The following is a 55,709-nucleotide window of genomic DNA, read 5'->3' on the forward strand; positions in this document are numbered from 1 at the left end:
TTTTTGGAATGGTCCTGATGCCCCGATACCCTTTTTTTCACACCGAGTAATACGAGTATTTTAATTTGTGTACTCGCCGATACAGAGTACCAATACGATTCTTCTACCACAAAAATAACTAGGCTAAAAATGCAATGAAAAATGCAATGAATTGAAAGACAGGTTTTATTTTCAACAGATAAATTCAATAAAAATAAATAAAAAGAGAAGAATAACTATTTTAAACAAAAAATAATCTTTCTGTGTAAATAAAAAGTCTCCACACTGGCACTGTCACATTTAAGAAAATATCAAACATATCAATGAAACATTATATCGCATTATAACGTCTTCTCGAGTGCGTGGAGAAGACGATGAAATCCTTCGTCTTCTCCAGCTGACAGTGGCTGGTCATCCAGCGCTGTATCACGGGTTAGAGCCTCTGTTATTTTAATGGCCCGTGGGTCGTCTCTTGCCATTGTCTGTCGCTTTTACAGAACCTGAGCTAATGTTGACTGTTGTGGTCTTGCAGTAGCATTAGCAAACTCTGTATACTCAGCTTTATGATGCATCTTGAGATGTTTTATCAAGTTGCTGGTATTAAACCCTTATTCTGAAATATGTCCACACTGCTGACATCCCGCTTGCATTAATTGTCGCTATCTTGCCTGAAACGGCGCTGCCAGTCTCACTCATGGGTATCATCTTCAGTCCAGTCAAGCTATGATGTCACCATGGCCGTGTGCTCCGGTGCTCCTGCCGCGGTTTCCTCCTCTGGGGGGTGGAGCAGCCGTCCCCGGCCATCCAGCTCCACCCGTGTAGCGGCCGGCCGCCTCCCGCCGAGCTCTGCTGACCGTCTGACCCGTGGGTCGGCTCAGCCTCAGGTCTGGACCTACCGGACATCCCGCTGCTGCTCACGGAGGTCTGGGATGGAGGCTGGGACCTGGTGGATGGGGAAGAGGTGGAGGGACAGTGATGTGGGCTGAGGAGATCTCAACGTTGACATACATGAGACTAAAGCAGAGTGAGTCTAGTCCTCCACCCTACGAACATGGAACGACCAGCTGAAGAAGAGCCTAGTCTGGGCTTCACATTTGTCTGTATCTTCCTGGCAGGCGCGTAGCCAGTACTGGCCCTCCCAGCCAACTAACATCAAAATACATGTTTCACATAAACCTGTTGTAAAAAATGATATGATAAAAGGTATAAATATAAACGTGATTTGTTATTGACTTGTGTTCAGCCTTTATTTTTTTTCTTCTGATTAAAACGGAGCCTCGGGACATGATTGATTGCTCTGGTTCCGACAGATTGAGCTGCCTTTATCCAGGAAGCTAGCCGGCGTTGCGGCTGACTTTATCGCCACAACAATGGCTAAACAGAGTTCATTGATTAGTTATTTAAAAAAAAAAGAAAATTTGAAGAAGACACGCTACTGCCAGTGCCCGGTCAACCTGCAGTGATGTAAGCTATGTCATGCAGTATTTTAGCACCTCTGCTGTTTGGGTTTATGTTTAGTTGCCACTTTGTACAGTTAAATTGTTAATTATTGTGTTGCGCGCTGCAGAGCTAATGCACTGCCAGTTCAGCAAATAGGCTACAATAGTGGAAAATAGGCTACTGGCCTATATAGACAGGTTTTCATGCTCTGTTGGTTGAGCATGTTGTGTTTAACTGTCATAATGCATTTGTAATGCAGATTACAAAGTAAAATTGACACGGCCTTTAATCTGACTGTTTGTCATGTTTTCTGCTTAAAAGTTTTTATAAGTCTGCTTTTTCTGGGACAGTATGGCCCACACGTTTTTGTCCTGGCTCACCCAAAAAAATATTTCTGTCTACGCCACTGCTTCCTGGTGTTGAAGACTGGGTGCAAATACCTGATCTGTGCTGAGTGAATACTGGTCAACCTCTGTGTGTGTGTGTGTACGCCACGGGACTCACACCTGAGGAAGCACAAGGTACCGACCAATCAGAGCCGAGGACACCACCCTCATCATGGCTTCCTGTTTACTCACCGACAGGAACATCACTCTGACGTACATAAACCTCCACAAATATAGCTGAATTAAAAACAAAACGGTTTTTATAGGTTTGGCTTCTGCAACGGATCTAACAGTGATTTGTAACCTGTGTCTTTGTGGAGGTTGATGTTGCTGCTGTTGGACGGTATCAACCATGAGCAGGAGATCAAAAGAAATGAAATATATCAAACGTATTCAGACTAAATGTAGCACTAAATGACTAAATGTAAGCTCGCTAAAACGATTACGTTGACAGTTTAAGTCCAAATTCTTGCAAATTTACATTTTAATTGGATTTTAATTTGGATTCGCAACTTTGCTAGAAGAAAACCCCAAAAGCCCAGTGTCTTTGTAAACTTATAAAGTTTCAGGTTTTTGCAAGTTTATACATTTCTTTGCAAATTTGTCAAAAATTGTGTTGTTTACTTGTAAATGAATAATCTCATAAATTCAGACTTTGCAATGTTTTAAAGCAGCACAATGTAACTTTTACACCTTAATATAATATTTCCAGAGTCATTGTGATGGTACATCAACTTACAACAGGTTTAATGAACCTCTGTCATGGTCTGAGGGGTCTGTATCTCCTTCACTGGCACTATGTAACTTGGAGGTGCATGGTAGGAACCCTGCCACACTACTGGTAAAGCACTACCGCTTTTGTCCAAAGGAGCCGCCAAACTCAACAAAAGCTGAAAGTTACATTGTGCTGCTTTAAGTTCATAATCATTCTTTTAAAGCTTTCTCACAATGTTTCTGTGTTTTATCTAAAGATTTGAGGGTATGCAGCGTAAGAAACAGTTTGTTGTCTGTCCACACACATTTGCAGGTTTAATAAAATAAAACTGTTTCATACAGTCCCAATCTTCCAAATATTTTCTTGTAAATTGCAAAATTTATCTTGAAAATGTTTTCATATCCTGATTTCATATTTTTCCTTGCAAATTACAGGTTTATCAATGTTTATATTTCTGTGCTTCTGATTTTATAAAATCACAAATTCTGTAATTTTTTAAATTACAAGTATGAGAGTATGAGAGAAAGTATGAGAGTTTGTACAATCAAGAATAATGTTTTGTTTTTTTTTCCAAATGGGTTTCCTGGAGTTTTTTCCTTCTCGCCACACAATTTTTTCCCCACAAATTTTTCCCTCTGATATTGCTGTAAAGATAGCCTTAGCTAAACTTATGCTGGCTATCTAGGTTTATTGAGGTTTGTTTGCTTGTTTTATTTAGGATCCCCATTAGCAACAGCATTAGCTATTCTTCCTGGGGTCCGACATGCACACAACACACAAATTAACACTTAATACATAACAGACATACATTATACATGACAAACAAAACAATAGACAACCCCCTAGTCACAAACAACACAGAGGAGAACAAAATCACCATCAATCTCAGACATAAATACATAGAAATTAAATCAAATAAAACACCTTCATAAACAATACCTGCCTGAAATAACCTTATCTTAGAATTCTTTGACCACTTTTCACCTTTATTGTGATAGAGTTTCCACTACCTGTAATTCTATTCAAACTTCATATTCCTTTCCAAATGTCAAATCATAATTCATAAAATTTTAAAAGATATTGTTTCAACTGAATCTTAAACCAATCTTTGCTACCTACAAGAAAATATGAACTGGTATAGAGTTCCAGCCAACCATGGCTCTGTAAAATAAAGTTCTCTGTATAAAGGTAGCTTTACTTAACCTGAAGTTTAGATTCACAAATCTCGCCTATTTTTGTCCTCACTTGTAACAGATTAATCCATCTGCACAGATCCATCACACTTTTAGTACCGTACATAGTAAAAATAGCTCCTTAAAAGGAGCTGTATGTAAGAGCAATAATAAAACGAATCATAAAATGACCCCGATATGTCAACAGACATTTAAAAATCATGTTCATTTCAAATACTTATGTCACTGACAACAGCACTCAAGCCAGGATATTCCAGTTTAAAAAGAGGAGTTGCAGCCCTCAACTGATGTTTATGTTGTCATTTTTTGTTTTGGCCTGAAGCTCCACCCTCCACCTATCTCCCAATCACCAAGTCAGTATTGTTTCTGAAGCTCCACCCTCCACCTATCTCCCAATCACCAAGTCAGTATTGTTTCTGAAGCTCCACCCTCCACCTATATCCCAATCACCAAGTCAGTATTGTTTCTGAAGCTCCACCCTCCACCTATCTCCCAATCACCAAGTCAGTATTGTTTCTGAAGCTCCACCCTCCACCTATATCCCAATCACCAAGTCAGTATTGTTTCTGAAGCTCCACCCTCCACCTATCTCCCAATCACCAAGTCAGTATTGTTTCTGAAGCTCCACCCTCCACCTATCTCCCAATCACCAAGTCAGTATTGTTTCTGAAGCTCCACCCTCCACCTATCTCCCAATCACCAAGTCAGTATTGTTTCGGCATCCGGGTTGCCAGCTCGGCTCTAATTATCGCAGCCATGGCAGCCTACGTTCCTGCTGCATTCTGCAGCCTACCTGGCAACCTCTGGTCGGGGGGAGGAGGGGGAGGGTACACGCCGCTCAACAATATTTTGAAAGAGACTGCAGTACCAGTTTTGGACATTTCTTACAGACGGCTCCTTTAAGAGGACAGAGCCCCCAAAGCAACCCTGATATTCAGGTTTGCACAAAAGGATAAGTGCCTTGTGTCCAAAGTCTTTACTCAAACTTTAAATGTAACAATATTGGTGTTAAACAATTTTGTGAAAATCTCACCTGGGATGCATCTGTTCATCAGTTCGGAGGTGTTGCTGGCCATGTGGCGGCGGCACAGGCTCGATCTGGCAACTAGAACCTGATGGCTACCAAAAGAACCGCAGCGGGAAGGATGGCAGTGATCAAATAAAGAAAAGATGGATGGAAATGGAAAAAGAGCAAGGAGATGGAGGTACCAGCCAAAGAAGAGCGAGGTACAACAAAACAAAACAGAAAAGAAAATTACGCAACGAAAACACAGTGAACAGAAAAAGGCATACATGGTGGACAAATAAAATCAATGTAAAGCATAAAAATGAATATAAGGATGTAATCTGAACTTTCCACAGCAAAAACCTTAAAATGCTTTCCAATTACCCTCCAATTTTAATTCTGATGCTGGATAAAATGTAAATTAAAAAAAATTATTTGAATAATTTTAAATCTCATAAAAACACATTTTATTCAAAATAGAATATTAAAATGTTTGGAATATAAGATGATTTACTCATTCATGATACATTTTAGCTCATGTTTTATCTTGATGATTAATTTCTTGATTTATTCTCATTTGATGACATTATATACTATAGATGAGATGTTTTCAAAACTATACTGAGAAAACTTATTCTGAAGGTATTTCACATTTGCTACTATGTGGACTTCTGTCCGTCCTGGATATAAAAGGATTATCTTAGAGAGGCAGTTTCTCAGCCATAAAGACGCTCATAGTTTTTTAAATATGTAAATATGTTCATTTCAACGCAGAGGTCAATGAAGATTGGAGATTAAAAGACATTTAAGTCTTCACAACTTTATTCTGAGGAAGATTATTCTGAAATTGTTTCACAATTTGTGAATGCAGTTTTTGACAGATACATGGACATCAAAACTGATATTTTGGTGTTATCCTCTAGAGCAGGGTCTTCAACCTTTTTTAGCCCAGGGATGAGAGAACAACAGAGCCTTTTTTTATGTGTCAAGTTTTAAGCCTGGCTTATAATAACTTTTGAATGTGTTTTATTCTGCTTATATCACCTTATTGACCAATTCCTGACTGGATTATTAGCCTACACGTGTTTACGGTTGATGAAACTTTGGCCTCGTCAGACGTGGAAGGAGTAACGTTAGGCCGAGCTGTAACGTTACAATCTCCAGCTTTAGGCTTCGTTATTGTCGCAAATGTATAAATAAGGTCTAACTAGCATTAAATATGAAATAGCCAAGTCAATTTGGCAACAAATTTTCTTTTCTTAAACAGCTAGCTAGCTCGTTTTTCCGCTCTAAAGTTGACATTAGTCACATGACTCACGACATGGGAATAATTTATGTAGAGTTGTAGACTAAGTAGTTATTGTCAAAAGTAGATTATTATCACCTGTTAATGGAGTTTTCTCAATCATATATATATATATATATATATATATATTTTTTTTTTTTTTTTTTTTTTTTAACTCTCACAAATTATTTTGGTTAAAATTGCCTTTATTTTTTTTTTAAGTTGGAGGACCCCCTGCAGTACCTCCGCGGACCCCCTAGGGGTTGCGGACCCCCGGTTGAAGACCCCTGATCTAGAGGTGATCCGAAGAAGTCCCACTGGCAAAAAGAGCATAGCCCTGCGGGGCTATGCCCTTTTTTCACTTTTAACAAATTATTTTCTCAGTGCAATTATGAAAATAAGTGTGTATTTATGAGATTTGTCCTGTTGGAAACACTCTTGTAAATCCACCTTGTTGCAACCAGTTCATGTAGGTGAAATTGGAATGTAAAAAAACCCAGAGCACAGGTTAAGTTTTCTGTCAGATACTTTAATGGGTCATATAAAAGGCAACCAGAAACGACAGGTATCACGTTTCACTGCTCTGGGTGACAAGAAGAAAAAAAGGCTGAATAAGCCTCGTTATTTCAAAGTCACCTATGAAGCTACAACACTGCAGCCGCTCCTTTAAAAGGGAGGGGCCACGGCGTGAGGGTTGTCCTTTAAAAAGGGAGGGGCCACAGAGTCAGGGCAGTCATTGAAAATCCAGATGGGATCTATTCAGGGAACTGTGGGTGTTTTAAAATTAAGTTATATTATTACAACACAAAAAACATCAATGGAGTGGAGGGGTGAACAAAAAAATGATGTTGAAAGAAAATGAAAAAACAAACTTTTAGTGTTGAGAATACTTGGAAAGCAGTGTTCATAAATAAGCTGGACAGAATAATTTCTTCATGTACGCACAATATGTACAGTTTGCAGAAACTAGTTGCATGAGCTGCGTTTTTGAGAGAGCAAAAAGGAAAATAAAATCATGGTGAAGAGGCAGGAATGTCTACAAAAAGATTGGCATTTAAAAAAAAAAGAATTCCCCAAAATAGAAAATTGAACTAAAAAATTTAAAAATTTAAATCTGTCTCAAAAGACTCAAATGCTGACTTTACAGTAGAAACTAGAAAACTAAAATAAAAGACCTCAAAAAGTCTGAAAGTTGTAAGAAAAAGAAAAAGAAAAAGAAAATTTGAGATTAAATTTAGGGATTTAATGAAAAAGTAAAGTAAGACTTTAAAAACACGTGATTTTTTACTTGGAAACTCACAATGTAGCGAGAAAAAAAAACAGACAAATAATGAATGTCAACTTTAAAAAGTTAGTTATTTTTGCAAAGATATTATTTTTGCAAAGTTATTATTATTTGCAAAGGAATTTTCAGAATGTCTTCATTTCAATTAACTGATTAAAATCTGACTTTAGAAAGTTGCAAAGTTTCAACTTTATAATTCAGAATAAAAATATTTATGAGAAAAAGTTTGGAAATTATTAACATTAAAATATCTGCAACCAAAATCCCAGAAATGGACTTGAAAAAGAAATGTCAAGTAACTATATTCTGACATAAACTCATAAACAGACAAACCTGAGTGAGAAAAACAAAGAATATCTGACATTATAAACTTGTGTACGTGGAATCTCAGCTCATGAAATCAATTCTGAAAATTAAAGTATACTAAGTTTGAAATTTGTAAGAAAAAGTAAATTAATCTTTTTCAGATTGATAATTATGATTGAATGCTCCAGACCACGTCTGCTCTCAAGGAGCTACTTATGTTTTTGTTCCAGAGAATGTCTTTGCAGAGGAGACCTCTTACCTGCTGCGCTTTGCCCTGCATCGGTCGACGGCCGGCGACTGGGGGCTCTGGTCCCACTTCCCCCCAGGGGAAGATGACGGGGCGACTCGAGGGCGTGTTCTGCAGGGGGACGACCCCACACTGAGGGACTGGGAGCACTGGGAGGATGCCCACCGCTGGGGAGAGTGTGGTGGAGCAAACGGCCAAGGAGGGGTCCTCTGCTCCCGATGCACCGCTGGACAGAAAAACATCAGACACTTCTTAGTTCCACACACATGAGAGCTTGCTATCGGGAAAACTGAAGCAAAAACAATTAAATCAAGACAGAGACAGCTTTATCACTACACGAAGGATACATTTATGTAAAGTAGCAGGAGGAAGTATGTGAACCCTTGAATTAAACAGGTTTTCTGGATTCATTTTAAATGAATCCCGTCGTTACGGAACGACGGGAGCGATGCGTGAAACCACGCCCAGCAGAATCTGAACGGCTCGTAGAAGCCACATCACACTGGATGGCTCATCCGGGCGGCTGTACAGACACTGCGGAATTTGGTTGCTTTTCTCCTTCTCTGAGTTGGCAGGCTGAGGGGAGATCCCTTTATATATGTTAAAGAAAGAAAAAACGTGTTTTTCATAATAGGTCCCCTTTAAGAGAGACAAATGGATCGCTGCAAATTCACAGAAACAACTGGATTCCAGGCACCGAAACATGGATTTGCGGTTCCCATTTTGTATCAGGTAATGTTGGATTTTTGGGTAGCTAACGTTAAACAGTCAAATCATAAAGTTCGGTGTCCTCATCACTTTAATTTCACCAACAAATCTTGCCTTGAAGTAGGACCAAGCGTCAAGACTTTTGTATGCCTTCAAGCTTTGCTTCGTGTATTTCCCCGCTGTAGAAATTAAGCACATATAAATATCAGGAAACTCGATTCGTGGTCAAATATTACTGTCCATGGACCACTGGTTCTTGGGGTAACTGTACGGGTCACTGTCAAGTCCAACTGCCTTTAATTTAAGCCGATAATCAGCTGTTATCCCGTCTTTTCCACTAGTTGTAGCTGTTTTTGCCACTCAGTGCGAGTAAGGGGGTCTGGTCCAGTGGGGAAGTGACATCAATGCATACCTTCTATTGAGTCAATTGTTGAATTAAACACAAGAAAACAATAAAGAAGACATCTCAAACTACCAAAAATGACTCATGTTGTCAATTTTACAGCAGTCAGATTAAAGAAAGTTCACTTGTTGGCTCTTTTCAGCCCCCTGATGGACATGATGCTTAACACGCGTACAAATACAAGTGACGTAACACAATAGGTGGGGTAGTGACGGAAACAACGTTTGGAATGGCCAGATGTAAAAACATACAAAAAAAATGTAATATCATAAACTTAAATGGTCTTATCAGGGGGCCCCAAACACAATTTTGCACAGGGCCCCAAAAAAGCTGGCAACAGCCCTGATTAAAGGATTTAGTTACAAACAAATGTAGTTGTGTCTGATTCAATTAAAATTGTCAATGTAATGTCAAATATCCGACACATTAACATGATGCGTGTTATCATGTTAAAGTGACAAACAGACAAATTATTGCTAAACACAACATCAATGTCAAATACCTGTTTAATGTCAACAGAAAGTGAAACAGCAGTTTACCTTCTCTCTCCATTAAAGAGTAAGGCTTGATCTCCCCGTCTGGTTTTTTTGGGGGAGCCTTTCGCAACTGGGCCACTGCAGGAAAGAAAAACCCAGTCAGATCAGGACCATGAACGCCTCACAACACAACAGGTACGAACCCTGGGTCCGACTGGTTTCAACTGGTGGAACCGGGTCAACACAGAGTGCGATGAAAGCCATTTACAGGACCCCCTAGGTCAAAGACTATAATATTTTTGTCATTTTACTTTTAAAACTGAATATAACTCTCAAATCCAAAACAGTTACCGGGCTAAAATGTAAAAATAAAAACTAAATGCAGAGATTTAAAAAATCTTCCAAATGCTTAGTTTTTTTTCCCACAACAGAAGACAGAAAGCATATCAAACATTGAAAGTGAGATTGTTAACCATTTCAGGACAAATATTAGCTCCTCCTGAAGGTGATGGCAGCAGTGGGTCTCTAAAAGGTTGGGAGGTAGACGACAAAAGGCTGGAGAAGGGGCGCTAAAAATAAACACCTGTATGAACTTCTACAACTAATTCTGCTAACACATCACTAAGATGATTCACATTTAGGCTTCTTTTATTAAGTTTAGCCTTGTCCCTTGGAATACAGGGACTTCTCCAGATTTTGATTTAATGATTATGAGATATTCAGACTCTTTTTAGATCCAATTATGTCTGTAAAAGAACTAAATTGTATTTAAAAATTGTATTTTATTTTACAGATGAATATAAATCATAAACCCAAGGAAATGTTTTCATCTGTGTCAAAAATCTAGCTGACTGATATATGGAGGAAACAGAGTTATTCTTTGCAGGTGTGACATCATCCTCCCACAATGATGACGTCACACCAGCAGTTTTCCACTGGTTCTTAAAGGGACAGACACCGAGAATCAGGAACAAGCAGGTGTTTTGGACAAACTTAATCTCTTAGTAGTGGACAGACTGCAGTTCTTCGTCAGTGGGGTGGGGGTGGGGGTAACGTACAGTTATGTTCAAGTCAGGAGTCCCTCTTTCAATCCCATGGGGTTTTTTTTGTGTAAAACCATAAAATAGGAAATGTGTTTGTACTGGTTCTGTGTTTGTACTGGTTCTGATTTTGAACAACACAACATAGAACTTTGTTAAACATATCATCATTAAGACAATATTCTGATCTCACGCTTTATCTGTATAAATATACAGCGTATAAAAAGAACTGGACAAATGTCCTGTGAGGTCACCCGCAGGTTTACTGAGGCTACAAACCGCAGCTACAAGCCGGGGGGGACCATTTGGACCAGAAACATTTTTCTGCAAGTACATTTGATGAAATTGGAGATTACAAAAAAGCAACAGATGGGCCGGCAAGTCGGTTCAGGTCTTGTGGGTGCATTACACCAATGTAGAGGTCTGGTGGGGGGGTTCTTTTAATCCCCCCGCTACCACTGTGGTGTACGGAAGAGTATTAGGGCCAGGCAGGAGAAAATAAAAATAATATTTTAGAGGAGGAAGATTTTTTTTTCATTATGCACTTCGAGAAAAAAGTCAAAATGTCGAGAAAAAAGTCGAAATGTCGAGATTAATGTTGAAGTACAATTTCAAGAAAAAAGTGGAAATGTTGAGAAAAAGTGTCAAAATTTCGACATTTCAACTTTATTCACAAAATTGTATTTCAACATTAATCTCGACATTTCGACTTTTTTCACGATCTGCACAATAAAAAAAAAATCTTCCCCTCTCAAATATTTTTTCTCCTGCATCGCCCTAATACTCTTCTGTATGTAAGTCAAAAAAAGAAACAAAAACACAAGTAGCATCTCATGTAGCCTGTCTAGTCATGTACAATGACTTGGAAAATTTGTGTTGCATTGTTTTCTTTAGCATCTGTTTTTGTTTTATTAATCTTTTTTATTCTTACATATTTATATTTTACTTACCTTACTTTTATTTTCTTCACACTTTATCTATACAAGGACCAGCACGTCCGATGAAGCTCCTGTAATTCCGTTGTGCCTACCGCTAGTGTGTACGATGGCAATAAACAATCTTGAAACTTGTTTATTTGTTTCTTATTCTCTTTCTTCTTTTTGTCTCCTTCTATGCTGTTGGCTGCTTGTGAATGGCACACCGCCACCTGGTGGTCGGCTGTGTAATTGGTTCAGTGAAAGGTTCTTGTACGGCGCTACATCGTCATGGAGACACGCCGGATGAGGGGGCCCGATGAGACGGTCGGCCCCGTTAGAGGATCCGGTCTGATGGAAACATACTTTTACCAGCGTGGCTGAGCTACGCTAACCTTTAAGGATAAGTAATTTTACTGAATGTACTACGTACTTCTCATGTCCTTATAGAAACAACATTTAAACTGAGTGCTGCAAGATATGCTGGCAGGCAGGTTTTGAGCAAAACATTTGCTGGGGGGGGGGTCATGCTCTGGGTCTCTGAAGTATAAATATACAGTAATCCCTGTTTTTTCGCTGGGGTTACGTTCCAAAAAGAACCCGTGATAAGTGAAATCCACGAAGTAGCTTTTTTTTAAATTTCTTTTTACAATTATTATACAAGGCTTCAAATTGCGGAGATCAGCCCCGCCCCACCGCGACCCGAGTAATTGGATTTGAACGGCAGAAAATGACAAATTATTATGAAAAAAAATACAATAAGTACAGCAGGACAAATTGTGACTGGTGCGTATTTCACTGCTCTTTTGATGCCGCTGCATCCTGACTTAAATCCGCTCTGTAGCGCCTTTTTCTTCTAAAGCCCGCAGTGCAGGTGTATTTTTTTGAGAGAAGAACATAGTTATGGATCATTGTTGTCACTCTTTTTTCTTCTGGGCAAAAAGATTCTTATAAACCGACATGCCCCCATTGGTTATATTTGAGAACTGTAATGACCGATTCATCAAAGGGTCCCGTTCTTGAGCTGCTGCTGAAGCTCATTGGCCGTTCTCAGCATTGTTGCTAAGCGACCAACGTTATTGACACAGGAAGTGAAGAAGCGCTGAGACTGTTTAGCCAATCAGAATGTAGAACACGATGCACAATGCAAATCCGTAGCAGCGAGACGTGAAAGGTGAACCGCGTTATAGCGAGGGATTACTGTATAAATAAGATTGAAGTGAATTGAATCATGAGGCGCTTTTCAGATTTGGGTGGAGCGGTGGTCGGGGGAAGGCTAATCAATCCTAAAGGGTGTGTGCCAGCCCGAAGGGTTAGCAGCAAACTCCCAGGTAACTCTCCCAAGACATCAGATGCATTCGATTATGTTATTACACAGAAATACACAGAATTAAGGAGGGAGCACTGACCATGAACATGACCGACATAAGAAATGCTGCGTGAGATATAATCAGGCTAGACAAGCAGAGGGACACAAAGAGGGGAGGACTGAGACAGTTTAAGTAGTCACTAAAGGAGAAATTAAGCAGGAGCAGACATAAAACATGAAGGTCACAGGAGATGTTGGGGGAAAGAGGTGAGAAAAGAAAAGCAAGAAAAGTCCTTACAAAAATCCGTACATCCTCTGGTCCGTCAGAGGAGAGCAGGGGGAGCCTGAGAGAGTTTGATGAAACAAAATATCTCTGAACTGGAATAGAAAACAACCGTTCTCTACTGATGAAGGGGGGGGGGGGTCCTCATCAGCAGAGGGTCCTACATCATTTCTAATGGGGGGGGGGGGTCATTTATGTTCTGGTTAAAACATTTATGGAGTCACAGTTTCCAATTTACATGTATTAAATTAATAACTTCATAAAAACGTTTTTATCCCACTTTGCAAGTCTGTAATAACTGAAAACTTATTTTTTTATGCAAATTTAGGTCAGTTTTTGGGGAGTTTACTTTTAAATGTCCAAGTTTAAAAAGCAATTTTTTCTAATTTCTTTTCAAAATAATCTAATTTAAAGATGATTGAGATTCATACTTTTTAATGTGTTCAATTTTTCAAATATAAAATTCCTGAATTCTCTGGGTTTTTTTTGCAACTGTGAAAATGTATAAAGCCAATTTATCCATTTTATTTTTTTAAATTTACAATTTTATGTCACAATATTAATTATTATTTGTTTATTTTTGGGTATTTGTTAAGGTATTAATGTAATGTCAATGTTTTTTCCCTGCATTTGAGTTCATAGAATCTGAACTGTTTTTACTTTCTTCTCTCTTGTTTTTCTCTTTTATTCCTCTTGAAATGGTCATATCTCTATATAGCCTGAAGTTTATTTTTGTCTCCACATGCTGAGAAACTAAAAGGTTCCTTTTAAAGTGCAAAACAAACTGAAGTCTGAAAAGTGTTGTCTTTCCAAACACAGACGAGCTGATCCAGAAGATTGGTAAACCAGACAGCAGGAGACGAGTCCCGACAGGTGGCGGCACGCCCAACACGCCCGCCGGGCCGCACCTTCAGCATCACATCAAAACAAGATGGACGGACGGTGGAGAACGTACCTGCTCTGTTGAGGAAGAAGCCCTCAAACACCACAAAGTTGTTGACCTACAGAGGAGGAGAAGAAAAAGCGGGAACCCGATTAAAACCCAGTTAGAAACAGCTGTTGACCAGGTCATGAGAGTGGCGCCACCTGGTGGATACATAACTTCAAACTTCATTTATTTATATAGTGCTTTTCATGCATATATAAAAATGCAACACAATATGCTTTACAGCAAACGTTAAACAAACATAAAACTTATTAAAACATAAAACACTGGAGCTAAAAGCTAAAAGAAAGCAGGATAAGATAGGCTATGAAGTTAAAATACACACTAAAAGAGTTTAAAAGTATAACATAAAATCCTAAAAGTAGGTCTAGAAAACAAGACATTAAAAACTGAGAGAATAAAACAATATAATGTATAAAATAGACCATGAATAATGACTAAAATGTTTAAATATAACATTGAGATAAAACAATGAGATAATAAAACAGGATAAACTAAACTAAAAATTAATATAAAACAGAGTAGTAAGATCAAGTAAAAATAAGGGTGAGCATAAAAAATTATAAAGAGTTAAATGAGTCAGTTAAAAGCCTGATTAAAGAGATGGGTCTTGAGCCTCTTTTTAAAACCATCAACATGCTCTGCAGCCCTGAGGTTCTCCGGGAGGCTGGTCCACAATCAGGGGCCATAATAACTAATGACGGACTCCACTTGTCTGAGCACCCCAAAGAGAACCAGAGGAACGAGTCGGCTGAGTTCAGCTCTGTACCTGCCAGGAACACACGCCTGCTTCAGATATCTCTGCCTTTCTAGATTACACGATACAGGAGACATGCAGGTGCTTGTTCTGCCAGAAAATGAAGGACTGAAATGACAAACCTCCTCCGTCACATCACCACTGACACCTGAGCTGGGAAGGAAATGCACCGTCTTCACTACACTGTTTCCTTTTTTAAACGGCAACTACAAGTCGTGAAAGGTTGGTTATGCAACACGGCAGAAATATGACCAAGTCTTCCACTTTTCCAGCTTGTATATGTTTGGATTCATGAAGTGAAGAGCTAAACCTGCACCACTGAGGGTTTTCAGTCCATAAAACTGATTTTATTTGATGTGTGTCACTAAATGTATCAATTCTATTCAAACAGAGCAGTTTTGACGTTGACTGAATCTGTGTTGTCTTCAGTATGTTCTGGCGCCTCCAAGTGGAGCGGTTGCTGAACTGTGGGTGTTTGTACAAGGACGTATCTCAGGAAGGATGATGGCTCTGGATGATGGACACCTCTATGGAACTGATGGGTGGTTCACAGATCCACATCAGCTCAAGTCGTATCCAATCACAATGAAGGGAAAACTGCATGTATGTATGTATTTCAAGGTGATGAGCTCTGCAAGATTGTGGAAAACTAAATAAATTAACTTTTTTTTGTTTTTTGACATACTGTATGTCAATGCTTTAATTATATTTGTGCAAATCATTTGATCTTTAATTATACAAATACATATCTCCTCCTCACACACTAAAAGCTGAACAGATGGATTTGTTTTTACATAAATCCTTTTTATATGATTTTTACAATTTGAATAGAACATAACTATTTTAATTTTTTTTTTTAAGCAGGCACTTTTTAGTTTGATTGGAGCTGATAAAATATTCGTTTTTTCATCATTGCATCCAAGATTTCTTTTTTATTCTACTATACACTGAAGTTTATATAAATATGATATTCGATACAAAAATAGGAACAGTCATGCAGAAGCCATTACTGCTTATCAATTTATTGCTTATCAGTTTATAGCTTATAGCAGTTTCATAAATTTGTATCTGAAAACTTCAATGACACAGGTTTGATTAAATGTACCTAAACGGTCTATTTAGAAAGTTTATCTAAACATTACTGTGTCTGTTACACAACAGGAAAACTATGGCCAAATGTTCCAAAATGGATTTCAAGGGTGTTCAGGTTTTTTATTACATGAACAGATACGAACACTAAAATATGGAGATATTTTGATCATATTTCTGTTTGGTTTCATTTTCATTAACTCTGGTCTGGTGATTAATATTCTTTATCTTACATTTCTGCTGGATTTCACGTATGCTACCTTTGTCGGGTTTCCAAATTTGAAAAAATTCTCCTTGTTGTCACTGAGATACACTCATTTTAAATCAGCAAGTTATTTTTGAGCAAGAAGCTGACCTGGTTATGAAGTTCTGCTTCCAAACAACCGTTTGATGAATATGATCAAACAGAGGCCTCAAAAAGAACAAAAATAGAAGAAAGGAAACAAGTGTTGGGTTTAAATATAAAGACAGGAAGTGGATCCTGGTACCTGAGGAACATTCTCCATCAGGCAGTAATGCTTGGCCAAGAATGACAGGAATTTGGGCGAAGGTCTGTCATACGCCATCGCCACCGGCTCCACGTTCTTGTGCTGCAGAGACAAAAGATGAGGAAAAGTGGGACGTTGCAATTACAAAAGGTCCAGTCAGACGGGGTTATGACCCTTTGGAAACACTGCTGTCGTCATTAAATGCCACAAATCAAAAAAGGTTAGGACAATAAGGACCAGATTTTTTTCAATTTTTTTTCTACTGCAAGACGATTTCTGTGGCCACGTCTTTAGACGAGTTTCCTTCATCAAACTGGTCCTGCTCACATTAATGTCTCATTTGAGTGCAAATCCAAAACTGAGGCTTTAATGTGATAAGAGAACTCATGGCAAACTGAATAACCTGAGCCCATTTCTTCTAAAACAGAAATATAACACAACAACTGATAATAAATCAGAGTGTCATCTGCATAAAACTGACACTGGATTTAATTCATATAAAATGATGCTGAATGTAGAATTAAAGAATCAGAGGTCCTCATACAGAGGTCCTTGTGGTACTCTTCTAGTCCATCCTAGATGCCTCAAAATCCAGAGATTCAGCCCCTGAAAAGTTTACCGTATTTTCAGCAATACAAGGCACTTAAAATCCTTAATTTTTATCAGAAATTGGTTGGATACGGGTTGCAACGTAGGACAACTTTAGAAAACTAATTAAGTAGCGCTGGCAAGCAACCATCGTCCAACATCTAGTCCATGTTACCTTACTATAAGAGGTGAAGCCAACGCTAGGTTTACTAAACCCAATTTTGAAATCTACATCATCCAATTTATAATCCAACCTCACACTAACTTCAGGTGTCTGCTATCGCTGGTAACGATGAACCAATCACAGAGCAGGACGTAGTACAACGCTTACCTCCTCCACTATTTATTTGTGGATTTCTGGAAGATGAATGATTTAAAGTGTGTGTATTTTTCTGTATTTGTTACAACTAAACAATATTTCAAGTTATTGTGAATGAGTTCAACTCACCAGACTGTTTTGTTTCGCTTTATATATGTTTTATCATGCGCCTTATAACCCGGGGCGCCTTATGTATGAAAATAGACCCGTTTCGTGATATAGCACCTTATAATGCGGTGCCCATAATGGTCCGCAAAATACGGTAAACTAAGTCTGAGAAGATGGTTTGGTGCACTTAAGATGGTTTGGAATATCACTTAACAGTTTAATGAACATGGAGAAATGTCAGCGTGTAAAGGACAAGTGAGCAAATCTAACAAAAGTTATTCTTATGTTAACTTTGTTCAGAGGCAACGTCTCTGGACTCTGGACCGATTATGATCGAATGCATCAGTATTCAAAATCACTTGTGGGAGTGCACATGTGCAGCATTTATGTTGACAGAAACTAGTTCTATGAAGGAACCTCTGTATGTCAGGAGAAAAAGATGACTTATAAAATAAAAAAATAAAAAAATCTAAGTGATGTAAGTGCATCCCCTGTGGTCAGATGTATTGGTATTTTTTTTATTTTATTTTTTTAAATGCTCACTATATTATCTTGACCAATGGCAACATTACAATGAAGGTTTGGTTTACCAACTTTGGATTTTTAAAATATATGTTTATTAACAAAATACATAAATGAATATATGATGAAAATAAATAAATAAATAATTATTTTTTTTTAAACACAAAATGTCTAACTTTCCAAAATCTATAAAATTGCAAATTTTGAAAAAAACAAAAAGAAAAACAGAAAAATAGAAATTCTTACTTCAAGACTCCCAAATAAATATATATATTTTTTAAATGATATAAAATACTTTATAAGAACACCTTGTCAGAGAACATTCCCCCCCTGTAAAACAATATCAAACGTCTTCACCTTCAACATGAAATCGAAGAGCTCCAGTCCATAGCCATGTCGCTGCAGATTTTCTGAGATGTAGAAATCCAAAATACAGAGTGGCTCCGCCTCCACATGAACGCCGTGTCTATCCTGGAGGGAAAAAGTGCAAACAAAAACCGTCAGTAAAACAGGCAGAGCTGAAACCTTAGTAAGTAACAAATTCAGGAAAAAAGGGTCTTACCAGCAGAAATAACTTCTTGCAGCCAACCTTAAGGAAGCCTACGATGATGCCACGCCCCCTGCAGGAAGGAGATGAATAATGTTCGTTTGATGCAGGACTATAACCCAGTTACCCGTTACAGATGTTGGGTATGTTATTGGGATTAGAAGGAACCGTAATAGCCTGGTTTAAGTTGGATATTTGTCTAGTTGATTCTGGTTCACTTATGTGAAAGATGAGTTTTCCTCATCCACCAGAACTGGTCTGGTGTTCCACAGGGTTCTAGACTTGGATTGTTCTTTTTCTTTTAATAAATACTTCCATGAGGTACTTTTATTAGGCAGCATTTACACTCCAATTGTACCTTCACATGAAGCCAGACCATTCAACTACCTGGACTACAAAAATGTTTTTAAGACATAAAAACGTTTCTTGCTACTAAACTTATATCAGACTGAGATTGTTGTGTTTGGACCTAAGCACTTTAGAAATAAACTGTCTAGTCTGCAGACAGCTTATTTCTGAAGATGTAGTCTTTACTCTGAATGGACATCCTGCAAATTAGTGAGTTTACAAAGTCAGAATGAGATTTTTTATTTTTTATTTCTGAGGTTTATAAAGTCAGACATCTGTGCATTTTCCTGAATTTTTTAGATTTAGAAAGTCACATTTACCAAGTTGTTTTTTTTGTCCTCATAAATTTGTCACAAAGTCTTGATTCTTTTCATGCGAAGTTTTCACTTATAAATCCTTAACTCTTTCATGGAATTTTACCCTCCTCCCTACCTTTTTTTCTTAAACAGCACCAATACTCCTGAGTCAGCTAGTCTAAGCAATATTTGTATTAGCCAGCTAGATTTATTTTTCTGTCTAATTCTGATTCTGAACTTCAGAATCACATATCTCAACCGTTTCCTTATTAAAGCGTAACTGATGGTTCATCATAAAGGGTTTGAACTGCCCATCACTCTGGAGTTTACAGAACAGGCGCCCCCACAAAGCTAGAAATGGTCCTAATCCACTTAACAAACAGGTTTCTAGAGTTGCTTTCTTCCACCTTCCAAACACACAAATTGATGCAGAATAGTCTGTGCACTCATTGCTTTGAGATTGAACTGGATGCCTCCCATGATGCACAGGGTTCTTTTGAAAATGGGGGAAGTTAATCTGACCAGCCATCTCAATTCTTTTCCATTTGATACAAAGAATTAGGTTCATCTGGGTTTAAGTTTTAATTCCAGGAGGCGATACCAACGGATCCGAAAGAAATTGCCCGAGGATGGTAGTGGATAGACGTACAACCGATCAGAGAAAGGAAGCATGTGACGTAGACGGAGGTACAACCCAACTAGTATAAACTAATAAACTAAACACATCCAAAATGCCTGCAGTGGAGTGGGAACACTGGTGAACGACTATTGTTGGTTATTCAGTAAAACCTTGTTAATCCAAAGTGTTATTAGCAAGTATGTAGCCATCTCTGTCTTTTTAAATCATGGCTCTTGCATGAGTCATCACATTCTGACCAGTGGAAACGGCTGTAAATGGACGGGGCATTAGACGTTTCACTAGATTGGTATGGCTGGTCAGGCTAAAGTCTGAAGCAATGGTGAACTTTCAGCGCTCTTTTCTTTGTGTGTGTGTGATTTTTTTTGTTTTGGTTTTTTGCAGAACCTTAAATCAGGCTTAAGCCATCGTGCGTGTGATGACACGATGTGAAGCGTACCTGCAGCCCTCTGCATCCTTCAGCAGGTAGAGCTGATGTCTCTGAGTCTGCAGCTTGGAGGCGCTTGTGATTGGAGCTGAGAGCTGCTGAGCCTGGAAATGATGAAACAAGCATGCTGAGCAAAACTCATGATACTACCACCACAGGTTGACAAAGCAGTGAACTTCCTCTTCTCAGAGAACATTAATGCACAATCAGAGAGCATCGTTATCTTTAACATGTGTAGAAAATGTCTGTTAGCTGCTGTGCAGACTCACCTTTGCTGAGGCTCTCCCGAGTTCATCGATAACTGATGCAATGTGGTGCTGAAGATCCGGTCTGCAGATCAAACACAGACAGGCAGGATTTAAGGGGCATTTTACCTCTTCCTCCCAATATAAACGCCCAGCTACCCTCAGCAAAAGGTATGTTTGCTGTCGAGGTTTATTTAGCTAGCTCAACTTCACGTGAAGTTTAGATTCACAAATCAAGCAATTGGTTACCCACTGAAACTACACAGTGACTGCATTTACATGCAGTCAATAACCCTTTTAAAACCGGAATATTAGCAATAACCTGGTTTTGCACGGCCATGTAAACACCAATAACCCCTTTGAATAACCGGAATTTTCTCATATTCCGGTTTTTAAAAACCCAAATATGACCCCTGGGTTACTCCTTTTCTAACCCAAATATTTGGTCATGTATACGCCTAACGGGATAGCCCCATCAAAAGGAACAAGAATTTGTTTTCTGCGCATGTTCTTTTCGCAAGGAATCTTGGAGTGCAGGAAGTTCTTATAAACAAAGCAAAACGCAAGACCAGGAGGAGACTAATCACTTCATAAATGTGATGAAAGATATGAACATTTTGGCAATTGTAGACGGTAGAAAGTACCAGGATAGCGAGATTTACGAAAAGGTGAGCAAAAAGTTGCGCGAAGCAGGATGTGTACGACCGCCAGACCAGATCAAGCACTGCTGGAAGACGCTGAAAAAGGCGACTTCTACTGCACTATTCATTATCCGCCGTGCTGCTGTTATTGTTGTTGTTTTGGATTTGGATACAGGAAGAAGAAGCGGAAATTACGGGAATTGCGTCATGACGTTCTCCGTGCGTCGCTGGTTTGATCCAGATATCCCAAATTATTAATTACCATGTATACAGGGATAACCCTGTTTGCTCACGCATGGAAACGGATTATTCCCAACGTTTCAGTAACCGGAATATTAGCAATAACCCGAATTTTGACTGCATGTAAATGTAGTCATTGTCTCCTATTAGTGAGTGGCCACCACAACTTCAACATTAATCTTGACATTTTGACATTTTTCTCAAAATTGTACTTCAACATTAAAGGGGACCTATTATGAAAAACACGTTTTCTCTTGCTTTGACATATATAAAGTGGTCTCCCCTCAGCCTGCCAACTCAGAGAAGGAGGAAAGCAACCAAATTCTGCAGTGTCTGTACAGCCGCCCGGAGGATCCTTCCAGTGTGATGTGGCTTCTACGAGCCGTTCAGATTCTGCTCCCGTCTTTACGTAAAGACGGGAGTGATTTACATAGGTTGGCCTCCTTTGGCCTCCTACAACTAACTCCGCCGGCCGGAGCTTCCGCCATTCCGCCAGGCAGCCAATCAGCACAGTGCCTCATTATCATAGACTACATTTACATGCAGTCAAAATTCGGGTTATTGCTAATATTCCGGTTACTGAAACATTCGGAATATTCCGTTTACATGGTAATTAATCATTTGGGATATCTTGATCAAACCAGTGACGCGCGGAGAACATCATGACGCAATTCCTGTCATTTCCGCTTCTTCTTCCTGTATCCAAATTCAAAACAAATACTGCTTCGCGCAACTTTTCGCTCACTTTCTTGTAAATCTCGCTATCCGGTACTTTCTACCGTCTACAAATGCCAAAATGTTCATATCCTTCATTACATTTATAAAATGATTAGTCTCCTCCTCACTCCTAAAGTTTAGCGTGGTCTTGCGTTTCACCGTGTTTATAAGAACTTCCTGGACTCAAAAGACCAAGATTCCTTGCGAACAGAGCACGCGCAGAAAACAAATTCATGTTCCGTTTGATCGGGATATTCCGTTTGGCGTTTACATGACCGAATATTCGGGTTTTAAAAGGAGTAACCCAGGGGTAATATTCTGGTTTTTAAAAACCGGAATATGAGCAAATTCTGGTTATTCAAAGGGGTTATTGGTGTTTACATGGCCGTGCAAATTCGGGTTATTGCTAATATTCGGGTTTTAAAAGAGTTATTGAGTGCATGTAAACGCAGTCATTGCTGCCCGCCCACTCAGAATCCCGCATAGAGAATGAGGTTAGAGAATGGGAAAATAAAGACATGGCTCAGAGGCTGAATTTCTAATTTATTTAGCAAAAACAATCAAAAGCTTGTTTTTAAGACATTCAAGGACTGCGTTTACATGCAGTCAATAACCCTTTTAAAACCCGAATATTAGCAATAACCTGGTTTTGCACGGCCATGTAAACACCAATAACCCCTTTGAATAACCGGAATTTGCTCATATTCTGGTTTTTAAAAACCCGAATATGACCCCTGGGTTACTCCTTTTAAAACCCGAGTATTCGGTCATGTAAACGCCAAACGGGATATCCCCATCAAACGGAACAGGAATTTGTTTTCTGCGCATGCTCTGTTCACAAGGAATCTTGGTCTTTTGAGTCCAGGACGTACTTCTAAACACGGCGAAACGCAAGACCACGCCACACTTTTGGAGTGAGGAGGAGACTAATCACTTCATAAATGTAATGAAGGATATGAACATTTTGGCATTTGTAGACGGTAGAAAGTACCGGGATAGCCAGATTTACAAGAAGGTGAGCGACAAGTTGCGCGAAGCAGCATTTGTTTTGAATTTGGATACAGGAAGAGGAAGCGGAAATGACGCTAATTGCCTCATCACGTTCTCCGCGCGTCGCTGGTTTGATCGGGATATCCCAAATGATTAATTACCATGTATACAGGGATAACCCTGTTTGCTCACGCATGTAAACGGAATATTCCCAATGTTTCAGTAACCGGAATATTAGCAATAACCCGAATTTTGACTGCATGTAAACGTAGTCAAGGCCTGTTTAAAATAGGGATTAGATGCCGTAATAGGTCCCCTTTAATCTTGACATTTCCACTTTTTTCTCAACATTTCGACTTTTTTCTTGAAATTGTACTTTAAAATTAATCTCGACATTTCGACTTTTTTCTCGAAGTGCACAATGAAAAAAAGTATTCCTCCCCTAAAATATTATTTGTATTTAAATGGGTGCACCTGGGCAGAAGCTGCCCCGGCCCCCCGGCCCCCCGGGAGCCGGCCCTGCCCCTCACCTCCCTGCGGTCCTCCGGCCTCCGACCAGGTCCTGGTCCAGCACGGAGATCCTCTCGGAGAACAGCTGGTTCATGTCACACGGAGACTCCATGTTCTACGGTCGGTGCCGGTACCGGGGGCCGAGCTCGGGCCCGTGTTGGCCGGGGACTGGGCGGACAGGCGTGGTCTCCCGGGTAGCGGAGCCGCTCAGCATCACCGCGGGGTCGGGACTGGGCTGTTCCAGCTGTTCCAGCTGCAGACCTGCTCCTGCTCACTCCGCTACTCCATTGTGTCGCGCAGCGAGGCGGGGGTCCGCTTCATCTGCACACGGGGGCACGCCGGCGGAGATACACGCCCTTTCGTGTCCCGACTCCGCCCGGAGCGGGCGGAGTCGGGACACGAAAGGGCGTGTATCTGCGGAGTTATTTTACCTCCAATTTCTTCTGATTTCAGCTTCGTTTTTAAATGTAATCTCTTTTTTGTAAACTCACATGTCGACATATAAAATGTATATAAATACTACAAGCAAAAATTGAATTAAAACTTTAAATTTGCATTCCCAATAGGCTATAAAGTTGTTTTTTTGTGATCATTTTTTTATTAAGGCAAGGCAAGGCAAGTTTATTTATATAGCACAATTCAACACAAGGTAATTCAAAGTGCTTTACATCAACCTTAAAAGCGGCAAGACATAATTAGACAGTAAATAACAAATACAATGAAATAAAATTATGAGAAAAGAAGGTAAAATAATAAAAAGCACAAGTTGCTGAAAACTAAGGGCAGTAGAGTACAGCAGGTACATCTCATTCGCAGTTTTCAGAAAGTATTTAATTTAAGAGTACGCTTAAATACCAAATAAATTGATAAGAAAAGAGGTAAAATACTAAAAAGCACAAGTTCTTAAAAAGCAAGGGCAGTAGAATACAGCAGGTAAGTATTTAATTTAAGAGTACGCTTCAGTGAACAGTAATGTTTTTAACCCTGATTTAAAGGAGCTGACAGTTGGAGCAGACCTCAGGTCTACAGTAAGTTTGTTCCACCGGTGAGGAGCAGAATAACTGAACGCTGCCTCACCTTGCTTGGTTCTGGTTCTTGGGAACCACAACAAACCAGATCCAGGTGACCTCAGGGGTCTGGGAGCTTCATTAATTATTTGGTCTATTAAGAATCTCATGGTAACAAGATGATGTGAGTGTGCATGGTTGTTAGTCTGTATATGTGGTCCTGCGATAGACCAGTGACCTGTCCAGCTTGTACCTGCCTCTCGCCTGTAATGAGCTGGGATAGGCTCCAGCAGACCCCCGTAACCCTGCACAGGATAAAGCGGGTATACTGTAGATAATGGATGGATGGATACCACACAGAAGTTAGGATGGTTTTTTTTATTGTTTTGTTTTTTTTATTGAACACAATTCATAAACAAGAACACACATTTATACAAACTGCTTGTGAAGGAAATACAATACAATATAAGAAAATAGAACATATTTTGGGAGGTATCATGAACAAGAGACATATAGAGACACACACACACAAACAATAAGGTAAACATAAGTAAAATTAATAACAAAAAAACTGTAAGGCATTTTAAGGTAAATAGCATCGACATTTCAGAAAGAAATTAAAATAAAAGATACTTTGATATCTCAGCTAACAGCCTTTTTACTGAGTTATTTGACTTAATGCTTTTTATAGAGACAAAAAAACGTTTGAAACCATTTAAAAAAAATGGAACAAGGGCTTAATTTTTCTTCATGATATTTAGCCAGTAAAAGAATGACATTAACCAAGAGAGACACTGATTTGTCAATTACGTAAAAAATAATATTAGCGATTTCTAATTTTGGAATGTCGTTCATTTTTAAAGATTTCTTATTTCTAATTTGACGTCAACAAGTTTGTGAGTCAGGACACAATAGAAACATATGATCAAGTGATTCTTCACATTCATTACAAAAAGCACAGGGGTCAACTTCAAATTTTTAAGAAGTGAGGATGTTGGCGTTTGTTCCCGCCGGATTACCAGGGCAGTAAAACAAGCGGACTCGGACTTGCGTCACGATGACGGAGCCGGAAGACCGTACATTCTTGTTAAAGCGGCCGAAACGATGTCAGAGTTAGACACAATTACCTCTTATTATAAATATTATAATTTTTTTTATATAATTAAAAAGGAAGTGTGGAATGCTGTTTTGGTTGTGAGTGCAGGGAGGAAGCAGGAGACTGGGCATGGGACTGGGGTCTGAATGGACCCGGGGAGCCCGGCTCGTGGGCGGAGCTACCAGGGGTCCACAGTTCATGGCGTGTTCGTGGAACCTCGAAATTTCTAACTCCCCGGACTGAACAGGACCCGTGTCTCCGTGGTTTGATTTGACTTGATGATTTTATTTCCAACATGCATGATCAAAAAGCGTACAAAAAAGTGAAAAAACAGAATACAAAAAAAAATAAATAAATAAATATATATATATATATATATATATATATATATATGTGTGTACAGCACTTCATATAATATATATATATGTACAGCACTTCATATAATAATAGTTCACAATACAATAGTTATGTTATGTTATTTAAAAGTACGGCGAGAAAGAACTTGAGTTTAAATTTGTCTTTTCATCTGACCAAACTTGAAATTAGTGAGATTTGTTTCCCCTCAAGACGCAACAATAATCGTCATTTATGTGCATTGTTTCAGAAGGATGTTGTATCAATTCCATATGTGGTTTCTTATTGGAATAACTTTGTTAACAATCTTGACTGGAAAAAGATTTGGACGTTACCTGCAAAATACTTAATCACTAATAAAATGAAAGAAGTATCTTTTAAAATAATTCACAGAGTCTACCCATGTAAAGTTTTTTTCAACGCTTCAAAAAAGACATAGACAGTGTCTGTTGTTTTTGTGAAGGATCCCCTGAAGATGGTTTTTATTTATTTTGGAGTTGCTCTTCCACTACCAAATTATGGGACTATATCTGTACTTTGATTTGTGTTTGTGTTTAACCACATTTCTCCCTTTGCTTTGAACATGTATTGTTTGGCTTCATTGACTATCCATCTGTTAAAAAAAACAATTTTATATAATTAATCTTATACTATTGGCAACATGGTTTATTCACAAATCCCGTTATATTAATCAAAAGCCTCTTTTTTGTATTTTTGAAAATGAGGTCAAACAATATATTAGAACCATTAGTCTCTCCACCAATGCAAAGGCCACCAAAGGGCACACAAACTTAAGGCCTTGGACCAAGGCCTTAAGTTTGTGTGCCCTTTTCAATGTATTTCTGTATTTCATTGTGTCCTGATTTTCCGCTACTGAGTGTGTGTCTCCCCCTGTCGGTTGGATTGTGCTGTGCATTTTGTCTTTCAATAAAAAAAATAAAATTAAAAAAAATATGAATCTTACATACATTCTTACATATAATAAGACGAGTTTCAATATCTGTTCAATACAGTGATATAATACTCTCTCTCTCTCTCTCTCTCTCTCTCTCTCTGTGAGCATGTCGGAGTGAGCGGGCGGGGCTGAGCGTTTGAGTGAGTGTGACTGTTGGCAGCTGTGCCAGGGACAGTTGTTTTCTATCTTTTTGCTATCTTTTCTATCTCTTTATTTGTATCTTTTTTCATTTCTTTATAGTGTTAAGCTTTGGTTCTTTTTGGGTTAGCAATACTGGCGTGGAGTTTGTTGTTTGTCTTTTTGTCTTGCTTTACCTGGATGTCTGCTTCCCGGGCGTGGTCGCAGCCGCTCAGGTATGGAGAGTTTTGAAAAACTCACGCGGCGTCATGCTGTTAAAATAGCATCGAATGCCAGTGTAGAGGTTTGCAGTTTGGCAGCAGGAGAAGTTGTAGGGCATGGCAATATTTTGTCAGCGGCCCGCATGAACAATGCTATTGTGATGTTTTTGTGCACTGTTGATATGGCTAATGAGCTAGTTGAAAGGGGTTTGGTGGTTGATGGCATTTTTCATACTGTCCTTCCTCTATCAACCCCATCAAAGAAAGTGACTTTATCTAATGTTCCTCCTTTTATCAAAGATGAGGTTTTAGTTGAAATCCTTTCAAGGCATGGTAAACTGGTTTCCGCAATTAAAAAGATTCCAATTGGAAGCAAATCCCCTTTACTGAGTCATGTAATGTCATTCAGGCGCTCCGTATTCATGGTCTTGAAAGACAACAAGGATGATTTGGACCTAAGTCTAAACGTGAAGGTGGATAACTTTAGTTATGCCATCTATGCTTCAACAGGTGTTATGAAGTGCTTTGGTTGTGGGCAAACAGGGCACCTTGTTCGTGTGTGTCCTAAAGAGAAAGAGAATTCTAGTGATGTGAAAAAAAATCACGGAAACACTAATAGGACAACGCCTAATGGAGCTGTGGTGGTTGAGCAGGCTACCGAGATGGGTGCGTCTGCTGTTGCGGCACCCGCTGTATCCAGTGGGACTTCGTCTGCCTCAGCCGAGTCGGTAGGGGCAGATAATGCGTCCCTTTTGCGGGAAGAGGTTATCAGGGTAAACCCGACTGATAAGCCAGTAGGCCTACATGCAGAACAAAGTTCTCCCTTAGATGATGCAGTAGATGCAGAATCTGAGAGTCAATCCATACAGAACTCGCAGAGCAGCGTCTCTGAGGCCAATTTTGACCAAGTTCTTGCGTCTCTGGATGACTCCCTCATGGATACAGAGGAAACTGTTTTTAAGATGCCCCCCAAAAGAAAGAGACCTAAAAGGACTAAAAAGAACGATGTTTTGGCTGACCTTAGCGGCACAGATAATGAATATGAGAGTGATTTTTCTGACTGTAGTGTTAAATGCAGCTTACGTCAGAGTGGTTTTTCTAGTTGCGATTATAGTGTGGAAGACATAAGATCCTTCTTGAAAAAAACAAAACATATGAGAAATGTTCAGATTGACGACCACTTCCCTGATGTGGAGCAGTTCCTCACGAAAACTAGATCTTTTTTGAGTGAGGGCTGCTTTACGAATCCAGAGTGCTACCGTCTCAAAAAGATAATGACCAAAATTAATGTCTTGTTGAATAGTGATGTCTGATGTCTAGTTTATCTTTCACATGAATTATGATGATGGTGTGCACACAACTCTTATATTTTTTTCTTCTTATGACGGGAGAAATCAGAATTGCTTCCTTAAATTTAAATGGGGCCAGGGAAGGAACTAAAAGGGCCTTGTTATTTGAAACGATTAAGAAGAATAGGTTTGATGTGCTTCTTGCTCAAGAAACTCACACTGACGACTCAATTGCTGCTGACTGGGCAAGTGAGTTTGATGGCCTGTCTATTTTAAGTCATAACACATCCAATAGTGGTGGTGTTGCTATTCTGTTCTCTAGGACCTTTACTCCTATTTCCTACCAGACTGAGGAATTAGTCAAGGGCAGACTTCTAAAAATCAGAGCCCAATTTGAAAACAATTTCTTTGTGTTTTTTTGTGCTTATGCACCCACCACGCCAGTGGATAGAATGCTTTTTTTGAATATATTAAATGATGCTCTAGGCAATTGTGAGTCTGAAGATTTTTTACTCTTGGGAGGTGATTTTAATTGCACTGAAAATGCAATGGACAGAAATCATGTAGAGCCACACATGCCCTCACGCAGAAGACTCATAGAACTGATGATTGCGAATGAGCTTGTTGATGTCTGGAGGAACTTTCACAGTTCACAGAAGCAATACACCTGGGTTCACTCCTACAATAACCGTTTGACTTTGGCTAGACTGGACAGATTTTATGGTTTTAAGCATCAACTTAGTTTGTTTAGGAAATGTGCGATCATCCCAGTTGGTTTTTCAGACCACAGTTTGGTTTTTTGTTCTCTTTCGTTAAGCTCTGTAAAATCTAAAAGCTCTTATTGGCATTTTAATAATAATTTGTTATCCGATGGCCATTTCAGAAAGGTTTTTAGACTATTTTGGCAGGATTTCAAGAACACAAAACCATCATTTAGCTCTTTGCAACAGTGGTGGGACTTTGGCAAGTCACAAATAAGACAACTGTGTCAGGAATATACTTTCTGTGTCACAAGGGACATAACTCGCTCAATGGTAGAACTTGAAAAAGAAATAATTGAACTCCAGCGTTTAGCTGAACAAACTGGTAATCAAACTTATACGGCAAGTGTTAAAGTGAAGCAGAAATCATTGGCTGACTTGCTAGGTATAAAGGCACAGGGAGCACTGGTCAGGTCCCGCTTCCAGGGCGTGGAGTTGATGGACGCCCCTTCTAAATTCTTTTTTAATTTGGAACAGAGGAATGGGCAGAAGAGGTTCATTCACTCTCTGCTCTCTGACGATGGCTCACTGTTGACCAATCTGGCTGAAATACGTCAGAGAGCAGTCGGGTTTTACGAAGAGCTATATAAGAGTGAGAACTCAGATATTCAGCTGAAGGATGGTCAGTCATTCTTTGAAGATCTACCCCAGGTGGCCGAAGACGAGAATGCGTTCCTTGGAAGGGCTTTGACCCTAGAGGAGCTGCAGAGAGCCCTCCAGAGTATGGAGGGTGGAAAGGCACCGGGGTTGGATGGTCTACCCGTGGATTTTTATAAGTCCTTTTGGTCTGAAGTGGGCAACGATGTGTTGACTGTTCTCAGTGACAGTCTTGCCAGGGGGCGTTTGCCACTGAGCTGCCGAAGGGCAGTACTCACTTTGCTCCCCAAAAAAGGGGACTTGAATGACATAAAATCATGGAGACCTGTGTCAATCCTCTGTACTGAATATAAATTGCTCTCTAAGGCATTAGCTAATAGATTGAGTAAAGTTGTGGAGCAGGTTGTTCATCCTGACCATTCCTACTGTGTGCCAGGTAGGTTAATTCAAAACAACATTTCATTGATCAGGGACATTTTTGATGTTGGTAAGCTGTTTAATTTGGAATTTGGCTTAGTATCCATTGATCAAGAAAAAGCATTCGATCGTATTGAGCACAATTATTTGTGGAGTGCTCTGGCAGCCTTTGGTTTTTGCCCTGAGTTTATTGGTATGATTAGAGTTATGTACTGTGACATCGAGAGTATTTTAAAGGTTAATGGTGACTTGTGTGCTCCTTTTAAAGTTCACAGAGGGGTCAGACAAGGTTGTGCCTTATCAGGTATGTTATACACTTTGGCAATTGAACCCCTCTTGGTGAAGCTGAGGAAGGAACTGGTGGGGGTGAGAATTCCAGCGAGTGAAAGTGTTTTTAAACTGTCGGCATATGCAGATGACGTTGCAGTACTTGTAAATGATCAAAGGGACATAAATATTATGTTAAAGATTGTTGATGATTTTAATGTGGTTTCCTCAGCAAGAGTAAACTGGTCAAAAAGTTTAGCTATGCTGGTCGGGACTTGGTTAAATGGGGAGCCAAGCCTTCCGGCTGGCTTACATTGGGCTAGGAGTGGTTTTAAATATCTTGGTGTTTTTTTAGGGAATGAAACTTTTATTCAAAAGAACTTTGATGGGGTGGTGGAGAAGGTTAAGGGCCGCCTTGATAAATGGAAATTCCTTTTAAAGAAGATATCCTACAAGGGGCGTGTTCTTATCATCAATAATTTGGTGGCATCTGCCCTTTGGCATCAGTTGTCTTGTGTGGACCCTCCAGCAAAGTTGCTGTCAAAGATCCAGTCAATCCTAGTGGACTTCTTCTGGGATAAGCTTCACTGGGTTCCACAGAGCATCCTATATCTACCTAAAGAGGAAGGTGGACATGGACTTGTGCACCTACAAAGTAGGACAGCTTCCTTTCGGTTGCAGTTTGTCCAGCGTCTTCTTATGGGACCTCTGGATTCCGGCTGGAAATCTGTGGCATGTGCCATTTTACAGACTTTTGATGGACTGGGGCTGGACAGAACTTTGTTTTGGATGGATCCAAGGAGATTGAACGTCAACAAACTCCCTGTGTTTTATCGCAATTTGTTTAAAGTTTGGTCCCTTCTTACAGTGCAACGCACAGGAAGCACAGTGTCTCTGCATTGGCTTTTAAAGGAGCCCCTAATCTTTGGTTCCGTTTTAGATATGTCTCTTGAAAAGTCTCTTCCCGCAGTCACACATAGTCTTCTTAGGTCTGGAGTCATTACTTTAGAGAGTTTACTCAAGTTCGCAGGACCAGATCTTGTTAACGCTGAACAAGTTGCCAGTCAACTGGGGATGAGATCTGTTCGAATAGTAGCTCAGTTACTTAAGAAATGGCGGGCCTCCCTTACAAGGGAACAATTACAGATGTTGGCAGACTATTTTAGAGGGCTGTGCAGTTCAGACTGTAATGATCCTTTTCCCAATCTGTCATTGTCTCCAAATTTGACAGGTTGTACTGGTCCGTACTTGCATTTTGAACAATTGTCTCTTTTGGGTCAGAAGCCAGCTGCTGGCAAGTGTTTATATAAACTGTGTGTGAAGTCCTTTAACAAAAAGTCTCTGGACAAGAGGGTGGAAACACCCTGGTGCACTGTTTTAAAAATGGGGGAAAATGTTCGACCCCAGTGGAGAGCACTATACAAGTCACCCTTAGCCAAAAGATGTGGGGATTTACAATGGAGGATTCTGCACGGAGCAATTGCAGTTAATGCCTTTGTTTCAGTGTTGAATCCTGTTGTAGATCAAGAGTGTCCATTTTGTTTTGTAAGAGAGACTGTGTTTCATTCCTTCATGCAGTGTGTAAGGTTACGACCATTATTTGTGGTTCTACAGTCACTCTTTGATCATTTTAATGAAACATTTTCAATGGAGACTTTTATTTTGGGTTTTAAATATGTGCGGAAACATCGTTTCAAATGTCAGCTGATAAACTTTCTCCTAGGTCAAGCAAAAATGGCAATATATGTTAGTCGTAGAAACAAAATTGAGCTAACTTCTAGTGACGACATAGTAATGGTCTTTTCAATACTTGTGAGGTCTCGCATGTTAATTGATTTTCATTTTTATAAGGCCATGATGAATATTGAAGCTTTTGAAGAAATTTGGTGTTATAATAGTGTGTTGTGTATGGTTGCTAATGATGAATTGCAGTTTGCACATTTCTTGGAGGATAAAGCATGACTTGACCCTCAATTTTATCTATTTATTTTTTATTGTATTGTTAATGTGATTGTACTCTGCACAAAGTGATCATGTATTATGTGGCAAGAATGTAATAAAAGGTTTTTGAAAATTAAAAAAAAAAAAAATTCAATTCTCTCTCTCTCTCTCTCTCTCTCTCTCTCTCTATATATATATATATATATATATATATATATATATATATATATATATAAAAATCAAAGCAAATCAAGGCAAACAAAACAAACCCCCAGCATTAAGTTGTGCTACTATGTATATATGTACCAATAGAAGTAATTATAATGCATAGTATTACATTATCATTACTTTACTATAATAGTACAATAAAATAGAGAATAGACAGCAATGGTATAACAATATATACTTGAATAACTATATAAGAGTAGATATGTTATATATACACTGTTCATAAATTTACCTCCAATTATATACATAAAAATTACTATAAATCTATACATCGACATATCTACATATAACTATAAATCAGTATATATTAAGAGATATGGATACAAATACTGTACGTATAATGCAACTCAATATATCCATATACATACCTACATATAACATATTTATATCCATAATATACATCTATATCTACATTTTTATCTACGTTTTATCGTATCATTATCGCTAGTACTCCACTCAGTTTGGAATAAATTAATATACAGAACGTAAACAGGTTCAGTGTAGTCCAATTAAATATAGTCAAGTTAATAAAATAAAAACTTTATTTATGATAGTTTGGTGTTTTGTTTTTTCAAGAAAACAAAAATTTCGTTTTATATGTTGTGGTTTAACTCTGATTTTTGGGGGGGATTATGTCCAATATTGAAGATGTTAACAGCCTAAATAAACCCAAAGGAAATCTAAAAGTGATCAAATCCTCCTGGTGTTATCCAAATTATGGCATACCATTTAAAACAGCCGAGTGGCTGAATGCAGATTTGCCAATTTTAAAATAAGCAGACTAAACAGATAAACAGAGTCCCTATAGTCAAGTTTTACAGTTTTTTTCTGAATGCTTAAGCACATTTTTTGCAACATTGGCTATTTTTGCTCAACTCTACACACAAATGAGAAAACCTTTCACCAAATTATCAAAACGTTATAGTTCTCTTGCAAAAGCAAACACAGCTTGATTAACTCTTCACACCTTAGTAAAAATGGTGTTTTCATATCAGACAGTAAACACATGCCATCATTTACTAAGCACATAATGTGCCAACTACACACTGATGGTATGAATACAAAACACATCTGGCTTTTGCTTTTTCTGTGCACAAGGTAGGCTAGGTCAGTTTGAGGTCATACTTTTGTCATAGTTCTGTAAACACACAGGGATCCAAACTTCAAGTATTGGTGTTTATTCACACTCGTCAAAACAAAGACACAGCACAGAACACAAAATAATAAATTCACGGGCCGCTCGGTGGCGCAGTGGGTTAAGCAGCGGCTCATATACTGAGGCTACAGTCCTCCTGCAGCGGTCGCGGGTTCGAATCCAGCCCACGCACCTTTGCTGCGTGTCTTCCCCGTTCTCTCTCTACCCCTTTCCAGTCTGCATCTCAATAAAGGGCCACTAGAGCCCAAAAAAATCTTAAAAAAAAAAAAAAAAAAAAAAAAAAAAAAAAAAAAAAAAAAAAATCACAAAAAAAGACAATCAGCCTACATCATGCCGTCTCTCTGGGTCTGGCCACAAAATCTCATCCACATGGCATGCGATGTCCTCCAGTCCAAGGCACCGGGGAAAATACCTCCTTGCATGCCGTATCCAGGCCTGACTTGATGCCTGCTCAATATCTCCACATGCCTCCTCCATTGCCTGTAAAAGGGCTGGGTGTTGATGGGGATGGCGGTCGTGGACTTTCCAGCGCCAGGCAGAAAAGAACTCAGCCCTATGGAAACTAACATTGTCCCATATGATGACATATCGGGTCTGCTCTGGTCCTTGAACAGTGAGAATGTTGTGTAAGGTGTCCAGGAATGCAATCATGTGTGCAGTTATATGGGCCAATGGTTGCATGATGGTGAACAACACCATTTTGGCTGATAGCTGCACACATGGTGATGTTACCACCACGTTGTCCAGGGACATTGATTATTGCACGGTGTCCAATAATGTTCCTACCACGCCTCCTTGTTTTACTGAGGTTAAAATCTGCCTCATCGACAAAGAGCAGCTCGTGTCCCATGGCATCTGCCTCCAGCGCCATTACTCTCTGAACAAGACAAAAAAAAATGCAACACATCAGGCCCATACACAGCACTACAGTAGCCTATGCACTTCGAAATTCAGAACCAATGACACTATAGCTTACCTGCACATACTCATATCGCAGTTGCTTCACACGTTCACTATTTCTTTCGAAAGGAACTCTGTAAATTAGTTTCATCCTTATTCTGTTGCGGGCAAGTACACGACTTACCCGGTAGTACTGGCATGCTCACACTGCGTATATTTTGGAAGATGGTGTCATTATCAATTATACGCTGCTGTATTTCGCGTAGTCTTATTACGTTATTGGCAATCACCATATTCACTATATAGGGCTCTTGCTCTGGAGTGAACATTCTTCCTCTGCCCCAAACATCTGGACGTCTAGCAATTCTGTAAAGTAACAATTTCAGAATTTTTGCATGTATGGTATTGTTGTGTTTCTCATTAGAGTAGGGCAGTGCTACAAATCTTAGTGCAATGTGACTGTACTTACCGATTTTCATTTTGAAATGTCCTAATGATACTCGTGTCACGTCTGGGGGTAAGGTGTGGACCCAAACGCAGGAGAGCAGGAGGCGGGAGGCAGGAGTCTGCAAAAGATAGGATTTATTTAACAAAAAAACAAACTAAAAGCGCTGCAGAACAGGATTAAAACAAACTAAACAGGGATCAAAAACTTGAGGAGGAAGAACGTGGCAGGAAACATGAGGAACAAAACAGTACGGTCAGACAGGGAACAAGGGAATGACAAGACCAGATATACACAGGGGTTAACGATACATGACGAGACACAGGTGCAGACAATCAGGGCAGATGGGACACAGGCGGGGCAAAACAGAAACTCAAAGACTGGGGGGGAAGAGTCAAACCCTGACAACTCGTTACAGTGTACCGGCTCAAATCAGGCTGAACCCGTTGGCCAGCTTCCCTCAGGGTCATTCCATGGTTTATGACATGGTCCACTATTGTTGCTCTGATGTCATCAGTTATTCTATTTCTTCTTCTTACCCTTCCTCCTCCCCCTCCTTGTCCTCCTCTTGCTCCTCCTTGTCCTCTTCCTCTAACTTCCTCTAACCCTCTCGCTTCTTCACCTCCACGTCCTCTTCCTCGGCCTCTTCTGATTCTTACTCTTCTTGCTCCTTCCATTGTACTCCACACAGACAGCTTACCTGTGGCTTATTTATAGTGCTTAGGCTGATTGCAAAGTGAACTAATTCTCTGAAATTGTTTTCACATGTAAAATTGTGCCAGACAGTTGGCAAAATAGTGTAAATAATAGCCATACATGTGTATAATTTTGCTAGGAGTGTTTTGGAAATGTGGCAATTGAGTGTAAGCAGCGAGTTGTGTTTAAAGTTCTGCAAAAAGAGTGCTGTGCAGTGAATTGTGCCTACAGTTTTGCAAAGTGTGTGTTACAAAATTACAAACTGAGTGCAAAGCAGTATTTGTGCTTTTAGTTTGGCTAACTCAGTGAGTGGTTTTGCTATATAATAGTTCAGTTTTAGAAATTGTGCTATACTCTTTTAGAAAAAACACACACTATGCTAATATCCACCAAACACAGACAAATTCAATTCAATATTTTACATCAAATTTACTACACTCCCTACAAATTAAATAAATTTAATAGTGCGGTCTCTGCCATGTGCCAAAGATGCAAAATAAATACTGGAAATCTGCTCCATATGCTCTGGAACTGTCCTGTTATAGATGCTTTCTGGAAATACGTCATCAAAACAATCTCTGACATTTTAAAATCCCATATTCTTGATCCTAAAGTTTGGATACTGGGAGATATTAGTTCATTAAAAATAACCTATCATAAAAAGTATTTCATTCTGCTCGCAGGCACCGCAGCAAAAAATTGTATTTTAAAAAACTGGAAATCGGAAAACCCCCCAGGACCCAAACAGTGGATCAATGAACTTGGATCAAAAACTAGAGACTTTGACCTTATTTGGGGACCTTTTTTGGATTTTTTGCTTTTAATGGACTAATGATCTGAATCATCTACTATGTTAATGAATTTGTTTTCACAGGACTTGATTATTTAATTTATTATTCATTTTTGTTCTAGTATTGATAGACACATGTTAAATAATTTTGAATGATGTAATTTATTGACCATATGAGGGAGGGAAGGGGAGAAGGGTGTGTTGTTGTTTTTTATTTTTATTTACATTTTTTATTTTTTATTTTTTATTTATTTTTTTTTTAATTTTTTTTTTTTATTATTATTATTATACTTTATTTATTTTGGTTTAATTAATGTTGTGAAAAGTAAAAAAAAAAAAAAGGGGGAGAAATATTGATAATTATATTGTTATTGTAAATATTTCTTTTTTTTATGCCCTCAATAAAGATATCTATACAAAAAAAAAGAAATTGTGCTACAAGAATATGATTAGCGCCTAAGAAAAAACTGTAAGTCACATTTTTGAATAAATTTGTTAATATCTTTCTGTAATTTTCCCCCAACTTCCCGCTGGGGGAGCAAGCGGTATCATCGAATTTATAAAATTAACTTTAGGTAGCACATTCATCTTTATAATAGCTATACGGGCCTGTAGTGAGTTTGGTAAATTCACCATCTGTCCTAATCATATGTAATTTTCTTAAAGACATCTACAAAATTGTTCTTAACAATAGCCTCCAGAGAGGCAGTTATGCGTTAACTTTTTAAAGCTAAGTTATTTATTATCCTATAGCTTCTAAATGAAATTAACACTTCAGAACATTTAGAAGGAATTTTAACATCTGGTATATGGAAAGATTCTCTGCAAAAATACATTCATGCATAAAAGGCCAAAAAAGGACTTAGATCCCAACGGCAAACTATGTTTAATTGCACTGTTATTGTTATCCAGTGAATATGGTTAAAAACATTACAATCAACCATTCTGAGACAATTCTTTTGACAAAAGAATATTCTTATAATTGTCGTATAATACAACCGTATTGGAGAGCTGTCAGCGGTTTCTACAAACGACACAGAAGTGCAGGCCTCCCCGCCGCCAGTAGAGGGCGCCACCGCTGCGAGGACAGCCTCAGAATCCGGGGGTTCACTGGCAATAGAGTACTAGAGAGAGAACTGAAATTATGAACCAGATAGGCCCCGTATAGGAGGTGATGCAATAGGCTTTTATTGAAAATTAAAAAATGTTAAAGTCAAAATTTAATCCCCCCCCCCCCCCCCCCCCTCAAATTCTAGGATTTTATTTCAACCAGATCACAGTTTCACAGTTTCTACATTTTTGCTGACAAAATTACAAGTTCATGAAGTCACAATTGTCCCCCCCACTTGAAAGAATTGTGAGCCCAAGAATGCAAAATAATGTAGTTTTTGTTGTGGCAGTTAATACATTTTCAAAGTAAAAAAAACAAAAAACAAAAAACAAAAAAACAACAAGCAAACGAACAATAACTAAAAAAACAACAATTTTCCCTCTAATATTTTTTAATTTATGAAGCCAGAAGTCCCCTTTTCCCTTCAAATCTATGAATTACCATACCACAGTGTTCTCTTGAATTCTGTGATAGTATACTTTTCTTTTCTTCTTTTGCAAATCTACTGATTTTAACTATCTATGTTCTTCTTGGAAATTCACAGATTTATGAAGAAAAATTTCCCCTTTATTTATTTTATTTTTCACGTAAAACTCCTGCTCAAGATGTACTTTTAGTTTTGTCTCACAGACTTGTCAACCAATGTAGAATTATTGAGTTTCTTTCTTATAATTTGTGAGTTATAAAGTTTTTCTTCCTCAGAATTTTCTGGACAGTTAAATTTTCAAATACGGCACAGTGCTGGTTCAACTATTAGCCACGTTCATATCAGATAGCTAGGGTCCTCAACACGTAAGAAATAGTCCTGCCAGTTTCTGATGGAGAGTTTGTGTCGTCATTTTGTTCCTTACAAACACCAGGAAACTGGACCACATTACACCGGTCATGAAATCACTACACTGGCTTCCAGTGAGTCAAAGGATAGAGTTTGAAATCTTACTGCTGGTCTACAAAGCACTGAATGGTCTTGGACCAAAATACATGGTTGATCTGTTAGTTCCTATGAAGCTCCCAGACCCCTGAGGTTCATCTGGATCTGGTTTGTTGTGGTTCCCAAGAACCAGAACCAAGCAAGGTGAGGCAGCGTTCAGTTATTCTGCTCCTCACCGGTGGAACAAACTTCCTGTAGACCTGAGGTCTGCTCCAACTGTCAGCTCCTTTAAATCAGGTCTAAAAACATTACTGTTTACTGAAATTTACGGAAGAGCATTAGGACCATGCAGGAGAAAAAATATTTGAGAGGGGAACATTTTTTTTTATTGTGCACTTCGAGAAAAAAATCGAAATGTTGAGAAAAAAGTTGAAATGTTGAGATTAATATTGAAATACAATTTCAAGAATAAAGTCGAAATTTTGTGGATAAAGTTGAAATTTCGAGGTTAATATTGAAATACAATTTTGTGAATAAAGTCGAAATTGTACTTCAACATTAATCTCGACATTTCGACTTTTTTCTCGACGTTTCAACTTTTTTCTCGAAGTGCATAATGAAAAAACATCTTCCTCCTCTAAAATATTATTTTTCTTTTTCTCCTGCCTGGCCCTAATACTCTTCCATATAAATTAAATACTTATCTGCTGTATTCTACTGCCCTTACTTTTTCACAACTTGTGCTTTTTATTATTTTACCTAATTTCTTATCATTTTATTTCATTTTATTTGTTATTTACTGTTTATTTGTGTCTTGCCGCTTTTAATGTTGATGTAAAGCACTTTGAATTACCTTGTGTTGAATTGTGCTACACAAATAAACTTGCCTTGCCTTTTCGGCCCCCACACCGGACGCCTGAGTCAACAGTTCTAGCAGGTGGGTGCACCTGTGAGCCCAGAGATGGAGATGTATCTTGTATGTTGTTGACAACATGAAATACTTTTGAAATGAATAAAAATCACAGTAAATATACGAGTGACCTTTAGTGTGATTTTAGGTCAAACCACAAGAGATGCTCCACTCTGCTGCGAAATGACTTTGTGTTGCAACAAACAGACGCAACAACAACTCACCTCAGCCAAGGCAGGAAGTCAGCGGTTTCTCCTGCTTTCATCGACCTTTACATACTGTAAGTGCAGGCAGCCCCCGCCCCTGCACCCCCACGCTCCTGATGAACTCGCCCAGGTAGAAAGCTGAACTTTGAGCAGGAATTTCAGGTTACATCATTATCCAGCCACTGTTGCACAAATCTGGTATTTTTTCTGAACCGTCACACCACAGGATCTGAGAGTCACCGGGACTGGTGTGGGTGGAAGGCCTCCCGGAGCCCGACGGCTGTCTGAAGGAAGCAGGCAGGTTCACGCTCGCTCATCAAAATGTATTTTCACAGGTAAAAGAAGAATAGATGAAGCAGAGGCCGAGAAAAAGAGCCAGCTCAGGGGGGAGTTGTTCTGGGGCTGTTCGGAGTGGATCTTCTACACGGGAAGTAGGCTGTGAAGTTCCTCAGTGAGATGTGGAGGAATGTGATTGGCCCACGCAGATCTGCAAGTCCACATTCATCACACTTCTAATACCACTTCAGATCAGAAAACATCTCAGATGATATTCAATTCAATTTAGCTTTATTTATATAGCGAAAAAACACAACAGAGGTCTGATCCAGACACTGTAAAAAATACAATTCGACTCATTCCACAGTTGTCCAATCAATATAAAGCCAATAATAATAATAATAATAATAATAATCATAATCATAATAATAATCATAATAATAATAATAATAATAATAATAATAATAATAATAATAATAATAAATTATGAACCCAGAAGTCCCTCTTCCCATTCAAATTTATGAATTACCATACCACGGTGTTCTCTTGAATTCTGTGATAGTATACTTTTCTTTTCCTTTTCAAATCTACTGATTTTAACTATCTATGTTCTTCTTGGAAATTCACAGATTTATGAAGACAAATTTCCCCTTTATTTATCTTATTTTTCATGTAAAACTGCTGCTCAAGAACATGTACCTTTCAGAGTTTTGTCTCACAAACTTGTCAACCAATGTAGAATTATTGAGTTTCCTTCTTATAATTTTGTGAGTTATAAAGTTTTCTTCCTCAGAATTTTCTGGACAGTTAAAGTTTCTAATACGGCACAGGTTCAGCTATTAGCTACGTTCAAATCAGATAGCTGGGGTCCTCAACACGTAAGAAATAGTCCTAATGTTAAATATTATTATCATTATTGCTTAGCCAAGGAAACCAAAAGGAAACTGGACAGAGAAACTTCCTGAAACAGGAAGAAACGTCTGACAGCTCACACAGCAGCTCTGGGTCAGGGGTGGATGGGCCTCTGTGCCTTAATCATACCATAAAAAGTCAAATTTCTTACTTTTTGCTCCAAAAATGACACAGGTCCTTTAAAAATGAACCACCCCTGCAGTCTGAGAGCAAAGCGCTCTGCTTGAAGAACAATGAACTCTTTAAGATATGATGGACATTGGCCATTAAGAGCTTTTTATATGAGGAGAAGAATTGTATATTCTATTGTGGATTGTCGGTAGCCAGTAGTTGTGTTTCCATTACCCTGGATTTGTACAAAACCCAAACCCTTCACAGAACACCTTTGATTGGAGATGTTTCTCATTGGTTTGAAGAGGAGTCTCGCAAGAGTTACGGAGAAAGCTGGGAGAGCACACTCATACGGAGAAAACCTCGTTCAATGGAAACATCGACCCCCTGCAGCGGCACCTCTATTGCAAATTCAGAGTTTCGCTTTTGTAACGGAAAGGCAACTTATAAAGCGAGGCTTGAAGGGGGGAGATTTGATGCACCCTGCTGGTTCTCGCCACAACCCGGCGGCAGCGTTGTGGATGAGCTGGAGATTTTCTTGACAATTTTTTAGGAATTAAAGAGGTGCCTTCAACACCTAGAAGAGATTAAAACATCTCTAGTAAAGAGATGCAAATGCAGCATTGAGATCCAAAGCTACCTCATACTGTGCAATATTCTTTCATCCATTCATGTGCAATATTCTTTCACTCATTCACTCATTATACTTGCATAAGATATGTTTAGATATTTATGTGGATATTTATGTAGTATATATTATATGTTGAGAGGGATAGTTATAATTATGTAATATGTTATATATTTATTAGGTATGTAGCATATATATATTTATAGGGATATTTATGTAGTTTATATAGTGTATATTTATATAATATTTGTATTTTCTATATATTGATATAATATTTATATTTTCTATATACTTATATGGATAATTATGTAGTGATAGGCATGTTTACGTAGTATTTATATAGACTATATTTATATGGATATTGTGTAGATATAATAATAACAATAATGTAAATTCATAGAGTTATAAAGGGGTAGGAACTAGGAAAAAGTGTATACTTCTTCCTACTCCTTTTTTCGAACATATGTGAATATGGAGATGTTACTGTTTATTTTTTTACTGTTTATTTTTATTTTTTTTATATACATGTTCAAAATAAAAATTCATTCATTCATTCATTCATTCATGTGTAATATTCTTTCATTTTCATAGTGTATATATATTTATATTGTCTGTTTCTTATTTTGTTTTTACATAGCCTTTCACATGTGTGCACTTTTATGGAGCTTGATCTCATTATATTATTATAATGACAATAAAGGCTTTCTATTCTATTCTATTCTATTCTATTCTATTCTATTCTATTCAATGGCAGGCCAAAGGTCCCCTATCAGAGGCCGAGAGGAGAGCATCGCTCCACCGGAGCAGGTCCACTCTCTAAATCCTGATGGAAACTCTTCAAGCAAGTTATTTGCTTCCGGAATTGAGCTGCAACTATTTTCTTTTCAAGAATCCTTTTTTTTCAAGAATTATAATATAAAGGGAGATTAAATATGGGTTTCTAATTGGCTAACAGTCCTGGATCTCTTACCTTGGTGGGTTTCTTAAGTAAACGTTTAATAACAGCAACCTCAAAACTCACTCTTAGTTTTTATGTGATGGTCCGTTTCAGATTCCTCCAGGCCCAGAGATTTCACCTCTAGGAAAGTCTTCAGTTTCTTTATTGTCCAGCAGTTTTCAGTCACATAAGTGGAGGAAACTCCACATTTCAGCTCTTACAGACCACTTCCTGTTTATACTCAGATGTATTGGCTTCTGCAATCACTCAGGGCTCCCGAGTCACAAGATCAGTCTCAATATCCAGAATTTGTGGAGGACTAAAAATTAATTGTTTTCATTTGTAGCCACCTAAATAAGGGTGTTTACTTTGGGAAATCATGACACAGATATGTGCTGCAGATCTGAAAGGACATAACATTTGTAATATTTTACTTTTACAAAAGTGCAAGTTTATTTCAGTGCAGTTTCTAAGATTACTTTGACCAAATCTGTGAGTTCATGATGAATTTTTTCGGATTTTTTCCTTGAATTCTTACCCTGTCTCTTCAGCTCCGTTTTCCCTAAAACCCTCAGGTACAATCGCACATCTGTATATTTCAAATGTCACCACCTGACCTACTTTTGCTCGTCATTTGTGTTGGTGCGGTTGTTAAACAACACACCCACAAGGGGACGGTGATAAGTGAAGTACTGACATCGACAAAGACGTTTCATTTTCGCTAATTCTGAGTCGGAGGAAACAGAATCAGCAGTGTGAACAGACTGTTTTGTTTTATTTAGGATCTCCAATTAGCATTAGCAACGGCATTAGCTATTCTTCCTGGGGTCCGACATACACACAACACACAAATTAACACTTAATACATAACAGACATACATTATACATGACAAACAAAACAATAATAGACACAACTCCCTTAGTCACAAATAACACAGAGGAGAACTAAATCACCACCATTCTCAGACATAAATACATAGAAATGAAATCAAATAAAACACCTTCATAAACAATACCTGCCTGACCTTATCTTAGAATTCTTGACCACTTTTCACCTTTATTGTGATAGGGTTTACACTACCTGTAACTCTATTCAACCTTCATTCTGTTCCTTCAACTGAAACTTAAACCAATCGTTGCTACCTGCATGAGAAATATGAACTGGTCTAGAGTTCCAGCCAACCATGGCTCTGTAAAAAAAGTTCTCTCAATCAAACCTGTTCTCACCCTTGGTAGTTTGAACCTCCTTTCTGATATGATTCTTGTATTGTAACCATGGTGAGCAAAATTATAACATAATCTGTCATACAGTTGTTTCGGAGATCGTGACACCAGTATATTCCTCAGAATATAGGAATATAGCTCGTACTCTTACTGGGGTCCACATTAAAAAAACAATACATTTAAAACATACAGTTAAAAACAAGACATAAAGAAAGATGAAATAACACAACAAACCTACATTAAACTTTACCGTACGTGTAAATCATTATCTTAAAACAAAAAAAAAACATACATGAAACATTCCAATATACTGGCAGTAGCTTGGATATTTTTAACTGTACACCCTATGTATGTATGTTGTCTTTTAATGCTGCTCCTTATGCCTTTTAAATTGCCCCTCGGGGACAAATAAAGTATTTTGAATTGAATTGAATTGAATTGAATACAGTAAAACATCATCTAGGCCATGAAAATCAGATCAAAAACACACCTTATCCTGTCCAGTATATATATGTGTGTGTGTGTGTGTGTGTGTGTGTGTGTGTGTGTGTGTGTGTATTATCCTATACATACTTTATGATATTCCAAGGTGTTTCTTAATTTGCTTTTTTTAATATTGATTTCTGTGTTAATTTAGTCATAGACAGTGGTAAAGAATTAAAATAAAAATTGGTGTTGGCTTAGGAAGTGAAAACCGGCCCTTGTTGCCTGTCTAGTGGCGTATGTATATACCGTATATATATATATATATATATATATATATATATATATATATATATATATATATATATATATATATATATATATATATATATATATATATATATATATATATATATATATATATATACGGTATATATACGGTATATATAATTGGTGATTCTAAATTGCCCGTAGGTGTGAGTGTGTATACGGTGTGAGTGTGTATATATATATATATATATATATATATATGTATATATATATATATATATATATATATATATATACATACATATATATATATATATATGTATATATATGTATATATGTGTATATATGTATATATATATATATATATATATATATATATATATATATATATATATATATATATATATATATATATATATATATATATATATATATATATATATATATATATATATATATATATATATATATATATATATATATATATATATATATATATATATATATATGTCACTTGTGCAGAATTAATGATTCATGTCATGTCCAATACTTTAGACCAGCCTTTCTCAACAGGGGTGTCGCGGCACCCTGGGGTGTCCTCTGACTGCTTTAGGGGTGTCTTCAAAAAATTACCTATTCTGACATTTCATATATAAATATATGAATGCATACATAAATACATTCTTTTTACCTATGAATGAATGAATGAATGAATGAATGAATGAATGAATGAATGAATGAATGAATAAATAAATAAATAAATAAGATACCGTATTTTGACGACCATTAGGCGCAGACAAACGTCTTTTTTTTAAATGTGCCGCGCGCCCAATGACCCAATGCGCCCATTGCATTATTGTATGGCGGACGTAATTGAGGCCACCATGAGAAGTTAAAGGGGGAAGGGGGCGCGACAATGTAAAAAAAGAAGTGAAAAATATGAATGCGGTGCTTGCTGTTATTCTGGGAGGTCTGACGAAGGAACTCCAACCGCTGGACGTCGGTGTGAACCGGCCGTTCAAAGTGAAGCCTGAATTATGGTTCCGCGTTAAATCGACACGTAGCCTACGGCGTAGGCTACGCGGCGCCGCACACCGTACGTGCGCGTCATATGCATTTACAGCGATGCAGTGTGGTTTTTAATTATATTTTACTCTGGGGTGTCGTGAGATTTTATTCACTTTTGAAAGGTGTCATGACTGAAAAAAGGTTGAGAAAGGCTGCTTTAGACTATCTGCCAGTTTTTTTGTCTTTGTTGTTGTCGTGTTTGGCCGCATTGATTGGCTCGATACTGCCCCCCCAAGGAATACCTTGAGGATGTGGAAAAGAAACCAGGCGAAATCAAGGCAGGGTTCAGAGAGAAGAGCATCTCTATCCGTTTGAAATGTTGAGCATAAAAACATTGAAACCCCTAACATGTCACGCTACTCAGCTGGTCTCCGCTAGGGTGATTTAACTAGCGCAGCTTGAGTTTGAACCTTAGATTCACAAAAATATGTTTTCTTGTTGAAATGTACCAGACGAATCCATCAACCCTGCTCATGTTGAACAGTCTCAACACCTTCACGCTGGAGGTGCACGACGGACCGGCCCCCAGTCAGAACCCGTGGAACTGTGGAAGAGTTCCAGTTGTAGTTTGGTTCTATTCTTCTGCAACACTCGTTTATCTGATCACAGTTGTTTCCCTCGTGCGATGGTCTGTCCCAATCATAAGAATTTCAATAATAATAATATTTATACAGCACTTTTCTAGATAAGGTTAAAAATCCATTCCATCCATTATCTATACCCGCTTTATCCTTTGCAGGGTCACGGGGCTCTGCTGGAGCCTATCCCAGCTATTTTCAGGTGAGAGGCAGGGGTTACACCCTGGACAGGTCACCAGTCCATCGCAGGGCCACATATACAGACAAACAACCAGACACACTCACACCTACGGGCAATTTAGAATCACCAATTAACCTAGCATACATGTTTTTGGACTGTGGGAGGAAACCGGAGTACCCGGAGAGAACCCATGCAAGCACGGGGAGAACATGCAAACTCCACACAGAAAGACCCTGCTGGGCCTGGGAGTCGAACCGGGGACCTTCTTGCTGTGAGGCAACAGTGCTAACCACCAAGCCACTGTGCTGCCCCAGGTTAAAAGTTACGTAATATCTCTGTTCTTGTATTTCAAAAGAAACTTGGTTGAAACAATTGGGGCAGATGTGGGTTTTTCCCTTCAGTCTTTAAATAACCATACACTTGTACCTGTTCTCTGGTTATCTTCTTGCGGTAGGTTAGCAGCAGGGGTGAGTCACTTTCTGAAACACAGCCAGATTAATGAAGCTTTTGAACTAATTCCTTTCAACCAGAGGAGTGGGAACATCTGTGGGTGAGGGGGTGGGGGGGGTGAGGAGAAGTGAGGACAGATAATGCAGCAAAAGCTGCCACATTAAGAAGCAGCAGAGGTGGCTGGGGCAAATCAAGGAATCAAAGAAAAGCACTTGGTAAAAATGTTGAATCTGGAACTCGGACCATTTTTGTTCTCTTTACACATGCTTCCTTTTGGATGACATCATCAGCAGACACGACGTTCACACAACATGTGACATGTCACTCCATTGCTATGTAGACAACACCCTGCTCTCCAGCTCTGTTCCTGTATCTCTCTCTGTCTCTTACTCACACACACACACACACACACACACACACACACACACACACACACACACACACACACACACACACACACACACACACACACACACACACACACATGCACACAAACACACACGCAAGAGGCCCTGCTCTACCGATAAGACCGGAGATATACTTGCAGTTCAGACTGCGTGTACACGCATCATGGCCGCCACGCGTATCCTGCGTTCATTTGACGCGTCGACGTGCACATTCTCAAAAAGACACTGAACGTGTAGCGACCTGCAGTTTTCGCTATGAGTGGCGCTGGTCCCGGTCAGATACCAGCTGGTCCCGGTCAGATACCAGCTGGTTCCGGTCAGATACCAGCTGGTCCCGGTCAAATACCAGCTGGTTCCGGTCAGCTCTTACCACTCATGTAGGTAGAGGGGGGTAGTTAGCATCATAGCTGTACATGAGCTAAGCTGAGCTAACGGAGCTAGCCTGTAATCATCAAAGTAATGGCGATGTTTTTTCTCATTTGAGTTCACAAAATGGTCTTAGCCTATGGCAGTACTTAAAGTACCAATTGGTGGACTTCCAAATGGTAACTTTCAGAGCTCAAGATTTAAAAATATGAACGATAGATGTTAATGAAACTTTATAGACTCGGTCCAAAATTTGAAACCAGCTGGCCATAAAGGGGCACGATATTGAGGGAATGTACGTTTCGTTAGTGACCTTAGAGTTAAAGGTGACAGAAGGTGGCTGACTCCATAAATTCCGTTGAATCAAATCACATTTCTTGGAAAGGGTGGGCAAACAAACTCCTCTGAGGTGTTTCTTTCAGACGTCACGAAACCTGCTGTTTATATCCGTCTGCAGAAGGGAGGATGTGTTGCAGTTAGTGATTCACCTATTAGGGAAGGCAAGGTTATCTGTAGAGTACATTTCATCTACAAGACTATTTAAAGCCCTTGACTTAAAAAAAGGCATTAAAATCTAAAATAGTTTAAAAGCAGAATTAAAGATCCCGTAATGTACTGCAACCTTTCTTTCTTTCTTTCTTTCTTTCTTTCTTTCTTTCTTTCTTTCTTTCTTTCTTTCTTTCTTTCTTTCTTTCTTTCTTTCTTTCTTTCTTTCTTTCTTTCTTTCTTTCTTTCTTTCTTTCTTTCTTTTTAACTGATGTCTGTTTGTCTTTAATTATGGCTTTTTGACTCATTTCTACACTGGTACTTTTACATTTGAGTTTCAAAACGTAATCATATTTTAAATCCAGTAAATTCTGTTATGTTTTATTTTATTTAGTTATTATTATTATTATTATTATTATTATTATTATTAGTTTAAACTTTAAATCATGCTTTTTATGTATGTTTTGATATCTCTGTAAAGCACTGTGAATCACCCTGTTGCTGAATTGTGTTATAGAAATAAACTAGCGCTGTCTCAGTGCTGTGATGTGGCCAGAAACCTGACTGGAAGACATCAAAACAGTCTTTTATTGTCTTGAAGTTGTACATCTGTTGAAAAACAGCCATAGCTGTTCATAAGTAACCAGTCTAAACTTTTTTAAAAGTGGTTTAATGTTTTAATTGACAGTGGGTATGGATGTGTGATTTTCTGCAAACGTGGTTCTGGACATTGAGACTAAACAACCAAGGGTAAAAGATCTGATGTCTCAGCAGGACCTGGGGACACAAATCCAGCATTTATCTTTAGTAGCTTGATTATTGTAACAGCATCTTTACATCCACCTTTAAAGTCAGCTAGACAACTGCAGCTCATCAGAACTCTGCTGCTCCAGTCCTCACTAAGACCAACAAAGTGGACCCCATCAGTCCAGCTCTGAGGTCTTTACACCGGCTGCCTGTCCATCAGAGGACAGACTTTAAAGTTCTGATGCTGGAATATAAAGCTTTGAATGGTCCAGGGCCAGAATACATCAGGGACCTCCTGACCCGGCATGAACCTTCCAGACCCCTCAGGTCATCTAGATCTGCTTTTTTATCAGTTCCCTGAGTCAGAACCAGACATGTGGAACATAGACGCTGTATTCAGCTTCTATGTTCCACATGTCTGGACAAAAACTCCCGGCAAACTTCAGATCAGCTGGAACCCTCAGTTTATTTAAATCAAGATTGAATACTCACCTGTTCTCAGCGGCATTTGAATAAAGCTCTAAATCTGCAGTCCCAAAACGTATACTGATATGTACCTATTGTTCTCATTTCTTAACATTTTATTCATGTTTTAATGTCTTTGTAAAGCACTTTGAATCACCTTGTTGTTGAACTGTGCTTTACAAATAATCAAGGTTTCTTCCCACTGTTTGACTGAAAGGTTTTTGCTTAGTGGTCACGTTTTGGTCTCTGATTGTAAAACTCGTATTGTAAAAGACACTACATACACTAATTGTTTCTCAGACTCTCGTGAGTGTTTGATCAGGAGGAGGAATCTCCAAGGGGATTTCCTAAAAGTGGGTGTCTGTGTCTTATTTATCACATTGTAAATCATGCATATCAGATGATGGCACAACAGAGACAAGATGGACTAGAATGAACACACTTTACACACACACACACACACACACACACACACACACACACGCACACACACGCACACACACGCACACACACATATACTTGTTCGGTCTTCTTCTGATTGTGCTTTCATGGACTCACTTTAACATGTTCAGTGAGGACTGTTGTCAGATTAATCAAAGTTTGAATTAAGTTTAGTTCTTATGAGTATCAGAATCAAGTCAAGTCAGAGAGCTGACTGTGTTTATCGTGAAATTCTTTGACACGCAGGAGGTTAAAACTGCTGACTTCCTGGTTGGTCAAATCAACCATTGTCTTTAGACGCATCTGTTCCAAAACCCCCATCACATGCTCTGAACAGATAACAGGGCAGCTACTTCAGGGGGGTCACTGACAGCCGTCTCATTGTCTTTAAGAGTTAGCTAAGGGTTATTTGAACCATCTGTTCAAACCTCCAACAGAGGGTCCTGTTTTAGTTGACCCCTTGACCCTTTGTGTCTTAAGGATGTCTGTTTGTTTCTTCATACCAAGCCTCTTCAACTGAAAAGTCATGTGTGACTTTTCAACTATCATCTGATCTGTTTGACCATCTGTTTTTACCATTGTCCATTGTTTACCAAATATGGTCAAGTTTCCTGTCAGCTTACTGAATAAAAGCGCCAGCTCTGCAGAGAGCCAGTTGAGAGAAGTTCTGACGAGCCAGGAGGAGGGCCGTGTTGCCTAAAGCTTCTCAGGATTTCTCTCCAAACTTCTGCAGAAGGCCATTGAAAATCATTCCATAGTCTCCGGTGTCTTTTTCTAAGTTAATTAATGTATGTTGATGATTTAGAAACCTAACATTTTGGTGCCGAAACCCGGGATATCTCGAGCTGCGACGATTGGGGTGGCGTAAGATTCAACGGGCGATCTAAATCTGTCGACAGCCGTTCCCGACTTCAGGGACGGGGCCAGGTTGATCTTGCGCTGTTCCAGAGTCCAGACGACGAGATTTCCCAGCCAGGGGAAAGCACTAGAGACTGGTGAGAAGCCTCCTCTTACTTAATACCTGGGGTATTGAAGTATTTTTGTGTAAAATACGAGTGAAATTCTGTGTACTGACAAGAAGGTTAGTGAAAGAGGTGATTGGCAGCAGGTCGGGGACACGATTTTTATAGAAGGCATAGGGGCCTCTAAAAATACTATGCCTGGGGCAGTGCGTAAGGCCAACACGGGGGTTTCGGACCCGACAGAATAACAAGAAGAGGTTTCTTTGGAATGATTTTTAATGGTTTTTGTTTAATGTTCGTCTTGTCTATTGTTTGTCTAATGTTTGTCTGATGTTTATGACAGGAAAACTGTCTGTTCAATGTGGGGTTTTCAAAATTGAGAGGAAAAAATTTAAATTGTTCACTAAAATATCAGGCTAAAACCAAACTGTTAAAAAAAAAGGAAACTTGTGTTCTGAGAGAAACTTAGGAAAGAAAATAACTGACGAAAAATAGCAGAGGCGTGGTTAAGCTGAAATTTATGCTTAAAGAATCTCAAAAGATGCTTTATTGATGGGGAGACGTCCTCAAACTTAAGAAAATGGAGACAAATCTTGCAAAATAATAATATAGGGAACTTAAAAAGAAGAAAATCAACTAATTTAAGACTAAAAGAAAAAACAAGAAGAAAAATGGGTGAGAGAGGTATTGATGAGAGACTGGGAGGGCAGGGGGCTGCTGCGGGCTGCAGCAGGCCAAAGCTCTGTGTCTGTGTGACTCTCTCTCTCTGTGTGTCTCTGTGTGTGTGTGTATGTGAGAGACACTGTCTGTGTGGGTGTATTCATGACACGTTGTAAACAGCTGAAAGTTTCTGTCATTTTAAGAGAAAAAGAAATATGATTCTATTGACATAGTTGTGCGTTAAAATGAAAAATTGAATAAAGACAGAAAGGTGAGATACGTAAAAGTCCTCATTCAGATCGTGATCTGCTTGAGCAGATTTTATGGTGCTTGGAGATGCAGCCTGTTCCTCCAATAGAGGAGGAGGGGCTGTTTGGGTCTGCCTGTAGCACAAAATATTAGTTAGGGGTTGAATAGAAGAAACATGTTAGAATATGTTTGGATATTATAAGATAATATGTTAAGAGGTAAAAAGTTTAAATTCGTATGAGCTTCTCTGTCGAAGGTTTTGTTAAAATGATAACGACTGCAGCTGTGTGTCTGTGTGTGTGTGTGAAAGCATGCTCCGGTTTACGAGCGGCTGTAAGGCTCTGTGTCTGAGGGAGAACTTTTTGTGTTTGTTGGGAAGAAGGGGGGTGTTCAGCTCTCCTCTTGGAAAAAACATAGAAAAATGGAGAAATATAGGTTGTTCTATCATTCTAAGCCCTGAATGAAGGCATAGAATCATAGAAGTTTTAAATTGGGTTAATTCACCATTTAATTTGCAGATTACTTTTGTAACACTGTATTTGACTTGGATTGTATGGAAATGGGTTTCCTGCAATTTGCGAGCATGAGATAAAATGATTGGGTTGTTTGTGACATGAATGTAAAACAAATCAATCATTTGTCCTTACTCTGTCTGTTGTGAAATCACTACTGATGATTGACAGCTTCAGAGGATGGGTTTCGTCCCGTAAAATGAGCACCGCTATATTTTTAGAATACAGTGGAAGGGTGTGTTCATGAGCCTACTCTCATTTGTATGTCAGTGACATTTTACACAGAAAGGGGTGTGTGGAGGAGAAACAAACCCGTTGTACAATCTTTTTAGAAAAGAAGAACTTCTGGGTGCATACTAGCTATTCACACTGAAAATGTGTACATTTGTGATCAGTGTTGCTACCATCTAGGTTGTGAGTTAATTTAAAATGCACCAATTGAGCTTGGTTAGTGTAGTTTGAGGAGAAGTAATTTACACATTTGCACTGATACACAAACCCACATGCAGATGATCTGAAGTGTGTGTTTAATGTTAGTGGGTTTTTGTCTATGTGTAGTTTACGCATGGGAATTTATCCCACAATTTTCTTAAGACTTCTATGAGTCTTCATAGAGAGCATGCATTTGCGTTGCAGCATGCAAACAGAAGATTAGGAATCTCCTGAAGACTATATGATTAATCTGGAGATAATTTTCTGACAATTTTATGACAATTTTCTAGCATTTCTTTTGATTTGGGGAAAATAGAGCTCAACAACAGTTGAGAAGGCATTATTTGATAGAATGCTCCTTTAAGTCCGACGTTTTGTGACTATGACTTATTGTTTATATATATATAAGTTCACTGAAGACTACTGTTTACATTGCAGGAGAGTTGCTGCACTGACAGTTTTTGTGTGGTGTTAACTTAATAAGAACATAACCTACTTGGGTTGAAATAAGAACGTTTTTCAATGAGAAATTCTGTAGTCTAATCTACGGTGGGAGACAGAATTTAAAAGGTTTTGCCCCTTCTAATCTGGTGATGGGAGGGGGGATTTGAAGGACATGGAGACCTCTTGTCCCTAGAGCGTCAGACCTGCAGACTTGCCAGGGTGCGAAGGTCAAGAAGTGGGAGGGCCACTTATCTGGGGAGCCTGACTCTGGCAGCCTGACTCTTCCAGGGAAAAGTCAACAAGGAGGGGGTCTGATGACACGAAACCCCCACCCCTGTTGGCATGCAAAATAATGCTGTGAAGCAGACCAGTGCTTCCAAGGAATCTGTTCCCCCTGGTGGCTAAGTTGAGCCATAGGGAGTTTCTATGGCTCAACAGGAGGGAGTGGGAGTATGTAGGGGTACATATGATACATCATGAGGATTAAATACTAAATACCCTTTAAAAAAATTTTTAGTAGGAGCTTTCCGACATGTTGCAGATACAACATGAGAGGACCTATCCATTTGAAGTTGTTCATATGGATTTCATTCTTGGAGTGAACTAATGGCCTGTTAAGTTAAGGCTCAAGAAAGCCATGGCCTGAATGATGGCCATTAGTCGAACTGTACATGAGAATCGTCTTCTTGTACGCTGCTGTTTCTTCCTCTCTCCCTCTCCTAAAGCAGGAACTGCTGAAACTGGGTAACCGGATCCTGAGTCGAGTGGTGAAACGTCATCACCCGTCAGGACGGGCCCTTTTGCTGTCCAAGATCAGGACACCGACAGCACCGACAGCAGTAAAGGCTGCTGACCAATCTACTGCGTTCACCATTTGCAGTGAAAGCTAGCAGAGAAATTCCAGGCTTGAGTAGTGCGGGAAGTCGGGCGGTACTCGAACCTTTGCCCGCCGAAGAAATCAACTGATGCCTACTCGCCAGCCACAGCCTGAAGAAGACTAGCCAAACTGACTTGCGACAACAAACTAGGAGAGGAGTCCGAGGAATGGAAGAGACTTTTTCATTACTGAGTCATGCTGACATAATGACTGAGATTCCGATTCCGATTCCGACTATTACTGTCTTTGTACTGTTCTGTGTTTTCATTACCTGTATGTTTACGATGACACTGGAGTGTTTAATTTTGTTTACTGTGAAGTTTCATAAGAACAAACAGGAGGGAAATGTCAGATTAATCAAAGTTTGAATTAAGTTTAGTTCTTATGAGTATCAGAATCAAGTCAAGTCAGAGAGCTGACTGTGTTTATCGTGAAATTCTTTGACACGCAGATCAAATCAACCATTGTCTTTAGACGCATCTGTTCCAAAACCCCCATCACATGCTCTGAACAGATAATAGGGCAGCTACTTCAGGGGGGTCACTGACAGCCGTCTCATTGTCTTTAAAAGTTAGCTAAGGGTTATTTGAACCATCTGTTCAAACCTCCAACAGAGGGTCCTGTTTTAGTTGACCCCTTGACCCTTTGTGTCTTAAGGATGTCTGTTTGTTTCTTCATACCAAGCCTCTTCAACTGAAAAGTCATGTGTGACTTTTCAACTATCATCTGATCTGTTTGACCATCTGTTTTTACCATTGTCCATTGTTTACCAAATATGGTCAAGTTTCCTGTCAGCTTACTGAATAAAAGCGCCAGCTCTGCAGAGAGCCAGTTGAGAGAAGTTCTGACGAGCCAGGAGGAGGGCCGTGTTGCCTAAAGCTTCTCAGGATTTCTCTCCAAACTTCTGCAGAAGGCCATTGAAAATCATTCCATAGTCTCCGGTGTCTTTTCTAAGTTAATTAATGTATGTTGATGATTTAGAAACCTAACACTGTAGGTTTAATTCACACCCTGACATAAATATGCTGTGACCATAAATTGTATTACAGTAAGAGAACAGGACAAACCTGGGGGAGTGATTTTGAACCGCGATTGTGGGAATGAACTCTACCCCACGCCCAGTTACTCTACAAGTGGGCGAATGTGAAGAACACAATAAAGAACACACTTACCTACTGTAGCCTCGATGACCACAAATTAGTTATTTTAGCCTAGCCTAGTTCAGATGCTAACAAACCTTTTTTTTTGTTGGTTTTTTATGTTTTTACACACAAACCATGAGATCAAAGCAGGTATATTTAATTTTTGCACAAGACCATACTTGGTGAATGATGAAAACAACAATTTTATAATATTTCTGTTATTGTCAGGGTTTGACACTTCCTCCCAGTTTTAGTTTCAGTTCTGTCTTGCCCTGCCTGTGTCCCATCTGCCCTGATTGTCTCTGCACCTGTGTCTCGTCATGTCTCGTTATCCCCTCAGTATATCTTGTCTTGTCATTCCTTGGTTCCCTGTCGGTCCGTACTGGTTCTCCCTCCATGTCTCCTCGTCGTTTTTCCTGTTCCTGGTTTTTTGTGTTTTTTGATCCTGCTCTGCAGCGCTTTGTTTTTGCCCTTTTGGAATTAAACCCTTTGTTTTTTGAGAACTCCTGCCTCTGGCCTCCCTCCCTCTCTCTCTCCTGCACTTGGGTCCTAGAAAACCACACCCCTAACAGTTATATCAAATTTAATGGGATTAAGATTGTGAAAAAGTTACCAAAACAAAACAGTTGATTTCATCAGCCATCACACATGTGAATCTACAAAGTTTTCTGGAAAATACAAACATTTTACAAAATTTCATCAGAGGATGACTGTCCTGTGACATCAGTAAATCAGC

At 38.9% G+C, this 55,709-nt stretch overlaps 1 protein-coding gene across 5 annotated transcripts; it reads right to left on the bottom strand.

The window, feature by feature from the left end:
• Positions 1–590: 590 nt before the first annotated feature.
• On the bottom strand, positions 591–23,694 carry atat1 (alpha tubulin acetyltransferase 1). 5 transcript variants are annotated; one of them, XM_061741137.1, is made up of 12 exons: positions 23,411–23,694; positions 20,317–20,377; positions 20,060–20,151; positions 18,355–18,412; positions 18,150–18,263; positions 16,256–16,357; positions 13,931–13,976; positions 12,991–13,036; positions 9,493–9,567; positions 7,855–8,068; positions 4,747–4,832; positions 591–922 (listed from the first exon to the last, which is right to left on the bottom strand). In XM_061741137.1, exons 1-12 carry the CDS (start codon positions 23,500–23,502, stop codon positions 709–711), a joined length of 1,200 nt encoding a protein of 399 aa, XP_061597121.1. In that variant the 5' UTR covers positions 23,503–23,694; the 3' UTR covers positions 591–708. The 5 variants fall into 5 exon arrangements, with proteins under 5 accessions (XP_061597121.1, XP_061597122.1, XP_061597125.1 ...); XM_061741138.1 differs by lacking the exon at positions 12,991–13,036 and having other exon boundaries at positions 760–922; XM_061741139.1 differs by lacking the exons at positions 591–922; positions 4,747–4,832 and adding an exon at positions 6,372–6,771.
• Between the last annotated feature and the right edge of the window lie 32,015 nt (positions 23,695–55,709).

The sequence above is a fragment of the Cololabis saira genome, chromosome 15 (genome assembly GCF_033807715.1).
Source record: "Cololabis saira isolate AMF1-May2022 chromosome 15, fColSai1.1, whole genome shotgun sequence".
Classification (NCBI taxonomy): Eukaryota; Metazoa; Chordata; class Actinopteri; order Beloniformes; family Belonidae; genus Cololabis; species Cololabis saira.

Bases quoted from the DNA above. Each gene is read 5' to 3' on its own strand.
- atat1 (XM_061741137.1), bottom strand. From the start codon at position 23,502: ATGGAGTCTCCGTGTGACATGAACCAGCTGTTCTCCGAGAGGATCTCC. The intron at 18,413-20,059 runs GTACGCTTCACA...TCCTTCCTGCAG, and splicing joins AAGGATGCAGAGGGCTGCAG to GGGGCGTGGCATCATCGTAG. The intron at 18,264-18,354 runs GTAAGACCCTTT...TTTTCCCTCCAG, and splicing joins GCAAGAAGTTATTTCTGCTG to GATAGACACGGCGTTCATGT.